General features: G+C 44.9%; 2 protein-coding genes and 1 pseudogene across 9 annotated transcripts; 1 reads left to right on the top strand and 2 right to left on the bottom strand.

The window, feature by feature from the left end:
* Nucleotides 1–12,117: 12,117 nt before the first annotated feature.
* LOC136504725 (uncharacterized) lies at nt 12,118–19,265 on the bottom strand. Of its 4 annotated transcripts, XM_066499700.1 has the most exons (7): nt 18,862–19,265; nt 17,373–17,432; nt 16,667–16,731; nt 16,120–16,569; nt 15,477–15,635; nt 13,746–14,230; nt 12,118–12,668 (listed from the first exon to the last, which is right to left on the bottom strand). In XM_066499700.1, the coding sequence occupies exons 4-7, from the start codon at nt 16,442–16,444 to the stop codon at nt 12,297–12,299; spliced, it is 1,341 nt and encodes a 446-aa protein (XP_066355797.1). In that variant the 5' UTR covers nt 16,445–16,569; nt 16,667–16,731; nt 17,373–17,432; nt 18,862–19,265; the 3' UTR covers nt 12,118–12,296. The 4 variants fall into 4 exon arrangements, with proteins under 4 accessions (XP_066355797.1, XP_066355798.1, XP_066355796.1 ...); XM_066499701.1 differs by lacking the exon at nt 16,667–16,731; XM_066499699.1 differs by lacking the exon at nt 17,373–17,432.
* Nucleotides 19,266–34,669: 15,404 nt separating this feature from the next.
* LOC136504582 (pentatricopeptide repeat-containing protein At5g65560-like) lies at nt 34,670–41,675 on the top strand. Of its 5 annotated transcripts, none has more exons than XM_066499532.1 (6): nt 34,670–37,771; nt 39,382–39,573; nt 39,777–39,881; nt 39,984–40,190; nt 40,355–40,650; nt 40,716–41,675. In XM_066499532.1, the coding sequence occupies exon 1, from the start codon at nt 34,808–34,810 to the stop codon at nt 37,763–37,765; it is 2,958 nt and encodes a 985-aa protein (XP_066355629.1). In that variant the 5' UTR covers nt 34,670–34,807; the 3' UTR covers nt 37,766–37,771; nt 39,382–39,573; nt 39,777–39,881; nt 39,984–40,190; nt 40,355–40,650; nt 40,716–41,675. The 5 variants fall into 5 exon arrangements, with proteins under 5 accessions (XP_066355629.1, XP_066355630.1, XP_066355626.1 ...); XM_066499533.1 differs by having other exon boundaries at nt 34,671–37,771; nt 39,368–39,573; nt 40,376–40,650; XM_066499529.1 differs by having other exon boundaries at nt 34,671–37,771; nt 39,368–39,573.
* Nucleotides 41,676–42,152: 477 nt separating this feature from the next.
* LOC136504581 (glycine dehydrogenase (decarboxylating), mitochondrial-like) lies at nt 42,153–49,027 on the bottom strand (annotated as a pseudogene).
* Nucleotides 49,028–72,089: the final 23,062 nt, after the last annotated feature.

Genomic DNA, 72,089 nt, shown 5'->3' with positions numbered 1-72,089 from the left:
TGAGGCAGTCCCATTCCACCTTCTACTCATGGAGGAACCAGGATTTCTCTCGGCTATGAGTATTGAGGGACTAAAAAGAAGACCAGTGTCAAAAATATGAAAATACATGAAGAAAGAAGAGTGCGAAAGGAAAGCTCAAGCGGATACCCAGCCATTAGGAATGATGATGTCATGCAGGACAACCATGGCCTGATCCAGGACATCCATCATCACCGAGATCCCTTCATCGAGACTCCCCCGCTCTATGCTCTTGGTAGCATCGTCGAGCGAGAAGAGAGTCGACATTGGGTCTTAGGGATCCATCCACTGGAGCAGCGACTCACCTCGCGTGGGCGAGTGGCTGCCCCCCAACACCAAGGCTGAGGGTGACCTCCCACTAGTCCTCTCCACCACCGCCATGGCGCTCAAGGACCCTCCGACCATGTCCCCCTCTGTCTGGCCCGCCTCAGGCTCCGTCGCTTGGGCCGTCGGAGGCACGGATTACGCCACCCCCTCGGACACCACCGTGGCTGCATTTGGCTACTCCTGGCTTGGTGCGGTCATGGCCACCTCCACTTGCGACACCAGGGCCTCGACTTATGGCACCATGCCCACCACAGGAGGCGCCACAAGCGTGGGCGGCAGCTCCATCCGCTCCAATGTAGGCGGTGGAGTCACCTCCGCCATCGTCTGCTAGGCGACCCCCAAGGGTGCTTCTTCAACCCCGGCGCCCGCTTGACCCGCCGAGGGCATGGGCACCACCACTGGTGGTGCCTGATCGGCCAATGAGACCGCAACATCGACACCGCTCCTGCCCGAAATAGGAGCGACATCGAGCAACGGCGTCCCTCCTGCCTAAAGAGCAACGCTCTTCTTGGGCGCTAGCGCCAAAGAATAGCCCCATCGCAAAGGCCAAATAGAAAATTAGAAAAACATGAAAAATAGAGGAATCGGTGACTTACTCTGGCGCTTTTGGGTGGTAGGAACGTTTTGGGGACAAACCCCTAGATTCCTGCTCCAACTCATCCGGGCGAGACCGCTTAGAGCCTACCCCCTTCTCCCGGGTAGGGGGTCTCACCTCCCTTATCTCTGAGGGTGTGGCGGTGGAGACACCCCCCTCTGTCGGCACCTCTAGAGTGGCGGCAGATCCGCCCGCCCCTATCAGCTCATGGGGCATGGTGGTAGATCCACCTCCCCCCATCCACCGGTCCTCCACTGGCAACCCGGGTATGGCGGCTGATCCACCTGCTCCCACCGGTCCAGAGGATGGGCCGACGGTTTGGCCCGTCTCCACCGGCCTCATGGACTCACTTCCCCCCGCATGGAACGGGAAGGGTCCCTACGTGGGCAAGCGGGTGCCTATCAGTGAATCCTCGCCCTCCAGGACCCCCCAATCCACATCGGCAACTACCTCGTCAAACTCCTCATTGTCGTCATCATTGTTGTTGTCACTACCTGTCCCCTCTCCTCGCTCCCGTGCTTGCTGCTTACGTAGCATCTTCTTCCTCTTGAGCTCCCTCGTCTTCCTATCCCACTCGGCCGCATTGTGGTTCATTATCGCCAGGATCCGGTCCTTCGGCAGCAGAGCCAGGCTATCCCCGAAGATGAGTCTCTTTGGCTGGTCCCGCTATCCCGAGGTCAGCGTCAAGGGGTCAGGAATTCAAGAGAAAAGGAGGCATGGGAAAAGAGAACTTACAAAGTCAATGAACCCTAGTTCCGGCCGCATTGGGGATGCCCCGGCACTGGATACACAAAATCAAGGACAATGCTAGCGTTGTCCTTTGAAGGCTCTATCGCCTCCTTGATGCGCTGCGCACTTTGGTGGGGGAGCGCTTCACCGACAAGTGCCGTCCCTTCGAGCGACACCCTGGCCGCCATCAGCTGTAGGGGAAGCGCACGGCTCATCAGTGGTGCCACCCTCCGCATATGGTACACGCCGATGATCCCTGATCCCTTCATGCCCCTCTCCTTCAGAATTTGGAGGGCGGCGAGATGGTCCTTGATTATCTTCTTGTCTTTGTCCGGGACACCGCACTTCCATGACCCTGGTACCTCTTCGATGATGCGCCTGGAGAACACTGGCAAGGGGGCAGCAATGTCATCCATGACATAAAACCAAAGCTAATGCCACCCCTTGTTGGAGGTCGACAGACACATCAATGGGTATTCGTTCACCCGATTGTTACGGAGATGAATGCTGGCACATCCTATCGGCACGCTCAACTCTTGCTTCCCAGTCCGCTTCTTCGACAGGTTGAAGTGGGGACTAATCCCTAGGAACCCCTCACATAGGGCGACAAATGCCGCAATGTGCTAGACCCCATTAGGAGTAAGGTGCTGCAACTCCACCTGATAGTAATCCAACAGCCCCCGAAGAAACTTGTGAGCAGGTATGGCGAATCTCCACTCGTGGAAGTGAGCGAAGGACAAGACATACCCTTTGGGTGGTGACGGCTCATCATCATTGCCGGGCAGCTGCCACTCCTCGGTGGCGGTCAGCGGGCGAAGGAGGCCACGGCGAATGGGGCCCTCCAGGAGCTGAGGGGTGATGTTGGATCTGCACCACGGATCCATTGAAACAATTGGGAGGGGGGTGGATGCGAGTTTAATGGTAGCTACGATGCGGATGCAAGTTTAACGGTGGTTGCAATGCGGATGCGAGCTTGATGGCGGCTGCGATGCGAGTGCGGGAGGCTCAGGCGATTAGCGGCGAAGGTTGTCGATGCAAAGGCGAGGAGGCAAAGTACGGAACCCTGGGGGTGAACCCCTTGGTTTTATAGGGGCGACGGATGCGAGAAGGGCAACTACCCGCCTAGGTCTCTGAGCCTACCATGATACACCGCCGCATCATGTCGTGGGATACATGCCTACAATCCCTATCCTTTCCCACCAAAATTATGTCGGACGGTTCGCTTTCCCCCAAGCAGACCAGGACTCTTTTCCCCTAGAGGGAATACGGGTCAAAAGGCCTTTTCTCTGGCCTGCCTGGGCCTAGGAGTTCAAGGGCTGGCCCAATAGTCTCGATGGCTGTCCCAACAAGGGATGGGCCCACGAGTGGCCAGAACTCAGGCACACAAGCCTCAAGGAAACCTCGATGCATGATCAAGTCCCAATCGGGCTAACCCTAGACGAATCCACGTGAACAGGATGCTAGGGTTTCCTTTTAACTGTCTAGTTGACGAAAACCAAATTTCACAGCCATACCCGCAAAGGGTCCAAAATTACCCCCGGGGCGATTCTGCCCGAATCACCCGGGGGCTCAGGGGCTACACCCAACGGGTGCGCTCGTGCGCACCCTCTGGCAAATCAAAATACCCCCCGGGCAATTCTACCTGAATCACCTAAGGGCTCGAGGGTTACACCCGTCGGGTGCGCTCACGCGGACCCTCTGGCAAGTCAAAATACCCCCAGGCGATTCTATCCGAATCACTCGAGGGTTCGGGGGCTACTATCAGGGATCTAATACCGGGGTACCCAATGAGGTGGAATTAATAACCATCAAATGTTGACGCTTCCGGTCAGACAAAAATGTCTGCCCTACTAAGATTGGTTTTGCCTCGCCCGACCCCCAAGGGCTAAGACTCCGCATCGCCCAACGGCTGAGGGCTAGCTCCGCCTTGCTCGATGTCCAAGGGCAGGCTCCGTCTCGCTCGATGTCTGAGGGTAGGCTCTGTCTTTCCCAATGGCTGAGGGCTAGCTCCGCCTCGCCCGACGTCCAAGGGTAGGCTCCACCTCGCCCGACGTTCGAGGGCTGGCTCTGCCTCGCCCGACGTTCGAGGGTAGGCTCCGCCTCGCCCAACGGTTGAGGGCTAGCCCTGCCTCACCCAACAACTAAGGGCTAGCTCCGCCTCGCCCGACGTCTGAGGGCATGCTTCGCCTCGCCCGACAACTACACCCTACTCCTTCATAAAGACGAGCACAGGGTACAACAGGAGATTTGAGTCAACCATAGTACCAAGGGCCATGTCCTACATGCCTATAGGAAGATACTGTCAGGATACGATGGGACTGGCGCTTTAGGCCCTTTTCGACCTAACAGAGCCCAAACACTATTGTAGGCGTCGACTTTTGTCCCACAGTGTTGTAGGCGCCGCCATCAGCCCTCGGACGTAGATACTAACACAAGCATACGACAACCACTATGATCCAAGATAGAACTCACATCATCCACAGTGATGGACGCATGGTCACTTCCCCGTCTACTCCCCGAAGGGTCATAGCTTGGCTCTCTGGCACGTTGCACCGTCCGCCGGTGTAGGATGGGACGCACCCACTTGCTGAAGGAGGCCAGGGCATGGCCCTATAAGGATTAGCGAACATGCCATCCCTGACATGGTTTGCCATGTTAGCAGGGCAGACACAGGGGAAAAGGAAGACCCGGCTCCCTCAAACGACCTTCTCTACCTTTGGTTTTTTCCTCTTTCTCCCATCTATAACCCCTGCTCCCCCCTTGGTCTATAAAAGGGAGGGCAAGGCACCCCACTAAAGGGACCGATCGTTTCGATACACAAGACAACAAATCGATTCCATAGACAACACACAGTCAAGCAGCAACTGAGCTCTTGGCGTCCTTTCGACCTTTCCATCAGAGACTTGGGACATGTCCCTCTCTCGACCATTTGTACCCCCTACTATGAACCTTTTTTTGTACTAAAAACACGAGCAGCAGCAGACTGGACGTAGGGATATTCTGCCCAAACCAGTATAAACCTTGTGTCCTTTAGTACACCATCCGAGCCTAATGTGCAATAATTATAAATTTACTAGCCGGTGTTTGTTTGAAACACCAACACCTATCTTCTCATATTTAGCTAAAAGTTCCTCGAAACTAAGCTTCGGCCTTCTACTTCTTTGTTTGCCATAGCCTTTACCTCCATCAACTTTATGAGCATTCTCCTTCTTCTCCCTATCTTGACATACATGCTCCAAAGGAGGATCCTTAGCCGATTCCCCTTGCTCAACGAAATCAATCAACTTTTGCTTTAGTTGGAGAGATTTCACCTGGCCCTCAGTGTCTCCTGGAACTGTGGTAACTTTATCGTCCTTTGAAATATCTTCTATTTGCATTTCATGGACAACAACCTTGTCTTCACTTGAGGGCTCCACATCTCTCTCTTGGGCATTCAAGCCTTGATCTTTAAGTGAATCGGCTAATGCAAGCTGATCCAAAACCTATTTGCCATCACAACCAATTGAATCCAATTGGTCCATTTGTTGAGCTTTAGAAAATCTTAATCGTCCTTTATCAATGGCCGATTAGATCACTCAATGAAACATATTGCAATTAGAAGTATTATGATCAAAAGAATTATGCCGCTTGCAATATGTAAGCTCTTCTAAATTTTGAACAGATGTCAAAGCATTGTGATCAATGATTCTAATAAAATTATTCTTGAGCAAGATATCAAAGACATGATCACAAAAACTAAAGTCAAAGGTGTACTTCGATTTCCTTAGCCGATTCTTTTGTGGAGTCGACTTTAATGATAGGCAAACGAATGGATCAGATTTGACATCAATACATTCGGCCACACCTTTGCAATTGCTTCTGAGAAGCTTTATCTTTGACAAACTACCACAATCGGCCTTGCCATATGGAACAATGTGTTGGATGATAGAATCTGAATTTATTTTATCACCTACAAATAAAATGTCTTTCTTAATCGGTCTTTTACAACTATTAGCAAGGATATCTCTAGTAGATGTAAAAATTGAAATAGTATGACCGGGTTGGAATTTAAGCAAAATATTTGTGTTCTCTACCTTGTTGATCATGTTGGAGAAGTTCACGTCCTTGATTTGAATGATGTTACTCTTCATCTCCAGAGAACGATCAACAATAGGTGTCGAATCATCTAAAGATGCATCGGCGGCTACCGAAACCAAGAAAGTCAACTTAGCCGACTGAAAGTCGGCTAGGCCGACTTGGGCACTAGCAGGGGCAATTGGCCTAGCTAACTAGGAAGTCAGCCTAGCCATCTTAGGGCAGGCGGCAGAGGTAGTCGGCATGGTGAAAGGTCCTAAATGGTTAGAGGGGGGTGAATAGCCTAATAAAAATTTCTACAACAACACTTAAAACAAATAGTTAGTCAATAAGATGGTGGAGTAAATTTTGTGCTAGCACTAACTTGGGGTTGCAAGCCACCTACCCAATTCTACTTTCTATGATCACTAGTATATCACACAAGTCTATATCACTAATAGAAACCTAGGTGATCAAACTAATGTAAGCAAGATAGATAAGCAATTAACTATCTAATCTTAACTACCATAAGCTCTAAGTATGTAAATACACAAGATGTACAAGAACATGATTGAGAGGTATACCGATGAGGCAAGTGATCAATAAGCGAATACCATGAATACAAAGAGACAATTAAGACAATGATTTATCTCGAGGTTCACTTGCTTGCCGGCAAGCTAGTCCCCGTTGTGGCGATACACTCATTTGGAGGTTCACGCGCTAATTGGCATCACACGCCAAACCCTCGATAGGGTGCCACACAACCAACACAAGATGAGGATCACACAAGCCACGGGCAATCCACTAGAGTACCTTTTGGCTCTCCACCGGGGAAAGGTCAAGAACCCCTCACAATCACCATGATTGGAGCTGGAGATAATCACCTTCCTCCACTTGATGATCCCGCCAATCATCGGGTTGTCTAGGTGTTGGCAAACACCAAGAGTAACAAGAACTCTACCAGCCCAAATCACCCAACTAGTGCCACAAGATGCTAGAACACTAAACAATGGCTCTCCAATCTCACTCAAGATGATGAAATCAAGTATGCAAGTGAGTGGAGTAATGTGCTCAGCTCTCAAAGGGTGTATGCAGCTATTAGAAGTGCCAAGAGAGTGGCCAAGGCCGGCCACACCCTCTATTTATAGGCCCACAAGCAAATAGAGTCATTACCCTTTGGAGCACCTTTCTACGAGGTCACCAGACATGTCGGTGTCGCCAGACATGGGGTGGTGGTGCCCCTTCAACGATCATCACTAGCCATTGGGGCACTGAATAAGCGGCGGTGGCACCGCCCTAGGGGTGGCAGTGCCCACCCCAGTTTTCCTTGCTCTTTGGAATAAAATGGCGGTGCCAAGGGTGGTGCACCACCCTGCGCACGGCGGTGCACACCGAACGCAGCGGTGACTGCCTTCTTCATGGCTACTCTCAGCCGAGTCTAGGTGGGCACTACCCTAGGGGTGACATAGTGGCGGTGCCCCCTCCATAACACCTCCCTCTCGGTTGCCATTGCCGATCACTACCACAGGGGTGGCGGTGCATAGTCACCAGGGTGCCGGTGCCCTCGGGGTAGCAACACAAGTCTGGCTATGCCTCCTTTTCTTCACCTTTCTCACCACCTTTGCAAATGTGCTAACACTTCAAGTGTTCCACCATCACGTGCAAGTGTGTTAGCATTTTCACAAACATTTTTCAAAGGTTAATCACTTCTCACCGAATATGTACTAGGTCTAAAATGCAATGCAAGTTTGTCAACACTTAGTGGCACTAGATGATCGAGTTGTCCAATAAGAGCTCCCCTCTTAATAGTATGATTGTCGGTGCGAAAAGTGGCCAACAAGTAAATATTTGTAGTTTTGTTGTACGTTGTGATCGGATGTGGCCTAGCACCTAATGACATAGGGTTTATACTGGTTCAGGCAACATGCCCTACGTCCAGTCTGAGTCGGTCAGAGCTTTATTCCTAAGCCTAGGTGCTCAAAGTTTGTTGTGGGGTTGCAAACGAATGGGAATAAGATGGGGGTGCAAGAGGTCCGGTCGGACTCTGGACTGAAGGTCCAAGAGTGATAGGAGCTCCAACGTGCGCTAAGTATTGGAACGTGTAGCTTTAGAGTTCTAGAGGAGTTGTTCGAGTGCTCTGAGTATCTAAAGCTAGTCGAGAGAGAGTCAGAATGAACCATCCTTGCTGAGAGAGAGAGTGCATCCCCTTTTATAGATGAAGGGGACAACCTTACAAGTTTTAAGAGAGAGAGTTTCTTAGTCTTGTTGCACACGCCATCGGGTACAAGAAGGTCGTCGGTGCCCGCAACACTATTTATGTCACACGTATGTGGCAAGCTTTACCGTGTTTGCCTGGTATGGCAAAGGATGGCACCCACAACACTGTAGGGTAAACGTCGGTGTCCACAACACTGTTTGGGTTCTGACGTGCCTGGAAGGTTGTAGAGCCGCCAGAAGACATGCCTGGAAGGTTGTAGAGCACCCTTCTGGCAGTATTGTCCAGTAGGTGTGCAGGGTACAGTCCTCAGTTTGCCTTATCTGTTCCGCCTGACTCTTGGGTCCCCATCGAGCGAGCATCCCCGGTCAGTCGTTCTCAGTTGACTCCGACTGCGCTAGTCAGAGAAGAGCCGTAAGCAGAGGTTCGGTGTATTGCAGTGAGAGAAGAGGGTCAGAGTCGAAAGCGAGCCAGGCCATCCAGTCAGAGAAGCGGGTCGGAGTCGGAAGCGAGCCAGGCCTTCTGGTCGGAAGAAGCGGGTCGGAGTCGGGAGCCAGAAGCGAGCATCGCCCTCCCTTGCCCAGGCCTCTGGGTCAGAGAAACCGGGTTGGAGTCGGAAGCGAGCGTCGTCCCCTCCTCGGCTAGGCCTCCTGGTCGGAGAACCGGGTCGGAGTCGAAAGCGAGCGTCGTTACCTCCTTGGCCAGACCTTTCGGTCGGAGAGAGCGGGTCGCTCTTCCGGCCTATCGTTAGATAGCTGGGTCAGCCCAGGAGTTGTACGTTGTTCGCAATGCCGTTCGCTGGGCCGGACTTTTGGTGGGAAGCGAGCCCATCGGGGACCCTGGGTTTATGAACCCAACAACGACCATCTATCCTAAATGTGATCACACTCGCTAAGTGTCTTAATCACTAAAATAAAATAGTTCCTACCACTTATACCTTTGCCTTAAGCCTTTTATTTTTTTCTTTCTTCTTTTCCAAGCCTGAGCATTTGATCACTTATGGTCACACCACCATCTTGATTATCTCTATCCTTGCTCATCACTTAGAATGTGCCACCTATCTCATAATCACTTAGATAAACTAGGTTAGCACTTAGAGTTTCATCAATTCACCAAAACTAAACTAGAGCTTTCACCTGGCCGACTGGGAAGTCGGCCTAGCTAAATCAGGGAAGGTAGCAATCAGCTCAGCCAATTTTAAAGTCGGCTTAGCCGATTCTGAGTAGGCAAGCAGCCCTCCTTTGTTGTTTATAGGGGCTTGATCTCCACCATTGATGCGGTAATTACTAGATAAGTATACAACCCTTTTAGCTCCTGAAAAATCAAGTCTAGCTATTTTCTTGCGCTTCTCATGCTTTTCTGTAGCAAGACTTGTTTCTTGATATGTGGCTGATTCAGAAAGGATATTATGTTGTTCGGCTTTTATAGTCGAACCTTTGCTTCTATCTGAATCAATTCTTTCTTTCATGCCCACTAGCAATTCTATTTTAGCCGATGACTCGATTGTGATCGACCTTTTCTCATTAGTCTTTCCAAAATATTCGTAGAATTGCTCCTCTAATTGAGATCATGAACCAATAGTACATCAGGGTAAAGATGTAAACCATGCAAAGGCAATACCGGTGAGGGATAAAGAAAATTTTCATACTCTCATATAGTCTTCTTTACCGGCAAAACCCAGCTGTGAGAGATATATACTAATGTGTTCCATAGCGGTTTTATCATCTTCACCACTAAATTCATAAAAATCTGGTACCCACCATCCATCAGGAGTTTTTAAGTAATCAATGCATAACGGGTACGGTATATGATACGCGAGCACCTTCCATTTAGAGGAGCCATATGGATTTCTAGTATGGGCTAAATCTTCATCAATTCGGCTTGATTTGAGAGTATCATATAAAGCCGAATCATGATTGAATGTGCACACAATGCTGAATTTTCATTGATTCGGCTATAATTATTAGCAATATGTGGAGCTGAATCATGAGAATTAGGACTCGAATGCCTTGCTAAAATTTCACTAATTCGGCTGTGGTCATGAGCAAAATACGAAGCTGAATTGTGGGCATTGATCTTTGCATAAGGCGCTGAATTTTTATTAATTCAGCTATGATTACTAGTAACACATGAAGCCCAATCATAACTATTAGCACTTAAATACCTTGCTGAATTTTTATTAATTCAGCTCGAATTGGGAGTAACATGTGAAGCTGAATTATAAATATTAACATTGGCATATGGTGCAAAATTTTGAGAGCAATTGGCTAAATAATTAGCATTATCATAGCCAATTCTCTCATTCATCGGCATGTCATGTGGTGGAATCACATATTGTGAACTTATAGCCAATGAGTAAGGATTTACATGTTGTATGTTGCTAGTAGCATCAAAACTTGAAGAATTTACGATTGACATTGGCTCTTGACCATAATATTCATAATCATGATGTGTATTATGAGGAGAATTAACAAAAGTATTAGCCGATGTAACATATCTAGTATCATTACAGCTAGCAACACCAACATGAGAGCTCATAGAACTTGCAAAATAACTATTGGAATCATAAGTTGCATTTGCAAGTTGTACCTCAGGATGATTGTAGTAATATTGTGATGCAACACCTTGGTACTTCATGGTTTATAACTTAACCTCTTTGCTGAATTTTTCAATAAGCAGTGCAACTTGTTGCAAAGTCGCAAACGAGATCACAAGGGGTCAAAACCATATGCGATCGGCCTTTTGGGTCAGATGCAACGGTAATGGCGAGCACAAAAAGATAGATCAACGAGGAGTAAGGCTAGGTCAGAGATATCAACTATAAGAGATAGCCGAACCAATCTTCCCCAGCGGAGTCGCCAAAAAGTGTGTTGACATTGGAAGTGATCCGAATCACACACCAGCATGGCCTTGGACGCCTAGGCCGCTACGGGCCAAAGAACGCAGTGAGGATGTCACTCTTTCATGGTGAAGAACGGATATGTTTACAAGCAAACCACCAAAGAATAATCAATGTGCTTACGTGACGAAGAGCCAGCTAGTTTTCAGGCAAACTAGCAAAGAAACCGTCGAAGCTCTCGCCCGGAAGGGACCCCGTCAGGGCAAGGACGTCGCTGGGTTACCCTAGGTCGGCTGACAAGCCTAGGACGTCATTCTTGGTCGTCGGATCAAGGGATGAACAGCATGGGGTTGGAGAAGAGGATAAAAGGGTGAAAGGGCCTCTAACCTAGTGGTTAGAGCACCTCAGTAGCATCCAGTAGGCCTGGGTTTGACTCCCCGTCGGAGCGAATTAAAAGGGTCTGGAATAAAAAAAATTAAAAATAGGTTGGGATTTCCTTTGCTGACTTCGGTCAAAAAAAAAGAAGAGAGTAAAAGGGTTGGAGTAGAGGTAGTAGATTTATTTGTTCGTCGATTGGATCGATGGGAACTCAATCGGCCATGATCCTCATATATATAGAAAGGAGGTGGTCTTATTCCAGTAGAAAACCTTTCCAAGACTTATTTTTCAAGTTTTCCACGAGTTTGGAACAGTTCGGATCGGAATCCGAAAGACCAGATCCGAACATGATTTTCTGTTAGGTCTGTCGAAAGTCTTGTCCGGACTCCCGACAGTCAGAAGTTTCGACTTGGGTCGGAACTCCCGACAACAGAGTACCTTTCTGGGGGCATAACTCCTTCATCCGCACTTGGAATTAGACATTCTATATATGTTTTTGACCATCTCGACGAGAGGAACGTAATGGTAAAGTCCGTTCCACATTTTAACAACTTCACAAAATGACCAATTTTGGTTGTATGAACTTCAGGTGCGTTTGGATCATATATTTTGCAATTTTCGGACCTTCAAGGACACCAAAAATGGGAGGCGGCTGGCCTACTCTGTACCGTTCTAGTCAGGAAGGGAAGGGTATTTATGGTGTAATTTGTAAATGTGGCACAATAAGAAAACCCACAGCTTAAATGTTTATACACCAACGGTACCCTTAAGAAAATTGCTAGTGTAAATATACGATTTACATCGGCGGTCACTTAAGATAACAGTGTAAAATCAATTTTTTTTACACTGGCGGCAGTGCTAAAACAATCAGTATAAATAAATCATATATTTATACTAGCGGTTCACTTAACACTATTTAAAGAGACCCATGGGGATATAGACACAAACAACTCAACCTTGGAAGACTTAACGGATTCATATTATTCTCGTCTGAGGAGCATCAGAAGTTCAGAACCGCTAACACAAATATATACTACTGTACTCTGTAACTCGCTCAGGGAGTTGTTTGTGTCTATATCCTCTGATGAAAAACTTTGCCATGTAACACTCAACTTTACTTCGGTACCAAGCATTATATCATGTCACTCAAAGACAGATATTTCACCAGTCCAGCTACAAGAAGCAATCACATTTGGCATTACTGGGTGGTAAGCAACATCAGTGCATGCTTCTTTGAAGGCTTCTATTTTCCTTAAAAGCCTTGCGGACTTGTAATCATAAAAGTAAATACATCCATTGGATGAACCAGATGCAAGTTCTCTTCCGCTCAGGGAAAAGTTGCACTTTACAGGGAAACCCCACACTCCATGTCCTTCAAACCGCATATACTTGTTCAGCTTGAAGGGTGGCCTTGCTGAAAAAATAGCAATGTAGTTCCCATTGGATTGTGCAACAAAAGATGCTTCACGTGGGTGGTATCTTACACACGGGCATGTGAATGCTTCAGTGTAAACCTGTAATACACAAATGGTGAATTCTGTTACTTCCATCCTGCTGGTAGGAGGCCAATCCCTGTTACTGAAAAATACGCTCCCTGGACTAACGACGGAAGAAATAGACTACAGCGTGATGTTTATCTAAAAAGAAAAAAGAAAAAAAAACAAGGAAAGGACCAAACATAGAAATTGAGCGTGATGTTTATCTATATAAAAAGTAAAGAAAAAGAAAGAAAAAAAGAAAAAAAAAACAAGAAAAGGACCAAACATAGAAATTCTTCGTGGTTTAATATTAGGGTAAGATAAAATTTTACATTTCAATCTTCAAAACGTGACTTTGATTGTTACTTATTATCTGTAACTTTACAACATTGTGACTTATAAAATTTAGTTTAAAATTAAATTTAACAACAAATATAGTAATGGCATTTTCATACATCCAACTTTGACAATTTTAAATATGTTGATGTTCCGATAATGTTTGACCACAGAGATTTGCCAACTTTAAATAAAACTGAAAGGAGATAGTACTACAAAGGCACAGATATAATATGGAACTAACAGTAATACACTAATCATGTTGGTAATTTGGGGTACCTACTTCAGCAGATACAGCATGGGTTATGAAACAAAGAATTGTAAATTCATTTTTTTTGCAAGAATTGGCAGAACAGATATTCAACAATGAGCAACTTGTAAATCTATACAAACAAACTGCTAAATTAGAAGTTCAGTGCAACATACGGTCACAACTTATGATGGTTTCTAGAATATGCTCTGATACAATGCTCCAGTCCCATTAGTGTTGCAGCATGATTAGACGGGTTTTACTTCTCTCATGAATATCCTGAAATACTATGTTCAACTTCTACATATCACAACAGATATATCCAAGTGGAAATTGTAAAAATATAATCTCTAACAGGGCTGATATAACAAAACAATAACCAGGTTTCAAATTTTGACCTTTTTTTAAAGTGTTGTACCACATGTTGACTGCATGCAAATAGAAGCAACATGTGAATAAGGTACTAACAAAGATGGCATCAGAACCACATACACTTACTGACTAATATAGAGCTATACGCCTATTACCTGGTTAGATAAAGGAACTTGTCGCATGACATCCCAAACAATTATAGTGTTCTCACTAATATTGCTTCTGGTTGTGTCAGTTGAAGAGATAAATTGTCTCCCATCAGCACTGAAGTCAATGTCAAGGATGGTTCCAAGGTTTCTATGAAATTCTTTTGTTACCAGACCACATCGAATATCCCAGAGTCTAAGGGAACCCTTGGACCCACCAGATAGGAAGATATCGGGGTTGCTTGGATTGAACTTGATAACCTCCACAGCTTGATCCTCCTTGAATACTTTCATTACTTTTCCCTCAACAACATCGACTAGCTGTACGGAACAATCAAGCCCTCCAGAAAGTAAAAAGGGCCTATGAAGGGACCACCTTACATCCTTTACAGCAGCAGTGTGATGTTTCAAAACACGAGCAGTGGTATTCCCTTTGTCCCATACGTTCCATACATGAACCGTGTGATCCATTCCAGCAGAAGCAAGAAGATGCCCTGCAGATACTTTTCTTTGTGAATGTCTATTGAGTGAGACTAATTTAAATAAAAGCTATGCAAAATCATCATGGGTATTTTGTACTGTATGTCAAAAGCAATATCTCAATTAACCAACCAACAAAATTTGAAGCTGGTGATTCTATGAAACAACTCATCTCATGCATTGGTACTTCCTATCAAGTCGACATGTGCACCATATTATTAATAGTGTTAGTTAAAAGTGAAGCACGAAGAATAACAAGGAAAATTCCATGAAGACAGCCTGTTCGCTTGCTCGTAAACGATCGTAAATTTTCAGCCGGGAACAGTGTTTTTCTCTCACACCAAACCAGCCAGCAGTAAATAATCCACGATACGATACGGCCTCCCGAACAGGCTGATTGCCAATGTAATATTTCAAAAGCATCCCTATTTGACATCAAATTACCAAGAAACATGGATTGTAAGCATTTCCATAGAAGATTAGAAGTACAAAATCGAAGGTGAAGATAAGGGAACAGTGGAGGTGATATATCTTGGTTTGCAAAAGATCAGAATTTCAGAATGGTCAGTTCAGTCCTGATAGCCTTCTCTAAAAAGTTAATATAAACATTCAAAAGAAAAAAGGTGAAAATTCCCTACATGACAACCTTTTGTAGTTTTCTTATAGACTTACAATATTACCGTGTACCTTCATAGCATCATCATTCGTACTGTGAGTTTAGATGGCTCAGTGCTAATCTACTAGGGCCAGTAGCCAGATTGTTGAGAACATTGAGAATGCCAGAAGAACATGTCAAACATGTTAGTAGAGAAATCCATGTTTGTAGAGTGGAAGGACAACCCAGTGCAACGTCTAAGATTGCCATTTTCTTGTAGAATAGGGGAAAAACTTCTCATAGCCAAAATTTATAGATAATACTTTGCCAGTTTCAATTTTAATGTTGGTAACGACATCAATACCAGCACAGCACCGGGCACCCACTTTGTTTCCTGGTTACTATAAGAGAAGTAGAGAAACGTATCATGTTGAACCACCTTATTGTATCTCAAATTGCATACCCCAAATCCCCATGACGGTTGTAAAACCAATGCATTGTCTTGATTAGAAGAGGGAGAATTCTGCGTTCTCTTAATATCCTAATGCACGACCCTAGAGAATGGCTAACTCATAAAGATCTAAGAACATTTGCTCATTAATAACATAAGTCAAACAGAATAGTAAAGATCATGGAAGCAGAACTATGTAAGAATAATTACTAACCATGACTTGGTGACCAATCTACACAGTTGATTGCCTTAGTGTGACCCTTCAAACAAACTGAGAGCTTCAAAGGGAAACTTGTGCTTGGTCCAGGCTTTGGTTGGCATCGCAAGGAATGCAAAATGTCAGCTCGTAGATTTGTATAGGTGATAGAGCCATCTGTAACAACATGTTCACTGTTACAGAAATACAGAAGGTAGAAAATGGGCTGCTCAAGCAACATATAAAAATACTACTAAAGTACAGATGTGTCACTCCCTAAACTAGTTCCTCGTGAAATCATCATGATAACAGAAAACAGGACCATTGAAACAAAGCACTTCGGTTTTCTCACACAACAATTGGATATTACGAAACAAGCTTTTTATCAGCCTTTATCCGAGACCCCTGAACATTGTTCTTCAAACAGTTTAAACCATTTCAGACATCTAATCATGGAAGATTAAATTCATCCTGGGATCCACTTCACTATTACAAATCAATTTATCAGAACTAATCACATAAAACTATCCTGAACCCAGCCAGCAGTCTGGTGAAGCTGGTGTCTTCCCATGGGAGCAGCTAACCAGCAACCCGGGACGAATTTTATGCTAGGATAATCACCATCTTTGAATCTGCTGCAATGGGGGCCCAAAAAGCTCACCTGCGCAATCAAACTCCGTACTCGTCAGCTGGGGCAGGGGTGATCCAGATTCTACATGTGCCTGTGATGAAGCCAGGAGAGCACGCTCCCTCTTGGAAATGTACCTGCCACTGGATGGAGATGCCAACGGCGTCGCTGCGTTGAGCAGGGGCTGTTGCGGGAAGGAGTGGGTTGGAGGGAGGTATTGGTGAGATTCCCACCGTGGCCGCTTCAGGGGAGGTGGAGCGAAGGAGGCGGACCCAGTGGCAACCGGCGCGGAGGAGGGTGGGCCAGTAGCATCCTCGTCATCAGAGGTAGCGCCATACGCAGCGGAGAGGAGATCCATCTGCAGTCAGGGTTTTGAGTATTCCCTCTGTCCAAGACTGCGGGGGTGTTCGGCAAGCTGGCTGCAATAGCCAAGCTAGCAGCAGCTGCAACCAGCCACAGCAGACAGACAATGGCTTTTTTCACCTTCATCAATTTAAACGTGACAGGAACAAACGGTCAAATGGAGGCAATTCAATATTGCTGCATTAACGTCTTAGCAGACCAAAAGCAGATGACTCACAATGGCAGCAGAATTATTAATTTGTTGATATTGTAACTCGAGATGAAAGGTCCATGCATCAGGTCCTGCAATGATGGTTTCCAGAAATGGAAAATTTATGCACCCAGGGGTCGATGACCTCTTAGCGAGCAGGAAAGCTCATGTTATTTAAACAGAAGGTAATTCAATTCAGGTTTGTTAAATAGCAAAAGGGTTTATAAATTGAATAATGAATCTGAAATTATGGTAGGCAGTTTTAGCATAAGGTATCCACATTCGTAGTTTAACATACATTTTAAATCTCTCATACTTTGGTTTATTCAAATTTGTATCACCTTAGTTCTAGGCCATTTTTGAGCTTAAAAGTTACTACAAGCAACAAAATTAAACTGTCGGCAAGGAACAAGGCGCTGAGTTGTGTACAATAAGGACAGATAATAAAGCTAATCAGAATTCACCTTAAGTATAAGTCTTTGATAGAAGAAGTTTTCCGTATGTATATTCTACGGAATCAAAATGCTCAAGTTTTTCACGAGTCTATGATGCAGTGCACAATTAAATACTAGTCGATAGTAGTACATTTTGGCAGTTAGTAATAGACATAAAAGTAGATTTCTATACCATATATGGGATTATTAGAGTAGACTAGCATGGTAGTGACAATAATCCTCCAGATAATTAATTGTTGTCACTGTACAAGCAAAACAAATTATAGAACGTAACATACTCTGATTTTGAGGTGACAGGGCTACTGGCACTGACTTTTTGGATAAGACCAGGATCAAACCTGATAATAGCGAATTGCCAATGAGTAGTTAGAAAAAAGGAACTGATGAGCATCACAAGCAATGTTTTCAAGTCGTCCAGTCGAACCTAGTCGCCATGGGACCGACCAGGCGACTAATCGTGATTAGTCGTCGACCTGGCCGATTAGTCGAGCAGACAAAGCAAAGATAGGAGGGAGGAGGCAGTGAGCAGAGGAGATGGGAGCAGGTAAGCAGGGGAGGGCAGACCTGCGGTAGCAGCCGAGCAGGGGACATGCTTACCTGCGGGAGCAGCTGCCTGGCGGGGAGGGGAGCGGCCGGCGGGAACAGGCGTGCAGCTGCCCGGTGGGGAGGGAGACCGGCGGAGGCGGGCGCTGGGGTCCTTGGGGCGGACTGGGCCGTCTGGCCAGGCCCAATGGCCCATCACAGATCCATTTAGGAGGCCTTAGGGCAAGCAGGGCCAGGAGGCAGGGCACACATCCGCTCGGAGGCGACAGCGTGTGAGCTCGGCTTCGAGCGTTTGGCGGCATGCGGCACTCGGCGGCTTGGCCGCTTGGGCGCGGTGGCCGGCGTGCGGGCTGCAGCGGGTGGTGGCTCTCCTCCGGTCCTCCCAGATCCCGACGGCCGGCGGGGTGGCGGCTAGCGGCTCTCCTCTGGTCCTCCTAGATCCTGGCGGGCGGCGGGTAGCTGTGCTGCACCGCGAACGGCAGCAGCAGACAGCAGCCACGGGCGGCACTCGCGGCGCGCCTGCGGCGTGCCCCTCAGGCGGCGGCTCGCCCTACCTCCTTTCTTGAGCTGGGTCCGCCAGTGGTACTTTTCCTCTGTGCGTCTTCTCGAGTATCTGCACGCGCTCTCCCTCTTGTCCTTCCCGCGCGCTCTTCCTTCGTGCTTTTCGCGGACTGCGGCCCGCCTGCCCGCTCTTCGGCCACCAAAAATCGGCAGGCTCGCGTTTTTTCCGCCGGTGCGTGTTTTTTTCGGCCGCCAAACTAGTTGTCCCTGTCCTGGTCGGACAACTAATCGTGACTAGTCATCGACTAATCGGACGACCAGCTTTCTGGTCGAGCTGATCGCCTCGGTGCCCCAAAACGGTCACTAGGGACCAATAGGGACGATTAGTCGCGATTAATCGGACGACTTGAAAACATTGATCACAAGTAGTATATAATCGTCGAATGTACTAGTCCCATCAGTTCATAAGCTGGTAATTCAATTCTATTCTTAAAATAATCATGCTCTTTAGGAGTGCATATATACAGTTGTATGGATCCATTATAGATAAAATTATGTTGGAGTAGTCATCTATGAAGGTATGTGTATGCTGCATGCATGAATAAGTAAGCTGCAGCTAGTTGCATATTTGACAATAGATACAATTATGTCGGAGTAGTCATCAGCCAGTGATATGAAATGCAAGAAATGATGAGGCTCGTCTGGGCGAATAAGCGTGCTCACCGAGCGGGTCTATGCGGACGGTGACGGCTTGACGGTGGTGGCCGTTGACAGTGTGAAAACAGGGTCAGGCGATGTTCAGGCAATGTTCAGGCAGTGGTGGCCTCAGATCCACACCGGCCCGCCGCTGGGCTTCCGCCTTGCGTGAACGCGAAGGTGAAGACGGGAGCGGCGTGGTGGGGAAGATGGCGCAGCCGTCCTCCCCTCGACGTCGGGGAAGCGGCCGCAACAGATCGATTCTCGGGCGTTGCGGGAGGAGGCGACGACGGCGCTGCAGCGGCAGCGGCAGCGGAGGGCGGCGGGAGACGGGGAGAGGAGGGCGCTGATAGAGGCGACGGCGCAGCGGGAGTGAGGGGCCACCGGCCGCCAGACCCGAATCCTACGGAGTCGACGGGATTGAGCGTACCCTTTTTATGAGTGAGAAACTTTATAAAAGATCATAATTCCCCTTGTGAGTCACTTAAAAAATTTGATAGACTTTAACACCACTACTTTAATTTTTTTTTCCTTCATACCGCTACTGTTAGTGCAAATGTGAAAAAAAAAATACTCTTAGGTCTAAATATGTCATCAATTTTTTTAACATCTTAACGACTTCAAATAAAAAAAACTCAAAACTAGAAAGTTGTAGGTCTCGTTGAGATCTACAATTTTTATATAAAAATTATCTTTATTTAATACCGTAAAAAATATATGATTGTTCTAAGATATATTAATCATATCAATTTATTTTTTTGCGGAATTATATTGTCGGTGCAGAAAGTGACCAACAAGTAAATATTTGTAGTTTTGCCATACATTATAATCGGAGGTGGCCTAGCACTCAATGACACATGGTTTATACTAGTTCGGGCAATGTGCCCTACGTCCAGTTTGAGTCGATCGATGACTTTATTCCTGAGTTTAGGTGCTCGAAGTTTGAGTGGAGTTACAAACAAGAAGGAGAAAGATTGGGGCTACAAGAGGTCCGGTCGGATTTCGGTCGGAAGGATCGAGAGTGACGAGAGCCCCGCTATGAGCTAAGTGTTCAAACGTGTGCTTGTGGTTCGAACCTGACGGTTCTATGGTTGTGTACTAGTGAACTTGATCGATCTGAATCTATCTGTCTGTTGGAAGAGAGCGTATCCCCTTTTATAGATGAAGGGGATGACCTTACAAGTGAGAGGAAAGGGGTATGTTTGCTGCTAAGTCTTGCTTCCCACGTCGGTGGGTATAAGATGATGGTAGATGCCCACAACACTGTTGGATGTCAGATGCACGTGGAAGGTTGTGTTGTCTTCTTCGGGTATGACAAACGTCGTCGTCTGCCACACTGTTGATACCTGGAGGCTTGCAAGGGGTTTTACCATGTTCGCCTGGTATGGTAAATGTCGGCGCCCACAACACTGTCGATGCCTAGAGATATTTGGGGGGAGCCTTACCGTATAGGAGTTAATGGCGCCCAATACTGTATGAAAAAATATCGACGCCTACAACACTGCTTGGGTTCTGTCGTGCTAGAGAGGTCACAGAATACTGCCTGGCAGGTGCGCAGGGTACGATCCCTGATATTGCGATTTGACTTATGCGCCCTGCCTTACTTTCTTCATTCGTTCCCTAGTCCTTACCGAGCGGGCGTCCCCGGTCTGTGAGTCCTAGTCGACTCTGAATGCACCAGTTGGAGAAGAGCAGTAAGCAGGGGTCTGGTGCATCCCCAGTCGGAGATGTGGGTTGGAGTCGAAAGTAGTGCTTTGGCCAGGCCTTCTGGTCGGAGAGACCTGTAACAGAACCGACCAATTATACGAGATTAAGTAAGGAAATTTTTCGTCAAAGCAGATAATTTAGCAAACTTAAGCCCGTATAACCCGGTAGTCCGTGAAACCACGAAGGATTTCAAACCAATCAACATACAAACCAAGATCGTACAAGTTTAGCAATTACCGTCACATGTTACATAAAGTTTGCAATGACAGTTAGATACATCGGAGTTTAGAACATAAAGTTATTACAACCCAAGTTCAAACTGAAATAGCGGAAGCAAATAGTTTTAAAGCCACACACACACTTTTGGTTCAGATACAGTGCCAGTAGGTAGTCATCTCCAACAAAAGCATCAGATGAGAGATACGGAGTGACCATTGCCCTTGGTCCTAGTTGTCACCCATCGCCGGGTACAGGCAGTTAATGCAATAGTCATAGTACATTTGACCTTCTGCAACAACAATGGGAACAACGCCCTGAGTACAAGAAGGTACTCAGCTAGACTTACCCGTCTTAAACCAAAATAAAGCGACACCAAAGATTATGCAAGACTTTCTTTAGTGGGCTAGCTGACTTGTTTGCGAAAAGCATAAGCTATCATGAAGAAACCATTTTAAGTACTTTGCATCATCTTTATTATGACATATCCATCTAGGTAAGCACCTATACTATAGCAATCACTTGATTAACCAATAACATCCAGTTATCAACTTAGATTTAGCATATCCCATATCATCCAGATAACCATCAGTGTTTCATCATAATTACTACGATGTTGTAGCTCGAGTCAAGTGCTCACTATCCAGGAGCGATGGCGATTCGAATCGATTCCTAACCAGCTGGTGATTTATTTCTCACACAAACCACACTCACCGATCAAGTGAGCTACAGATCACTAATGACACTTTCCAAGTAGCCATGGGATAACAGTCATGGACCACACTACCCAGGGACCGCCCGACAGCCAGGATGCACCTTGAGCTCACTCTTCGCGTCCCCGTCATACCCTCTTCAGCACTAGTCTACCAATCTGAGTTTATCCCGGCTCGAATAGTGTCACTAGCTTCACGGTCGAAAGGTACTTTATTCGGCTAGCTAAATGTGAGGCATACGTTCAACATGACAAGAGAGACGAGCAACGATCGGTCCTTAATCGACACAGACGGAAAACTAACAGCACCCCAGAACCCTGTCTGGTTGCCTCCAACTTTTCTGTCCGGTCTCCAATTATTCATCACACAAGGTTAATTCCAGGATATCATTCTTTTCATAGCTAAATTCTTCCAGTAACCACCTATAAATGTAGGTGACCAGAAATCACCGATCGCTACCGGTCTAAGCAAGGCTAAGCAGTTATTCGATCCCAACCTAACAGGGTAAAAAGGTAATAAGGTAGGCAAGGATAGTAATAAATGCATCAATGGTTTCAATCAACTCCTATAACTTAATGCAACAATATATAAACTCATATATAGAAAGAATTGCTTTTATAAAGTATGAGACTTAGAATGCTCCGGGGCTTGTCTCACTCGAACAAACTAGGGTGATGATCCACGCACTCGGGCAAGTCCTCTTCTTGCTCCTCTTCCTCTGGCACCTCCTGTGCCTGGATTTCTTGTGGATCTATCCCGGTCTGCTCTTTCTGAACTGCTACTAACAACTCCTCCTACGATCCTATATGATGCAGATGTATAAGTGCTCATGCATAGGTGCATCGGAGAGATGACATGTAATGATCATGATGCATGGAATGTAGATGAACATGTTTAACTTTATTGGACATAGTAGAAGTAAAGCTCTTTTATAAGGTAGCCAATATCATCCAAAAACATGTACTACTATACTACTACTACAACCACTATACTAACATGCCAAGTCACCACAGCAAGCTAAGATGCTTCAAAGATACACCAAAGCAAACATTATTAACTAAACATGCATTAAAGAAGATTATTTTATTTCATTTTAAACTAGGGCTACAACAACAACATATATTTCTGATGCTCATAAAAATCTTAAAAAATTATAGTAGTATAGTACTACTCTAAGTAGACTACCATAAAATTTTCATGGCATTTGGATAAGTAAAATAGCCTACACAAAAATGACAAGCTATGGTTGATAATTAAGCATGAAAATACTTTGTACTATGAGAAGTGTCAAACAATAGATTTAATATTTTTTCTATGTTCTACACAGTAAACAATCACTGCACAAAAATTATCATACACATATTTTATATAATTTTTGCTCTCTATCAAAATAACAAAAATCATCAATTAAAGGCACTTGAACTACACATCAATATTTCTCTATAGAACATGCATGACATATATTTTTCCTACAAAGTACATCACTAAAGGAGATTAACAAATTTGGAATCATATTTTTTCTGACCTATATTCATTTTATTATGCATTTTCTAAGAAATCAGCATTTATTCATTTTAAATAAAGCTGCACATAAAAGTTTCACAAATTTGACATGCAATATTTTTAACAGATAGATCTAGTCACAAGAAACCTAGCAAAATTTATTTTATCAAATTTGGAGCAATATTTGTCAATTTATGAATTTCCAAAGCATTTAAACAAAATCTGTAAATCATTTCTTTTATTCTTTCTGAAAATCCCGGTTAAAAAATGCTACATCCACCCGAATCTGCACACAGACGTGCACCCCAGCGGCTGACAGTGGGCCCCCTAGCCCCACCTGCCAGCCACACGCTGCAGGCAGGCGGCGCTGACCAGCACGAACTCGCCGTCGGCGAGGTGGCCGGCGACAAGGTCACCACCATCGTGACCACCATGCCAAGGCGGACACGGCAGTGCAAGCGGCAGGGCTAGAGAAGCTCAAAATCGAGCTTGCTGTCGCCCATGGTGGCTCGGCGGCGAGGCAAGGCGGTAGGAACGCCGACTCCAGCCACGGCAAGATGCGAGAAGGAGCGCAATAGCTACGCCAAGACGAGGAGGCGCTAGCACGAGGGAAAGGAGGAGGAGAAGGGGGAGCAGAGCAAGTCGCCTGCGTGGGCGCGAGCATCGGTGAGCTCGGCCATGGTGGACGGTGGAAGAAGCGGTCGAATCGACCCTTACCCTCGATGCCAGCGGGCGCAGGTGGGTTGACGATGAAGAGGAAGGCAAGGCGGAGCAATGTGCGGGAAGAATCGAAGAATGGTGCACGGATGGGGGAGCACGTCGCCGGCGAATGGCGTGGTGGCGCTGCTGCTTGCTGCGGCTCCGCCGTGAGCACGAGAGTGGGGCGAGGCGTGGATAAGAGAATGGAGAGGGAGGCTCGGACAGGGGAACTTGAAGGCGAGCGCGTGGAGTGGCGGGGCCCGCCGGGGTGCCACCCGTACGCCGTCGTCGACGAGCGGCGGCCACGCGGCGGCCGTCCTCTGTGTGCGGTCGGCGCGGGCGCGCACGTTGGTGCGGGTGAGCGAGCGGCGGGCGTGGAGGCAAGCGGGGCTGGCTTCAGCCGTGGGTCGAGAAGCGAGGGAGCGGCCCGCTAAGCCGGGCTCCCTTCTCTTTTTTTTAAATTTAAATTCAAACAGCCCCAAATTCATCATTTTGAGCAACTTAAAAAGCATTTTCAAGATTTGGTGTAAAAACAAAAGTTGCTCCATTTTTCAAGCTCTACAACTTTGCCAAAAAGAGTAAGGCCAAAATCCAATTAGATTTTGAACTATAGATTTAAAGTTAATTTATATCAAAAACCCTATTTTAGAAGATTATTTTTAAAAGCAAAATTTTGTGAAAACTTTGAATATACACCTTGCTCCAAATTGCATCCTAATTACTTCTAAGTGGTCTAAGTGATCAACCCAGGTACACACATGGCAAAATAAACATAGCATCCAATCTATTAAAACAAAACTCTGCAACATACATGTTTCATTAGTATGTTTCAATTCTATATTTCATGTCATGCTTATGAATGCATAATAATGATTATGCTCATGATTTGCAAAATGTTAATACATGCTTAACACCGGGGTGTTATAAGGCCGCTCGGAGGCGGGCTGGGGACCGAAGCAAGCGCTCCAGTCGGAGAGGTGGGCCAGAATCATAAACGGGCGTCGTTCCTCCTCAGCTAGGCCTTTCGATCGATGATTGGATCGCCCTTCTGGCTTTTGTTTAGGTACTTGGAATGGGCCATGAGTTGTGCGTTGTTTGCAATGTTGCCTGCTAGGCCGAGTCTCGGTTGGGAAGCCGGTCTACGAGGGACCCTGGGTTTATGAACCCGACATATATGAAGATAATTTTTATATAAAAATTGTAGATCTCGACGAGGCCTACAACTTTCTAGTTTTGAGTTTTTTTCATTTGAAGTTGTTAAGATGCTTAAAAAATTGATGGCATATTTAGATCTAAGGGTATTTTTGGCTTTTTACACCTGCAATTTGACACTATTAGAGTCTAATTTGATGGTAGTGGTATGGAGGGGAAAAAGCAATGATGCTGCCGTCAAACTTTTTTTTATGACTCATAAGTAATTGCAATATTTTACGATGGCTCAGAATTCTCTCTTTTTATAATGGCATATCGTGGAGTATTAGAGAGCAACAGGAATTAGAGTCGGGCCATTCGTTCTCGAATTTTTTACAATTTAGCTCTTTTTTTTAAAGTTTCTCACAAATAGACCCTTGGTGGAAAGAATTCTGAAAATGGACCCTTAGCTCGGCGCCATTGATGCTGGCGCCGAGGTAGGCACCAACGTCTCTGGCGCTATGGTCCTGGGGGCCCTGGCAGGGAGCTCGGCGCCGTAGATCTTGGCGCCAAGCTCGGCACCAACATCAATGGCGCAAAGCCTTTAATATCTATTGGGCCCGCGCCTTTCCTCTCTTCTTCTCCCTCTCTCGCCCTAGGATAGCCGAGCTCCGCCGCCACCCTCGCACGCGCCATGCCCGTGTTGAGCCATGCCGCGCCACCGTGCCACGCCCGCGCGCCCGCGCTGCGAAACCATGGCCACGCGCGCGCCCCGAGGCCGGCCCACGCCGCGCGCCTAGTGGATGGCCCATGCCCCTTAGCCGCACCGGCCCCCGCCCCCTGCCCCCTGTCCCACGCCATGCCCCGGCGTGCAGGAGCGCCGCGCCCTACGGCTGCGCCGCCCCCCACACAGCGTCGTTGACCGCGGCTGGCCACCGCGCTGCCTCTGCAGCCCTCCACCGCTGGCATCGCCCCGCCTTGCCGCCGTCCAGCGCTGATGTGCCTCCCGCGCCCATCGAGCCAGACTCGCCGCGCGGAGCCCCGGGCATCCCACGCCCGTCGCGCGCCATCGCTGTCGTTGGCCGTGCCACCACCGACCCCGCCACCTGCAGCGCCCGGCCGTGCCACCGCTGGTCTGGATCCTCGGCCTGACCCAAGCCCATCGTCCGCCGCGACTCCTTCGACATCCGCGGAGCAGTCGTTGGAAAGGTAAAATTTATGAATATGCAATGTACCTACTTAGTTAGCATTTGTTATTTACTAGTTAATGTGATGACTCAGGTAGTGATCTAGTGAGATATATATATGTAGATAGATAGTAACATAGATACATAGGTTCATAGATATAGTTAGATAGCTACTTAGATATGTAGTTACATATTTAGTTAACTACATATGATCTAGCTATTTAGTGAGTACACTGTATATATATACATAGTTATTATCTTGATTACTTAGTTTGTAGCTAGAAAGTACTTGTTAGGTACTATCTATCGTCTAATTTTGACTAAAGGATATGTGTTTCATTATGTGTTTGAACTAGATGGACAACCTAGCGACCATATATCATGGAGGCACCGTTGAAAGCGATCGCTATGGATATGTTGAGTTTCTTGATATGCAAAGCGTGCCTGTGCTATTCAATGATATGCCTTCATTTAGTGAGATGGTTGCAAAGTCTCGGGAGGAGCTGCATTGCCTTGGAAATGATGACATTGCAGTTGATGGTGTACTGCACCTAGGTTCTCCTCCGAACATCTTTAGACGAATGATCTCAATTGGTTGTGCGGATCAGTGGGAGAACTATGTGAGATCAGCTATGAAGAGCTAGCTGCAATGTTTGGAGTGGTTGTGCGTCGGGTGTTAGTTGATCCCATCCGTCATGGGTTTACCCCAGCAATGGATCATCAAGTACACATCGACCCTCCCGTTCTAGAACCTTACCTGCATGTGCAGATTGCACCTACGGTTCCCGATGCTCAATCTGCCCCCAATGCGGTATTTGTAGATAGTTGTCAGACTCATATTTTCGTGGCAGATCCTCCTTATGAGATCCCTTTGATACAAAATTATCCGAGTAAGTGTCTTAACCGCATGGTTTTTGGGAGCTTACCCCATTCCTTACATCTATTTCTTTCATTCTTTCCTCATTTCTATACTGATGTTGTAGGAGATATTCCTGAGAATGTGGATGTGCCCTCTGTTGCTGCGCAAGTGCACTTTGGAGATGGATTCCGTGGCTCCAATAGTGTTGAAATTATGCATGATTTGGAGCCATATGAGATGGCTAGGACTCTTGATTCTGATGATGATCGCCCTGTTGGAGAGCTAACGAAGAGTGATGTTGAGATGATGAGGCGTATCTTTCTCAGCCACCGTGATCCTAGAGTTCATGAGTTCAGCGATCTTGCTCATTCTGATCAGGTGTTTGCAGAAGGACGTGATGATGAGCTCCTAGAAGCTCCTGAGGCCAGTCCTAATATGGTAATTAAGAATGGGAGGGTGTTCAATGACCTCCCTGCTTTGAAGAGGTGGTTGTAGGCTTTTGCAGTGATACGAAAGAGGCCTTACAGGGTATTGCATTCATATGAGGAGCGCCGTTACACAGTTATGTGTAACAAGGAACGCTGCCCATGGAGGGTTTGTGTAAGGAAGCAACAGGTAATCGGAAAATGGAAGATCACAAAAGTTGTTGGGCCACACAATTGTGCTGACCATGAGCTGACACTGAGGCATCAGCAGTTGACATCTACCCTCATTGCCAAGCGGTTGATGGGAATTTTGCACGGAGAACCCAACATGAAGGTGAGGACAATTATCAGGACCGTTGAGGCGTTGTATGGAGGATATGTCATAACTTATGGTAAAGCATAGAGAGCTAAGCAGCGAACGTGGAAGATGATATATGGGGACTAGGAGGATGGGTATGAGCAACTATCAGTTCTTTTCAATGCAATCAAAGCGGTGAATCCAGGAATGCATTATGAGTACATTCCAAAACCTAATGCATGGAAGAATGGGAGGCAAATATTCTTCCGTGCCTTCTGGTGCTTCCCTCAGTGTGTGGAGACCTTTAGGCACTGTTGTCCCATCTTCTCCATTGATGGTACGTTCTTGATTGGTAAATATCAGGGCACACTTCTTATAGCCATATCCTGTGACGCGAACAACAAGTTAGTTCCTTTGGCATTTGCTTTGGTTGAGAAGGAGAACAATGATAGTTGAGGATGGTTCTTGAGGCTAGTCTGGATACATGTGGTTAGGCCTGGCAGGGAGGTTGGCGTCATATCTGATAGGCATTAGGGCATACTTAATGCCATGCGAGAGCAGATAGAAGGGTATGCACCTTTGCACCATTGTTGGTGTACTCAGCACCTTGTCGAGAATCTACTATGGAAGGATGGTGTCAAGGGTAACTTTGATCTGTTCTAGGAGGTTGTTCAACAGCTTGAGGACAAGTACTTTAAGGAAAAGTTGGAGCAGGTCAAAACCGCATCAAATGCAGAAGGCAGACAATGGCTCACAGGTTTGATGAGGGATTTAGAGAAATGGACGAGAGCTCACGACGCCGGTGGATGGAGGTACGAGTTTTAGTGTAGCAACATGGCAGAGTCATTCAATAAGTTGCTATTGGGGATACGTGGTATGCCCATGAATGCAATCGTTCAATTCGCCTTCTATAAGCTTGTTGCCTGGTTCAACGATAGACACGCCCATGCATTGTAGTTGCGGAGTAATGGAGAGATATGGGCTCCAAAACCAAAGGCACACCTAGAGAAGACAAGAGAAAGGACTAGCACACATGAGGCTGCATGCTTTGACCACACCACAGGGACTTATCAGGTCGAGCATAGGGGCAGTACAACGTCCGACGGCGAGGTCCGAGAGTCAAGGATACATATGGTTGTCCTTCAAGATTTCAAGTGCACTTATGGTAAACCAAGGCAGTACCACTTTCTATGTTCTCATTTGGTGGTAGCAGCTAGGCATCGCAACTATAATATCGAGAGGAGGATACCTTATGAGTTCAGTGTCGACACGCTTGTGCACACATGGAGCCCCCGCTTCGTGCCTTTCCAGGACCCTGGAGAGTGGCCTCCATATGATGGCCCAAAGTACATTGCGGATCTAGCTTACCGTTGGAACAAGCGTGGTTCAAGGTAGAGGACGAGGCATAGGATGGTTATGGATCAGATACCCGAAAGAACGAGGCGTGGGAGAGGAACTCCATTTGTTACTGACCCCGAGCAGTACGAGTGCAGCAAGTGTGGTAGACTTGGCCACAATTCACAAAGTTGCCATTAGTAGATTAGTGAGGTGCGACTATTGGTTCATTTTATTATTTTATATTTGTCGTCTTCATTTAATTAATTATGCATGTCTCTTTTTATGCTTGTATTGGTGTCAATTACTTATACATTTGTAAGTTCATGTTTCATTGTATATTGAAATTCTAATTCATTCACTTTTTTGTAGGATGGAGCAATTCCACCTGCTCGACCCGACGTGCGAGGCGACCCACCGAGGACATCTCATAGCGCTGGGGCAGGTAATAATCTATAAGTTTTGTTCAAAATTTGGTGAATGTACATGTGTTCGTAAAGTAATAGGAGACTATGTTTTATTCGATACATGACCTTCTGCTCCTTCGTCCTAGAACCCATAGTGGGTTCTTGGACATGCGGTACGACGACAGGTACACTCCTTTCCTACAAAGAGCTGGCCTGGATGTAATCTCTTTTTAGGTTCGTCGTGGGTTGCCCAAGTTCAACTCAGCGGCCATAACTGCGCTGGTTGACAGGTATTAAATTGAATCATTGCCTCCATTCATGGTCATTTGTTCATGCGATTGACTTTTTGATAATTAATATTGCTTTGTCTTAAATATAGGTGGCGGCCGAAGACTCACAGCTTCCACCTACCTTTTAGGGAGATGACAGTCACGCTCCAAGACTGTCAGAAGATGCTAGGCCTAAGAATTCACGACAACCTAGTCACTGAACAGTTTAGGCGGTACCAAGCTTGGTACTAGCGTGCGACATGGTGCATGCTGAGGCTACAGTGGACCGAAGCTGACTACGCCGATATCGAGTCCTTCGACGATGAAGACACGGCGTATGACCAGTCGACTCGTGCAGGAAGGCAGGTGTAGACAGGACCAATCTTGGATAGAGTGGTAAGCCAATTGCCTTATTTTTGTACGTTAAGTTGCATAACAATACATTAGGCGTTCTTGGATCAACATTAGGAGTTATCTATTATAGTTAGTGTAACCTTCGAGCCGTATAACCCTTATAATACGTTAGATTCTTGTACAAAAGAAAATAAAACATATTGCTATCTGTTTAGAAGTATTATTATTGAGAACTTTGTTGTAGGGCAATACACTCAAATGCTCAGTTGAAGAGATCGAGCGCGTTCGGCCGAGAGTCAATGACGACTACATACTTGGCTTCCTGGACGTAAGATTAAAAATATTCTTTCAAACATATCATTAATACATTAGATTCTTTCAGTTAACATAGTTTTGTGCAACAGAGGTTGTCACGTCGTCTACGTCGTGTGGCTGGTCGTTATGGTTGCAGGACAGACACAACGCAAGACGTGTACGTTCCTTCTGTAGGCAGAGGAGGCTTGGGTTTCTCTAGTCAAGTAGCTACAGGGGACAGGGACGAGGATGAGGAAGACGACGACGACGACGACGTGGACAAGAGGCACGAGGAGCTTGGCCTCTCTCAGCTCCATGACACTCCCTCGACTCATCCTACATCATCTCTAGGCACTAGGCAATGCCGTCCACGTGACCCTTACACTCTAGGTACGAGCGCTCTCGGTCACAAGGATAAGGGCAAGAGTAGGAGGCAGTGAGGGATATGGTAGTTGTTAGTATGCACTATTATGGATTTTGTATTTACTTTTCTGTAACTATTTGTGACTGTAAGGACATTGTGAACTATTTGGACTGTGCAGGACATATTATGTTGGTTGTGATGTTCGTTGTGGTTGCATTTTGCTCCTTGGATGATTCAATGTTTAGAATATATAATGATGTCTCTGTTTATAACTGTGGATGCTCCTAAAACAAGGGAAACTCTTATGATTTTTTTTCATGAAACAATAATCATACTACACTGCTAAAAAGGCACAAATGTAGTACACATATTAACTATAAATTTATTAGAAAGTGTATAATCCAAACGTATCGTACATACGTTTTGTAGATGAATCTAGGGTTACCAAGCAATAGTGAATGATTCTATGGTTTTTAGATAATAAAAATAGACTTTTCAGATACAGGGACAGCAGCAATTTATCACATCACTGACATAGTATTGGCATACAAGGAAGCACAACTCCACTCTATCTTCACCATCCATCTTATTATTGTTTGATCCAAGGGCTTAGGTGAAGATGCATACGGATCGCTAACATGGCACACTGAGAGGCCTCCATTCCTCCTCTCAACCTATAAATAACCACTTACTCCCTCTCATTCACACACAACAAGGAAGAAAAACACTCCTCAACATTTTCTTTTGTTGCAGTACCAATGTCTGGAGGGTCATCTAGAGAGAAAGGAAAGGGGAAGGGAACTACCAGGGGTGAGAGGGTCCTCTTAGTCCCGATTTCTTTGAGGAAGCTCTTTATGAGAGGTTCCCAGTTGAGAGCAAAATTGATTTTACTAAAGAGGCACCACTAAGAGGATACGATGAAAGGAGAGAAGAGTGGCCAAAATGCATGCATGGTGAGAAAAAAATGTAACCGATCTATGCCCTCTTAGCCACAGGACACAACCCTTTACACCCACAAGTACTCAAACTATATCCCTGCTCGGTCATCATTTTCCTTTCCACCATTTTATCATGAGTGATCATATTTTATCACCTATTTACGAGTAACGGTAGGTTACTCATGCTACCGATATCCTGAGCATAGCAGCTACTTGACCTGTACTAGTAGGATTCATGGGTAGATATATTTATGCATGTAGTTTCCATAAAATGCCTGTAACTTATGTATACATCACATATATATTTTCAGTGATTATTAAAATAGGGGTTATGCACCGGGGCTTGCCTCGGACAGGCGACGGGTCAGTAAGATCAGCACCAAATGGCTCTGGGGCTCCCTCCTACACAAGGATCTCCTCCTCGTACTCCTCAATCACCCCGTCATACTGTTCGTTGATGGGTACGAATTCTACCAGCTCGCGATCTACACGCATGAAATGATGATGTAATGCTTAGTAATATAGCAACAACAACTCTTAAAACAAAAGTAACTCTGTCTAACTACTGAGCTAGTGCTACCGACCATGGTACTAAGCTATCTATTGTTACTGATAATAAGTTTGAAACATGGCACACATTATTATAGCAACTACAGGTATTCTTACTCCCATTGCTGATTTACGCTATATATGATACAATAAGGCTAATCGCTACTCTACTTATCAACTTACCCTAGGACTACAAAATTTACAGCAAGTAGTAAGAGGCCTCCACTTCATCTACAGTCGCTGCGGCCTGAGTAAAGAACGTGTCGTCATCCTCCTCCGCCTGTAAGCCCGCCTCTGCTAGAGCGATGACCTCGCTCAGTCTGCCAGTGTCGTCCTCAGCCTCCTTCACCTGCATGCCCGTCTCTGCTAGAGCGATGAGCTCGCTCAGTCTGCTAGTGTCGTTCTCAGCCTCCTATGTCTACATGCCCGCCTTTGCTAGAGCAATGAGCTCACTCAGTCTGCCAGTGTCGTCCTCATTCTCGTCCCCCTTATCAGACAACACAATCGGTGATTGAACGGTGCGATCAGCTCACGATCTATGCTCATCTAACTTTTTCTCCTCATACCTTGCATGAGCCACCTCTGCGGCATGTTCCTCGCTGCAATCAATCCCTTCATGTATAAAATGCAATCAGTTAGCAACGCGATTATATTACATTTAAAACCAGACAACGGAAAAAGGCTTTCAAGTACTCACTGACACATAATGTAGCAACATGCTCGTTCAAGACCTGCATCTGTACTCTTGTCTCCTCTTTTGCCTCATTCCTTGCCCTCTCCTCCTTTAATGTCATCCGCCTCTTCAATCCCCATTTGTTAAGCCCAACATCGATCGGGTTGCAAATACCGCGCTGTCTAGCAAACTCACGCATCTTTTCTTTGTGATGTTTAACGAATAGGTTGACGTAGTCAGGTCCATATCCCCTCTTTCGTACAATTAGTTGCCTCTTTTTTAGTTCATTCAAGAACTTAGCTTGACCATCATAACATTCTCACATGCATTTTCTAGTGCTCTGTTCAAAAGAAATATTATATCATATATGTCTTAACAAAAGAAACAAAATACGATTCCATGTTTACCACAAAAATAATGAACCTCATCATACTCAATCATATGGCCGCAATAATGGTCTATTCCAAGCTTAAAGAGACTAGGCCATAGTTGGATTTAACACCATATTCGTACATGACAGGAGGTGCTTTGTAGATTACCCTTTCTTTTTTCTTTTTCTTAATCCTTCGCGGTTCTTTCGGCCATTGGTTCTTAGGATCATACAACTATTCTTTAAAACGACACTTCGCCATTGAAAACACCTAAATAATGAGATATTAGTACATGAACACATATAGCTCAAGATTTGAACACATACACTTTGCACTTACTTCATGCTTGTTTGGACACACAAACTCTAACGTATTCTCAGGATTTATCGTAGCTCGATCTCCGTAATCGCATAGAGGAGATTCCTCGAGTCGTCTAACTGCGGTTAGGTGCTTCTCCTTAGCCGTCATTGGCGGAGGGTTAGGGGGGATGGAACCCACCGCTTGAAGTGCTCACGTAGATGTCTCCCTCTAAACCAATCGTCAAAGAGGAGGTACCTAGGATCAAACTTATCTACACCATCGATCCACTGAAAGAAAAAGCACCTCTCATAGTCCTACACAATGAGATTCCAACAAAATATTAGTAGAATACTTACACAAATAAAGAAAAAGAATAGTGGAAACAATTTCTTACATCACAACGACTGCATGTGTAGAAGCAACATGCCGCAGTGTTCGGATGTTTCGATTGAAAAACATGGGCCGAAAAACCACAGTCACAGTTAAGGACAGGGAGGTCGGGAGGGACGGGGGCATCTTTGCTAGACGCGTCGTGGTATAATTCTCGAGGACAACCCCGTTTTCGCCAAAACTCCTCCCAAAACATTTCTTACATCTAACAAAACGAATATAATTTAACAAACATAAATCAAAATATCACAAATAAATGTCAATAAGAACCATAACTACAATACAACCAATTTCATTCTAAGAAACCAAAGCAGTTAATATTAAACCCTAAACCTAAGGTTTCCTATTTGATGTACAACAATAAACCCATAACATAACTACATGTGTCTAGATTTGCTAGCTTTTTTCACGCCTTGGCATCATCCAACGGTTGTATAATATATATTTTGAGGGATACAATGAAACCCTAAGTGATGACGATTCTTAGGTTGAAAAATCCGACTAATATATACCGAATCGATGCGAAAAAACTAGGAGAAGAACGATGATACCTTGCTCTCGAAGATCTACGGATTAAATAAAGGTTTTCAAGGTCCAATATGCCGATTCGTGAGGTAGAGTGAAGTGGGGAGAGAAAAAACCCGAGAGAGAGGAGAAAGAAGAGAAAGAACGCTCGGGCAGGAAGGTTGTGCCAGGGTTAAATGCTGGGAGCCCGACGTCAGTCGCTATGGCGTCGAGTTCGGCGCCGTAGATCTTGGCGCCAAGCTCGGCGCCAGCCCTGCCAGGGCGTTCACCGTTCTCAGGACCTCGGCGCCAGAAACGCTGGCGTCTCCATTTTCGGAATTCTTTCCGCCAGTGATCTATTTGTGAGAAACTTAAAAAAAAAGGGTTAAATTGTAAAAAATTCGGCATTCGTTCCGCTTCGCCGCGGCCGCCGCCTCCGTGTCGCCTCCGCCCCGCAGAACCCTGAACCCTAAAGGCCGCCGCCACCATGCGCCGCCTCCCGCCCGTCCCCCGCTCCGCCGCCGCCTCCACATCCACCCCGGACATCGTCACGGAGCTCGGCCGCGTCATCTCCACGCGCCGCTGGAACAAGGGCCGCGCCTTCAAGCGGCTGGCCCCCTCCGTGACGGCCGCGCACGTGGCCGACCTCTTCCGCGCCCCGGTGACCCCCCTCGACCCGGCCACCGCTCTGGCCTTCTTCGAGTGGGTCGCGCGCCGCCCCGGGTTCTGCCACACCGCCGCCTCCCACGCCGCGCTGCTCCAGCTCCTCGCCCGCCGCCGCGCGCCCGCCAACTACGACAAGCTCGTCGTCTCCATGATCAGCTGCTCCGGCACCGCAGAGGACATGCGCGAGGCCGTCGACGCAATTCAGGCAATCCGTCGAGTGGGTGGTAAGCGACTCGTGCTGTCCCCAAAGTGCTACAACTTGGCGCTCAGATCGTTGCTTCGATTCGACATGACGGAGTATATGGGGAAGTTGTACTCGCACCTCGTGCAGGAGGGATTGTTGCCAGACACAGTGACTTACAACACTATGATCATGGCATACTGCAAGAAGGGCAGTCTCGCCATAGCACACCGGTATTTCCGTCTGTTGAGGGAGTCTGGGATGGAGATGGATACATACACATGTAATGCATTGTTGCTGGGGTACTGCCGAACAGGTGACTTGAGAAAGGCTTGCTGGTTACTTATGATGATGCCGCTGATGGGTTGCAGGAGGAACGAGTACTCCTACACCATTCTGATTCAGGGGCTCTGTGAAGCACGGTGTGTAAGGGAGGCACTTGTGCTTCTGGTCATGATGGTACAAGATGGGTGCTCCCTGAATCTGCACACATATACACTCTTGATCAAAGGTCTTTGTAAGGAGGGTAGGATTCATGATGCCAGGAGGTTGCTTGATGAAATGCCTCTGAGAGGGGTGGTTCCAAGTGTTTGGACGTATAATGCAATGATTGATGGGTACTGTAAGTCAGGAAGGATGAAGGATGCATTGGGGATTAAGGCACTGATGGAACGAAATGGGTGTAATCCAGATGACTGGACATACAACACTCTGATTTATGGCCTATGTGGTGGGAAGCCTGACGAAGCTGAAGAATTGCTGAATGGCGCTATTGCGAGGGGCTTCACGCCTACAGTTATCACATTCACTAACATTATTAATGGGTATTGCAAGGTTGAAAGGATTGATGATGCACTCAGGGTAAAGAGTAGCATGATATCAAGCAATTGCAAACTTGATTTACAGGCATATGGAGTGTTGATCAATGTCCTCATCAAGAAGCATAGATTAAAAGAAACTAAAGAGACGCTGAACGAGATGTTTGCAAATGGTTTAGCTCCTAATGTTGTCATCTACACCTCTATAATTGATGGGTATTGCAAGGTTGGGAAGGTTGGTGCTGCACTAGAGGTCTTCAAATTGATGGAACATGAAGGTTGCCGTCCAAATGCCTGGACTTACAGTTCTTTGATATATGGGTTAATTCAGGATCAAAAGCTTCATAAGGCAATGGCTTTAATAACTAAAATGCAAGAGGATGGGATAACTCCTGGTGTTATCACTTATACTACTCTGATTCAAGGCCAGTGCAAAAAACATGAATTTGATAATGCTTTCAGGTTATTTGAAATGATGGAGCAGAATGGTGTGACACCTGATGAGCAAGCATACAATGTCCTAACTGATGCACTATGCAAGTCTGGAAGAGCTGAAGAAGCTTATTCATTTCTTGTCAGGAAGGGAGTCGTCCTCACAAAGGTAATATATACATCCTTAGTTGATGGTTTTAGCAAGGCAGGCAATACTGACTTTGCTGCCGTCCTTATAGAGAAGATGGTCAATGAGGGTTGTAAGGCAGATTCGTACACATATAGTGTACTGTTGCAGGCTTTATGTAAACAAAAGAAGTTGAATGAAGCTTTGTCTATACTGGATCAGATGACCCTAAGTGGAGTCAAGTGTAACATTGTTGCTTATACAATAATCATCAGTGAAATGACCAAAGAAGGGAAGCATGACCATGCTAAGAGCTTGTTCAATGAAATGATTTCATCAGGACATAAGCCTAGTGCAATCACATATACTGTATTCATTAACTCGTACTGCAAGATAGGTCGAATAGAGGAGGCTGAGCATCTAATTGGGGAAATGGAAAGAGATGGTGTCGCACCTGATGTGGTAACCTATAATGTATTCATTAATGGTTGTGGGCATATGGGATATATGGATCGTGCATTTTCTACTCTGAAGCGCATGATAGATGCATCATGTGAGCCAAATTACTGGACTTATTGGCTTTTGCTCAAGCATTTTCTAAACATGAGTTTGGTTAATGCTCATTATGTAGACACATCTGGCATGTGGAACTGGATTGAGCTGGACACAGTTTGGCAGCTTCTTGAAAGGATGGTGAAGCATGGCTTAAATCCTACAGCAGTGACATACAGTTCTATCATTGCAGGATTCTGCAAAGCAACACGTCTAGAAGAAGCATGTGTGCTTCTTGATCATATGCGTGGAAAAGATATATCTCCCAATGAAGAGATATACACAATGCTTATCAAGTGTTGTTGTGATATCAAGCTCTTTGAAAAGGCCGTGTCATTTGTTTCCGACATGATAGAATTTGGGTTTCAGCCTCATCTCGAGTCCTACCACTATCTTATTATAGGGCTCTGTGATGAGGGGGACTATGACCAGGCTAAATCACTGTTCTGTGACTTACTAGGAATGGACTATAATCATAATGAAGTTGCATGGAAAATTTTGAATGATGGTTTGCTCAAAGCTGGCCATGTGGATTTTTGTTCACAGTTGCTGTCTGCTATGGAGAATAGACATTGTCGGATTGACTCTGAGACATATTCAATGGTGACTGATAACATTCATGAGGCTTCTGGCAGTGTGGTTAATGAACTCAGAGGAGAAGCTGCCTGACCGATGGTAAATTTCATTTTCTATTCTTTCCCACGGTGCGCAACTGTTTTCTGTGTGCCAGGCTCAACATTTAGAAATCATCCATTTCATCTGGGTCATCCGATATAATGGTTAGTGGTCCCACAGATCATGTGGAGTATGCTGTTCATACCATATTTTATCAAAATGCGTGTTGCCTCAAAACTGGAACAACATAGCTTCTTTCATCCATTTTCTTCATGATTCCATTGAAGATCAAGCTTGGGAATATTCCAATTCTTATTGGTCTGTATATCAATCGATAATTCAACCTTAGGTAATGTTTTGCTTGGCTGTTAGTCTTGTAAAAGTGTATGCAAAAGCCTTCGGTGGACAACTAGTCTGAGTAGATTATTCCTTCTCTATGGTTGTGTCATTCTAGTGCCAGTGGTAATCAGATACTGAAATTCTACTGCTTACGATTTGATGTTTACTACTTAGCTGTATCATATTCATGTTGATTTGATAAACAACCAGGTGGTGAATAGTTTTGATGACATAACTTGGTAATTCTAGGCAATCGTGTTCTTCTTTCCCTGACAATCCCTCCAGCGTGTAATGTCTACTTCAGTAATTTTTTTTAAAAAAAACAAACTTCCTGTTTAGTGCTTATGTTTGTAGTTTTGCACGGTTCTTTTATACGCTGATGGATCTAACAAGAATTGTTTCGCTCTGTAGCTGTGTCCTGATAGATTGTGCCTAAGTTCTTGTTTGCTAGTAATTGTGCACGTGTCTTGCAGATGAAGCTAAAACAAAGAGTAGTATTCCATGTCATGAAATGATTTTAGATACTGTCGAATACTTTAAGTTTAAATACTCCTCATTAATATTTATGGCACACAGCTGAACCAAACAGACCCATAGTATGCTTCCTGACATGAAGTTAGGCTTTACCATTTATTCTGGGTGACATTTCTCTCTCTTGTAGCTACAATGCTCAATATTTATAGCAGTTCTATTCTCTTTTTTTTTCAACAGGTCACGACTGAATAAGCTATCATTTGCCAATTTTCATTACTGTGTACAGCCTGTATAAAATGATAGCTAATGTGTGATACTTAGGCTCTGTTTATTTCAGCCAGTTTCTGCCTTTTGCCTAAGCAGAAAGCTGAAGCAAACAGCTAGCTTTTGAAATCGGCTTTTGGGAAGCAACACTTTGTTTTTATTAGAAATTTAGAAGCTAGAAGGTGGGTCTGTAGGAACTTATGTTGACTTCTAAGTTCTAAGGGATTATAATCTGAGGGGTATTACATATATTATACATTTCAAGAAACAGGTTTTCTAGAAGCAGTGACATCATTTAAAAGCCAGTTTTTGAAAAGCATCAGCACAAACCAACATGACCTTAGATATGGTGCTATTGTTTATTAGTGTGCCAGTGCTAACTGTGATGTACCGTTTTGATATACTTGCTTTAGAAGTTTCTTGGTAGTGTTGGGCATGGCAGCCTGCCTTTTCTGTTTCTTTTTTCTTTTTAAAAAAACTTGGGAGTCGAGCATCTGATTATCCCTTTTTGAAGATTAAACTACTCCAGAGCAATGAAGCCTCAGTTTCATTAATTTTATAGACTTGTTGATTCCTCAGGTATTTATGAACAGGGGCATTGCTTAGGAGTGAAAGTAAGAACTTACCACTGCTACAATTCAATCAGGACAGGAGGAAGCCATTTCATCAATTGATCATCATTTTCCAGGAAATGATAATGCTAATAAGGGTGATTTAGTTCAAAATGACTTTCATAGATGTCCTGATCCTGATCTAAATCAGATTTCTGTCCGGCATTTTCTCAAGTATGCCTACCCCCAATCCTGATGTCTCTCTCGCTCCTCTCTCCCCCTCCCCCCTTCCTTTCCCCTCTTCCACTCTCCATTACAGGCATGTGTGTACACAGGCTTTAGTTACTTTGATACACTGGGACCTTCTCACACATTATTACAGGCAGTGTTTCATTTGAATGGATAAATAACTTAATCCTGCTTTTTTCCCCATGTAGCATGGATGGTTACTGCTGCTATATTTATCCTGTCATTGAGAAATTGTTGCAAGGTTTGTGGAGTAATAACTTGGAGCAAACTAATACAGAAAAATGGTTATCATGGTAAATTCCTGCTGCCTCCTTCATGTCAATTAAACAGAATCCATTGCCTGTTTCTTTTTTTCGCATCTAAAAATCAACTTTATTTTCTCCCAATTTGAGTAGGAGAGTTATCTTGCTCTCTTCATGATGAGGACCTTGGTGGTTCGTCAGCAAAACTTGGGAATTAGCAGACAAAGCTGCCCTGGATCAAGTCTGTAAAGCAAAATCATCATATACTCTCAAGCATTCACCTGATGATGAAATAGAAGGGGATAGTTTATTTACAATCCAGGCTACTCGACAGTATTATTTCTATGAAGCAGGGACATGGTAAGTTTTCATTTGTCATGTACATTATTATTCCTTATGCAGCCATACAAGATGGTTTTGGTTGTTGCCTGCTTTATTAATTCCCTTGCTGCTGCAGTACTATTTTAATAATTAGTCTTCACAGTGCTAAAATGAACTGGTTAGATGTGTTTATATTTCTTCAGCTTTCTGAATCGAAATTTCAGTCCGTCTTATATCTTGCGGAAGATTTGATACTCAAGGTTGTCCGGAATATTTCTTATGAGTTGGATTCTTTCAACAAAAAAAGAAAATGGGATCATATCATTGTGAATCAGTTTCTTCATGATCTGAGGGAAGCTAAGAAGCGCGAAACTCAGAGAGGAGACACAAGGAAGCTCTAGCTATCCTGGCTGCAACTGCACCTTCTGTTGTACCGATCTCACGAAATGCAACAGTGAGGAAAGAGACAGAAAACAATGTGACATCTGCTAAACGAGAGGTTATCACTGTGCTTTGCTTGTTCAGTTGTTTCTTGTTTTTTTATTGACTTCTGTTTCTTTCCAGAATATGCCAGAAGCAATGCTGGATCCTCAAGAGTTGGCCAACTATCTTCATCACCACGAGCAAAGGATTTATCATTTTCCAATAGCAAATTCTCAGAAGAAATTAACTTTGGCATCTTCGATCTGGCTAAATTCTCCTAGAAAAGTGTTCTTCCCTGTGATATATGCATGTGATGTGAGTATTGAACCGTATTTTTGTCTGCTCCGCCTGCAAGGTGATTTGCAAGTACCTTGCTCACCGGGCTGTGCTTGCCGCCCACTCGCCGGTCTTCAAGGTGCAACTCCTGGGCTCCATGGCGGAAGCGGACATGTCATCCATCATCTTGCATGACATTGCGCCGGCGACGTTCAAAGTCATGCTTCGGTTCATGTACACTGATGCTTGTCCTGCCGATGACGAGATCGGGGACTCCCTGGGCCCCGGAGGATGGCATGTTTTGGCACTTCTAGCTGCAGCAGACCGGTTCGCATTGGATTGCCTCGAGATTTTGTGTGCTGTAAAGCTGTGGGATAATATATCAGTGCACACAGTTGCTGCCACTTGGATCTGTGCTGAAACATAGAACTGCCGCCGGCTGAAAAAGAAGTGCATTGACTTTATTGCGAGATTCTTGATGAGTTGAGGCAGAAGGTTGGAGCATAGAGGCCAGCAGCATGCCGGCATATATACACGCATGCTATCTAAATATTGAAAAGTGCTTGAATTTTCGGTTTGTAAGAGTCGCTACAATTACGTTACTACTATCATGCAGACTTTTTATTATCCAATCAACAATTTTGGTAGTGAAGTCATTATTGTACTATCTTATTCGTATTGGGTGTCTTGCATATTAGTTTCACAATGCAAGTCCGTATGTATGTGTCATATGTTTTTCTTAAATTTGTAAACTCACTCTGCACGACAGAAAGATTTGAGCTGTGTTGATAGAAACATCTGAAGAAACGTATGAGATTGTAGGTCTTCTAGGAGTAATGTTTTCAACCATGCTCAAGTACGTCTGGAATGTTACCTCTATGCTAAGGAGTAGTACCACAATACCCATTGCACTATAGTTATCCCATTGTAGTAGGGTCGGCGCATGCTATGTATGGCCTACGGTCCATGATACATAAAACTTTATTATTGTAAGAGTAAGTGTGTTTTCGTTATCAATAAATCTCAAGTTTTTTGTATCAGTATGTGTAAATCTATATGCATATTTGGAATCGATTCCGAGAGCCCGACATATTCTTGGTGGTTGTAAACCAATGAGACTTGAACTTCTTTATAAACTTGCAACATGCATGACTATAAAAAATTAGGTGATGGATGGTTTCTTTGTTGATGCAAAAGCAACAGTTTGAGTCCAATATGAGAGGTAAAATAGACCTTTTCCACCATTTTATATACACAATAAATTGGGCCTCAATTAGTTTGAGGCCAAATATGAAGTCTAACTTGAGTCCAAACCGAATCCAATTTATTGCCTCTTTGGCATATTTCCAGCAATCTCCATTTCGCCCAGTTTTGATATGAACATATCAAGACATACTTCCGTGTCAACTACTTGACTGTTCGGAAAAAGAGCAGCTATTCTAGTCAATAAAAAGCTATTTTTAATGTACATGGGAATGGAGAAGCAATGAAGTGCAGAATTACAAGGTGGCAGCTTTATGGGGGATCAGGAGCTGCCATGGGCAAGTATATACATTGCAGAAAGGACGGGGAGCAAGACGATACTTCCCTCCGACAGGAAGCAGGCATTACAGTTTCTTGAGGCTGTTTTGCACACTGCGATCGTGGTTTTACGATGAGATTACGCAGTTGCTGCAGCTGCGGCTTCCTCGGCCACCTGGGACGCCTGTTGCAGCGTGCAGATGAGGTTGCGGTCCCCGTAGACGTTGTCCACCCGACCTGGCAAGAACGCAACAGGGGAAGCAGAGATTAGATTAGCCTCGCTCGAAGTGTTAAGAGACGAGAAGGCTCGCCCTGGAGACGACGGTTGAGCTATTCGTACCTGTTGTTGGCCAGAACTTGGCGCCCCGGAGCCATGCCGCGGGGAACGCAGCGTACTCCCTGGAATACGGCTTGCTCCATGTGTCACCCATCAAGAGTTGCGGTGGGTGAGGAGCGCCCTGCACAATCAAAGCAAAAGCACAAAACACCTGTGATCCTCTCTCTGTAAACATGCAAGAGGTGTCCTGGCTGTGTGCAAAACCATCTCATTGTGCAAACCTTATAGTAGCATGCTAAATGACACGTACTCTTTATAGTTAGTGATGACTTCTTTCTTTAAAGTTATTCAGACCCAATAGGCAAGGAATATGATTCAGAAGGGCCTAGGAAGCGCTGACTATGTAGAGATATGGCTTGATATGGTGAACAATTGCTACCTGACTGATACCATTTTTTGACACTAATGATATATTACCTTCAGGACATTGTTGAGCACATCTGCTTTGCCATTTTCTATCTCTGCAATCTCTTCCCTGATGGAGATAAGAGCATCACAGAACCTGTCCAGCTCGGCCTGCCAAGACAAAATGTTATGAATATCATAAGCTAATGTGAAATTAACTAACTGATATAATGGGAAGCAAAAGAGTGCCCAAAGCTACATATGCTTACCTTGCTCTCACTTTCAGTTGGTTCAATCATAAGTGTGCCAGGAACAGGCCATGACATAGTTGGTGAGTGAAACCCGTAGTCCATCAGGCGCTTTGCCACGTCCTCTGGCTCTATACCAGCAGTCGTCTGACAAAGTTCCAGGAGCCGGTTAGAGACTGCAATGCATCGCTGCATGGTTCAATTGCTAATATGATTCAGATATAAGTACCTTAAATCCTCTTAAGTCAATGATGAATTCATGGGCAACTGTTCCGTTGACTCCACGGAACAGAACTGGGTAGTGTTTCTGCAAAAAGATCATTACCAAGTAAATTTTATAAACTAATTTGATGAATATAACAAATGTCACTAAGGTATGCTATCATGAATGAAAAAGTACCTCTAGACGTTTTGCCATGTAGTTTGCATTCAAGATCGCGATCTTTGAAGCATCAGTGAGTCCCTGTGAACCCATCATGGCTATATATGCATAGGAAATTGGCTAGAATCAAGGCAGATCCCCATGGAGCACCAGAAATGGTACCAAGAGGGTCGGTTTTCTCAGGGAGAGGAAAGCCACCAGTGGGAATCTGATAATAACCGGATTAATCAGATGATGTGATTGTATTTTCTTTTGGATGAAATGATGGAAGCATGCAGAAATTATGAATATTTTTTCTGGTTCACTGCTCTGCATTTATAGAACGGTATGATTTGTTAACACATCACCACTAAATAGTACTTACAGTAGTATCGCCTGGCAATGCTTTCAACATGAAAGAAAATGCTGCAAACACTTTCTTGCTTCACTAGTTTAGGACAGGACATGAAAATAAGTCCTTAGGTTGCAGAATACGATAGGACAACAAGGGTTCTAGTCTTGAAAGAATAATGTAAGATTGGTCGTAGCATAGAGAAACACTTGGGGAATCTATCTTAATCTTCAATTTGAACATCTTAGGAAACTGTTCTTGGAAGTTAAACATGGTTATAGTAATCTGTTTTGTGTTGTATGAACATGGAACTTTACAAGCTCGTAAAATTAGAGTGCAAGGTCATGACACTTTCTATAATACTAAACTTGTGTCACAAATCAAGTTAAGCGCTGAATAATGGGCAGTACTAATATGCCTCAAATCTGAATATATGCCTCAGATTGGAATATGAATTTTTACGGATTGACAAACAAGAAGATAAAGAATTAAGGGAACCTACCACTGGGTGAGATGGTAAAAACGGTGCCAAATGCTTCTTAACCCCAATAGGACCCATGCCGGGGCCACCTCCACCATGTGGAATGCAAAATGTCTTGTGAAGGTTAAGGTGACAAACATCAGCTCCAATAAAACCAGGGCTTGTTAACCCAACCTGTAAAAAGAAAACTTTTGTAAGCTCAAGGAAATTTCTAGTGAACCGATTATTTTGGCAATAGCTATCCAATAAGGGGCATTTAAGTCCTGTACTAGGTTCAGGTGAACTAGGAGAAAATACTTTTGTTATAGAACAAAAAGGAGTTAGGAACATACAGTTTGATAGATTATACACAAAATCTAATCACTAAATATTTTCAAGAGAACCACAGAATTACTTATCTTGCTAATGCTAAGTACTGAACTCTAATAGATTTGTCTCGTAAGTTCACTACACAAGTATTTTATTTTCAAAATAAGAAGAATCAACTTCATCGCATTGTTGGAATGCCATCTACACATAGCAATATAAATGTGTCCCATAATTTTTTAGAATAATAATTTCTTGAAGAGATTGCTTGCATAATGAACAAAGTACAGAAGATGGAATAGCAAACTGTGAAACAGTAACCTGAGCATTCATGTTAGCCCCGTCCATGTAGACCTGTCCGCCATTTTCATGAATGATCCTGCAGATCTCATCAATGCCTTCTTCATAGACTCCGTGAGTTGAAGGGTAGGTAACCTGAAAATAAGTCAATATTGTAATACTCTGTTATTCTCGGCATACAGCAAAAAGAATTTCAAAAGTTTCTTTTAAAAACAACAAATTCCATCCTAATTGAATTTTTCATTTTCCTTAAAAAAATCCTAATTGAATTTTCACATTTCCATGGTTCAACAATATTCACTCTAATCCACCAATTATCTGTACATCAATAAACGAAGTGGTGGGCACCTCTTTCTATTCCTCCTATTGTATATGTTATGTATGACAAGTACCATTAGATGAAGTATTATGAGGCAGATGTGATTGCAAAAGTCATCTAACTTACACCATAACACTAAATAAAGCAAGAAGGCTACACAGTGATAATCTTTCTAAATAGCATAAAAATGAACTACATAAAGGTGAGCTTTTTTTTCAAAAAGCCATGGGCGAGAGAATCGCCAGGCATATATTAATAGAGATGAAAGAGTAAATGTCCAATGTAAATCTAAATATTAAAAGAGCATAACAAGAGCAAGAGTACCATCAGAGCAGCCAAGTTGTCCTTGTTTGCTTCTGCAGCTTTCCTCAATTCCTCGATGTTTATGTTACCCTTGGAATCAGTTCCAACAGCAACAATCTTCATTCCAACCATAGCAGCACTTGCAGGATTTGTGCCGTGTGCTGAGACAGGAATGATGCAGACATCACGGTGGTGGTCTCCTCTGGACTGCATTTTATCAGCATAATTATTTAACAAAGATTACTAGAAAAGCAAGAGAGGAAAAGGCTAGGCCACATAGATCATGACATACGTTGTGGTATGCACGGATAACCATCAATCCAGCATACTCTCCTGCAGCACCAGCATTTGGTTGCAAAGAGAAAGAATCAAAACCAGTAATCGTGCATAACAGGTTGCCCAGGTCGTCAAACATTTCCTATGACAGAAAACAAGTTACTTCAGATGTTTGGAAATTCATGCTGCGGATACTTTGCCATTAGGATAGAAACTGAATCATGGTCCTTACATGGTACCCTGCAGCCTGATCAGTAGGGGCAAATGGGTGCAGGTTCGCGAAGTTGGGATATGTAACAGGCATCATCTCAACGGTAGCGTTTAGCTTCATTGTGCAAGAACCAAGAGGGATCATACTGTGGCACATTGAGAGATCCTTGGACTGCAACTTATGCAGGTAACGAAGAAGCTCATGCTCTGTGTGGTACCTGCAAGTCCACAGCAGCATGGCAAATCAGGAACGTTCCAACAAAACAAATTAGTGGAGCAGACGTGCAAGCATTTAGCAGAGCCATGTACATGTTGAAGACTGGATGCGTTAGGTAGGGGCTCTCGCGAGCAAGGCTTCTAGGAATTGAGCTTGAGACCTCTGGTGCGAGCGATTCAGCTGTGAAGCTGGCCTGAAAGTGTTTGCAACGGCACACTATTTAATTTTAATATTTGTGTCTAATTTCACATCATCACTTAATAAAAACTCGATCCAGCGGTGGCTAGACAGCCCCGGGTATTCCGGCTTAAGAAGAAGATCTTCTCACACAGGATCGAGAAAACCCTAACCCTTACCCCACCCATACACAGCGGCACCGCAGCTCCGTGAGATGAGCTGGCCACAGACCTGTGCTTTGGATGTGGGGAACACACGCACATTATATTTTTGCAGTAACTGAATGGGTACTTACTGATTTGCCATTGTTGAACACCTTAAACAGCTTGTCAACATCCTCCAGGGTGGAGGTCTCATCAAATGCTACGGTTATCTATAGGAATGCATCACAATTAGGAGTTAATAAATGCTCAGCTCTGAAAATCATCGCGACGAGCTGGAATGAAATAGGGACATATATAGTGATCAATCAAATAAAATCGCACCGTGTTGGCGTCGACAACCCGGAGGTTCATCTCGTTTTTGACAGCTTCCTTGGCAATTGCACGTGCATCAGAGCACGTGACCTTGACCGTGTCGAAGAAGGGCAGGTCCTGCACGGTCACTGTCCCGAGCTTCTTGAGGCCGTGGGCGAAGGTGCCAGCCAGGCCATGAACCCGGTCAGCGATCGCCTTCAGCCCCGCTGGACCATGGTAGACAGCGTACATGGCAGCCATGTTGGCGAGCAAGGCCTGTCAACCAGAAGTGTCCTTGTCACTAACTACTACTCTATCACTAACACACTAGTGTACGATCGATCGGGTCACTGTCAGGCAATTTGGTGAGCGGGGGGGTGGGTGGAGTGCGCTGCGCCGAGAGGTACCTGTGCAGTGCAGATATTGCTGGTGGCCTTGTCCCGGCGGATGTGCTGCTCCCGGGTCTGCATCGCCATGCGGAGCGCGGGCTTGCCGGTGGAATCGACGCTAACTCCGATGATCCGGCCGGGCATGAGCCGCTTGTACTCCTGCGACGTGGCGAGGAACGCGGCGTGCGGGCCACCGTAGCCCATGGGCACGCCGAAGCGCTGCGCGGAGCCGACGGCGATGTCGGCGCCGATCTCACCTGGCGGGACGCAGCGTGGTGAGCGCGAGCAGGTCGGTGGCCATGACGACCTTGACGCCGTGCGCGTGCGCGTCCTTGACGAACTGGGCGTAGTCGAGCACCTCGCCCTCGGTCCCCGGGTACTGCACGAGCAAGCCGCAGACGTCGCCGCTGCCGTAGTCGAAGTCCTTGGCGTCGGCGACGACGACCCTGATGTCGAAGCCGTCGGCGCGCGTCCGGCACACGTCGATGGTCTGCGGGTGGCAGTTGGAGGCGATGAGGAACGTCTTCTTCTTTCCCCTGAGGATGCCGTTGCACATGGCCATGGCCTCGGCGGCGGCGGTGGCCTCGTCGAGCAGGGAGGCGTTGGACATGGGCAGGCCGGTCAGGTCGGCGACCATGGTCTGGTAGTTGAGCAGCGACTCGAGGCGGCCCTGCGCGATCTCCGCCTGGTACGGGGTGTACTGGGTGTACCACGCCGGGTTCTCCATGAGGTTGCGCAGCACCACGCCGGGGACGTGCGTGCCGTAGTACCCCATCCCGATGAAGGACTTGTAGGCCTTGTTCATGGACGCCAGGCGCTGCATGTGGTCCAGCATCTGCGACTCGGTGAACCCGGCGTCGAACCTGCCGGAGAACCGCATCGGCGGGGCGCGGATGGCGGCCGGCACCGTCACGTCAATCAGCGCGTCGAGGCCGTCGAACCCGCAGACGGCCGCCATGGCCGCCTGCTCGGCGGGCGGGGCCGAGTTGTGCCGCCGCGGGAACGTGTCGCTCGGCTGCAGCGCCGACACCGACACCGGCCGCCCCTGCGCGTGCTGGTGGGGAGGAGGCCGGGGTGGGCGGCGCTGCTGTCTCCCCGCGGGCGCCGCCGGCGACAGGGTGGAGATGCCGCGGGCCGACGTGGCTGGGGACGACGTGGTGGGCGAGGCCGCGGCCGCCGCGAGCAGGCGGCGCAGCAGCGCGCGGCTGGCGTGGCGGCGTGCGCGCTCCATCTGGTTGTTGGGTGGGGAGGGGGGGGGCGACGCGAGGCAGGCGCAGGAATGGGAAGTGGCCCGCCCCGCGGTGGGAGAGGACTCGGCTTCCGCTCCTGCCGAGAAGAGCGGGCGGCGGCTGGGGTGCTGCCTGCCTGGCTTGGCTAGTAATGCATGCAGGAGAGCAGCTGTCAGCCTGCCTGACTGCGCCAAGCTGCTGCTAGTACAGTGGAGGTGGAGTCAGCACGCACGCGACTGATCGGCAACGGGAGGCGGAGCGCGCGGATGGCGTTTGGATGGACGTGGAGACTGGAGCGTGGCAGGTAGCGGAGGCCCAGCCACAGAAATCGGCGATCGACGGCTGGCACGATGGCCCTCTGCTCCGGCGGCTGCAGAAGATTTTGCCCGAGCGCCTTGGCGTTGTGTAATTTTTGGGGCGCCCGCTGCCTCGTCGCTGATGGCGACCGCGACGGGACGGGGATCTGGGGGCCGGATTCTAGCCCCCGGCGCAGCACGTTGGGTGGCGGCAGCGGCAGGTGGACGGATTCGGTGATGGGCCCCGCGGATTGGGTATGTTGTGTCAGACTGCCTTCAACGAGGAATCTATATAGGCACCTAAAGCTAAAATAAGTAGCAAGAGAATCAAAATCAGTCTTCAATATAGTATATAATATAGTATATATATAGAAGACCTATTTTGGGTGAGAGGTACAATCTAAATATAAGTATCATTTCTCCTGAAAATCTATTTATAGAATTTTTTTTAAGTCTTGTTATTAAAGAAAATGTTAAATAGGTATTGAATCTTTTATCTATAGTGCTATTCCAATACGAATGAGTATTCTATTTTAGGTGGCGTGGTCGGAGCCTGAGTCGGTCAGTGGTTTCCGGTGGGACAGGATTTTTGTTGGGATCCATCACCTACCGCCAAAGAATCTCTGGGAACCCCTGGGGGTCGTTGGAGGAGCGGGACGGATGTCTCCTTGTTCCACCAACCGCATAGAGCAGTTTAGCACACCTCGTTCCAACAATCTCAGCTCCCCGCTCGAGATCGGAACACAAGGAGTATATGTTCACGAGAACAAAAAAAAAAAAGTGCGGTGTTTTGATTTTTTTAGGTACATAGTTTTTTTTATATACTCTTAGATATACGCTACGTTCAAATGCAAATAAGAATTCAAATGAGGCTGCTAACAATTAGCTTATTAGTTAGTGGAGGGGTGATAATAGTTCATACACGTCTGTGGTGACTTTGTCGATCTCTGAGAATTACTGGCTTAGTTTTTCGGCCTGTTCGTTGGTTGGTTTCTGGGCTGGCTGGTGCTGGTTTGTTGTGAGAAGAAAATACTGTTGGCTGGCTGGTTTGGGCTGGCTGAAACCAACAAGCGAACAGGGTGTTTGAATATGCTTATAGAGATATGGTTTGCATGCGTACGTTTATAGAGGTGAGTATACTTGTGTTGTCAATGTCTCCGTTATACCGTGTAATAGCAAAAAAACTAAGGTCCCATTTAATTCACTAAATTAATTATTAGTGGTATTAACTAAAAACAATCAGCTAATAGCTAGCTGTTAGCTAGGTGCCAGGTAAGACCTTAGGTGACTTAGGCCTTGTTTAGTTTCTCTCCTTAAAATTTACTCCCTATAACGTCGGATATTTGACATATGCATGGAGTATTAAATATAAACTCAAAAAAATAATTAATTATACAGATTGCGACTAATTTGCAAGATGAATTTTTAAAGCTTAATTAGTCCATAATTTGACAATGTAGTGCTACAGTAAACAATTGCTAATGACGAATTAATTAGGCTTAATAAATTCGTCTCGCGGATTACTAAGGACTTCTGTAATTTGTTTTATTATTACTATTCGAACACCCCGATGTGACACCCGATGTGACATCCCTAAACTTTACTCCCTGAATTTAAACACCACCTTATTAGCTCACGATCCAAATGTAACCTTGGACAATTTTAGCATCTACTTATATTAGTTACATACGATTCAATACCCTAATTATCCAACCACCTAGGAGGTGCATCCAAACGGACCCCAACTATTCAACCACCTAGTTCATAGCTATTAGCTGCTAACTATTAGTTATTAGTTAACTATTTGTGAAGCTCCTCAAGGATGCTAAAAAACACTAGTTCCAGTTTCTAATCGTCATATAGAGTTAGAAACAAACTATCCGACACTCAATAATTACACATGCCATATTTCTTTACACCAATTTAGGTCTTCGGGCCTTCAACTCTCTCCTTGTTCGACAACGACATCATCCCTAGTGCCGACTCCTTTCAATATAGCCGCCAAGGGCTCTTCACCAATGAGGTGACCACTGGGATGGATTGAACTGGTGATCCTCCATCGGTCAACACCGTTTTTCTATCCACAATGCTTTCGTTGCAGTTCCTCTCAACACCCAAAGGGCCTTCACACAAGGCCGACATTGATTGCTTTATTCTCCCATCGCACTGCCACCAAATATTGGGCTTGCTCAGCCAAGCCATGACCACTAGGGCCTTGATTAGATCACCTCCAAATTTAAAGTTTTTTCACTCTCTCTCCATCACATCAATTTTTAGCCGTTTGCATGGAGCATTAAATGTAGGTAAAAAAAAATAACTAATTGCACAGTTTAGTTGAAAATCACGAGATGAATCTTTTGAGCTTAGTTGGTCCACGATTGGACAATATTTACCAAATAAGACGAAAGCGCTACTATTTATCGGGTTGCAATTTTTTGCAATCTAAACATGGCCTAGTTGCCAGCTCAGGCCTGATCATTGGCTCTATCTCCCCAGCTAGCTAGCCTCGACTAGGGGCTACCCTGTGTCCAGGGTCGGTCACAGCTAAGGATGAAAACGGACGGAATCGAACGGAGAACTCCTCAACCGTTTTCTACTTTTACATTTGAATACGAAAACGAAAACGAAAGCGGACAAACCGAACACGAAAACGAACACGAACTTACGGAATATCGAGAATTTCGAAAACGAAACAATTCGAGCGGAATTATATCGAACACGGTCGGTATACGAAAACTCAATACGGAATACCGACCCGTAGACCAAGTGTATGACTAAGTGCATACATGATCAAGTTCAAGTGCATATAATAATTAACAAGTGCATATTATAGAAACATGAACTCGAACTGAGTCAGAATAATTTTATTAATCTTTTTAGAATAGATGTAATATTTTATTTTAAAGATTTATTCAGATTTTTCTTTTGAGTAACAAAGATTTATTCGGCTGATGCAAAAACTATCAAATGATTGACTTTGCAGGTGGGGGTTAAATCGATGAGCTTGATGGGCTATGGCCCAGGTGGGCTTTCGTGTAGATGCTGCCGGTTTTCTGACATTTAGCACCATCTCATGAGGTGAAGAGAGATGAGGCTGAGCGCCGTCTATAAGAGAGGGCAGCTGGCCACCAGTAGAAAGAACACAGCTGCGTGGTGAACAACCTGTAATTGGGCTGTATGAGCTGTGCAGTTGGCCAAATTCGGTTTAAACCAAATTTTCAATTCGGAATATTTCAAATTAAAAGTAGAAAAGTAGAAAACGGTCGGAAAAATGTCTAAACCGTTTTCTACTTTTACATTTGAAATACGAAACATCTGAAATGCGAAAGCGAAAACGATAAAGTCGGACAAGAAAATACGGATTCGATCGGATTAAATATAAAAAAACGATGCGGTTCGGTTCGGGATATTTCCGTTCCGTTTTCATCCTTAGTCACAGCCACCCAGTCCACTACTAAGCAAGCCTTTGCCAACTAAGGACCATTAGTGATCTTTAGCAATAGGGATCATAGTGATTGGTAAGGATTCTCTTAAATATCTAGAAAGTTAAATTTTCCCTCAAGAGCATGTGCATCCTTTTGTAGCGCACACATTCCATATATATCTAATGGTGGCGTACAATGAGCACATGCCCTTGAGAGCAAAAAAAACTATGCTCCTAAAGCCTTTAGCAAGTTGTCTGTATGCAGTATGCTTGTTCATCGGACAACATCAGTTCAGCCAAATGTAATACACTATGGGCTCATTTGTATGAAGCACTGCATAGAAATTGCCTAGTTAAAGAGGTGCCTAGGTATGCCTATGCATCGTTTGGTTGGAACCCTATTTTGTTGCCTGGCAGGGGCATGCTGTTGAGGCCTAGGCATATTAAATCGGCTGTCTGGTGGAGCCAGATAGCACCCCTTGTACTCTAATAGAGCTTTAATGGTGTGTTTTCAACCAAACAATATTTGTCCATGCTTGCTCCAACATATTTATATCCTTGTTCAGGAGAGCCTTTTACATCCATTGCATAATGTGTTCATGTTGACATTAAAGTTATCAATTTTAGAGACCTTTTTGTAATAATACCATAAGTGTTTTTTTGACCAAAATATATGCATATTGCAAAGAATTTGTTTTCATTTACATTACAACTTTTACATTTCATTTATAAACACATGCTACAAATGCCAAACCACCACCATACATCATTGTAGGCCCACATGACGTTATTTGCATGAAAAGCTCTCGTTCTTAGAGCTCAAGGTATGTTGTAACCGAACAAGTGGACCTACTTTAGGGTGAAGCCACAACTTCAATATATATAGTGGATATGCCCCCATGATGTAGTTGGTGGAGTGGAACTAGTTTCTGTAGGGTGAAAACTAATAAATAAAATGTTAACCTTTGGTTATTGCTAATCTTGATAGGCCAGAGATGAAAATGAAAAATATACTATGCTCAGCTGCAAAAAGTCGATCTTTGCAACATGTCAACAATATATACTCATAGGTGGAAGCAATCAAGAGCCTTTCATCTTAAAGTGAAAATAGCGCACTATGAATGGATTATCGTAATCCCATGTTTTCAATAATTTTGCCATTATTGAATATAATAATGTGCCCATACAAATGTGCCGGTGTTTATAGTATGTTTTCAATCTAACATTTCATCTTAAAGTGAAAAATAGTGCACTATGAATGTATTCTCGCAATCCCATGTTTTCAATAATTTTGCCATTGTTGAATATAATAATGTGCCAATGTTTATAGTATGCTTTTCAATCTTACATGCCCCAATATAGTTAGCAAGTACTAATACAACAATAAATTGTTAGATGCCCCAAGTTTTTTGAGCCAAATATATGTTTAGGCCTCTTGTTTTCAGAAAATAGCATAATACAAAAAGAACCTTGCAATCTCTTTGTTTTCATATCATATTTATTAGTATTGATCGTATCATTTCACCAAATCATGCCACACAAAATCATGTCAATGTTTTTTTGACTAGTGTGATGTCAATGAGAAACTTTAACATACTTAGACATGTACAGTGGTGGAGCTTGGCCATGAATGGACAGTGGGGCAATATGATATAAAATACAAGAAGAGGAGGATATATTAACATTTCATTAGTAATTAAAGTAGTAAAGCTAAGAGCCTAAGACCTTCATTAAGAATTGATCATGCTTAGGGGGCTATGGCCCACTATGGCCCTCACTAAGCTCGGTGGACATGTACAAACATCATACTAAGGTATGATTCTAGCAAATTGATGGCAACTTTAAGGCCATTTTTTTCTAAATATTCCATGTTAATGGTCTGTTATATAATGTTGTATAATATACTGTTAAAATGTAACAAGCCACCTTGTTAGGTCGCACGCATAAAGATCAAACTAAAAAAACAACCACGTGTGGCACACTTAAAAGATATCCAAGTGTTTTTTTTCTCTACAGATCCAACTAATATGTTTGGTTGAATGGTTACCCAAGTGATGTGTGTGATAGACCTAAAATAGGATCACTAGCCATAGATCTAGCGTGTCTACTTGCTTTTGATTTAAACAGTGAGTCCTAGAACATCTACTAATACAGGATAAGAGATAGGGTGAGAGAGAGAGAGAGGGGTGAAGGGGGTGCAAACCATCGGCCGCCTTGGAGGAAGACGGGCTTGTCATCGCGGTGCTTGGTGAAGACCCGATGGCGGTGCTGTGTCGAAGGGTGGCGGTGCAGTGGTGGCGTTGGCCGGTGGCGGCGCTTTCCGTCGCTGGCAGCGCCCCCTCTATGATCGGTTAGGGTTTAGGACTGTAGGTGGGGTGATAGGCGGCTCAGGCGAACCTCATGCTTGACACCTTAGCTCCCACCTCCTATTTATGGCGCTGTGCGATGGGGGCCCACCAACCATATTAGGGTTGGGCCCCCCCCGATCAGGGCGTGGATCCAAGGGCCCAATTGGCCGTTGGGCCAATTGGTGGAGATCAACTAACATTCTCCCCCTTGATCTCACTTATAACTTAAACTTAACTTACTTTCTCTTGTTCCCATTCCATCACAGATCAGTGCATAGAGCGTGGCTCATCATCACAGTCTCTTGCCATTAGATTAAACAGCTACAATGCACCTCTCTGTTTTGAAATAGATTCTTAACTAGGCCCTTATTATCCAGGAATCATAGGCTTTCCCTTAAACCCATGCTGGCTAAGTGTTCTCTGAACACGTTGGGTGGTAAGCCTTTTGTAAGCGGATCCACGAGCATCTTTTCTGTTCTTATATGCTCAAGACTAATTATATGATCCCGGACTTTGTCTTTCACAACATAATACTTTATGTCAATGTGTTTGGCAGTACCACTTGACTTATTGTTGTGAGCATAACATACTGCTGGATTATTATCGTAGTATAACTTGAGTGGTTTATGTATGTCGTCTATCACTTTCAACCTGGGCATAAATTTCTTTAGCCAATTCACCTGCCCTGTGGCCTCATAACATGCTACAAACTTGGCATACATTGTGGACGATGTAGTGACAGTTTGCTTTGAGCTTTTCCACGATATAGCTCCTCCTGTGAGAGTGAATATGTATCCTGACGTGGACTTTCTTTCATCTCCCGCATAATCAGAATCTGTATACCCCTCTATATGTAGGGAATTAGATTTTCTGTACGTTAGCATGAGACTCTTCATACCTTGTAGGTAACGCAAAACTTTCTTTACTAATTTCTAGTGTTCTATTCCTAGATTACTCTTATATCTGCTAAGCAACCCAGTAACAAAAGCTAAGTCAGGGCGAGTACACACTTGAGCATACTGTAAACTTCCGATAGCTAAACTATATGGAACCACTTTCATTTGATCGATCTCATATTGGTTCCTAGGACATTGAAATTCCTCATATCTGTCGTCCTTGACTATGGGAGTAGGTGATGACTTACAATTTTGCATACTATATTTCTTTAGTACTTTTTCTAAGTATGCCTTTTGTGATAATCCTAAAACCCCCTTTTCTCTATCTCGATGAATTTCTATTCCTAGGATGAACGAAGCTTCATCGAGATCCTTCATGTCAAACTTTGAGGACAAGAACTTCTTTATTTCTAGTAGTAGATTGACATCACTGCTAGCGAGCAAGATGTCATCCACATACAAGACTACGAAAATGTATTTCCCATTCTTGAACTTTGCATATACACAATTGTCCTCTATATTTTCTTGAAACCCAAACTTTCTTATTGTACTATCAAACTTCAAATACCATTGTCTTGAAGCTTGCTTTAATCCATAAATGGATTTCTTCAGGCGGCATCACATGCGTTCTTTTCCTTCCACAATAAAACCTTTCGGTTGTGCCATATAAACATTTTCCTCCAAATCCCCGTTTAGGAACGCCATCTTTACATCCATCTAATGTAATTCTAAGTCATAATGAGCTACAAGCGCCATTATGATTCTAAAAGAATCCTTACATGAGACTGGAAAAAATGTCTCATTATAATCTATGCCTTCTCTTTGCATGAAACCTTTCGCAACAAGTCACGCTTTAAACCTTTCTATATTCCCTTTGGAGTAATGTTTAGTTTTGTAGACCCATTTATAGCCTACTGTCTTGGCTCCTTTAGGAATTGTTTCTAAGTTCCAAACTCTGTTAGTTTTCATTGATTTCATTTCATCTTCCATGGCTTCAAGCCACTTGGATGAGTGAGCGCTTCTCATGGCTTCTTTAAATGAGATAGGATCACCCTCCATTTGAAATTCCTCACATTCATAATCATCAGGAATGACTGATCTCCTAACTCTTTGAGACCTTCTAGGGGCCTCATTAGATGATGCTTGTTCTATATGAGGCTGTTGTTGCTCTTCCTCATGTGTGACAATGGGTTCCATGGGATCCTGAAGGACAGGTTCCTCATGTTCATTCATTGTTGCCACATGAGAACTAATAACAGGTGCTGTTACTATAGTGTCTTGCACTGTTGGTACAACAACAACAGGTAGCATGAAGAATGGCTCCTAAACCATAGGAGTGGGCATGTATACCCGCTTCTCTTCAAAACTAATTTCACACGCTACCATGCTCCCCCTTATCATATCATCCTCTAAGAAGATAGCATGTCTTGTTTCTACAAACTTCATTTGTTTGTTAGGACAATAGAAGCGATAACCTCTTGACTTTTTCTGGATAGCCAAAGAAATGGCAGCTGACTGTCTTGGATTCCAGCTTCTTCCCTATGTTTGGGTTAAATACTTTTGCCTCACCTGGACAACCCCACACATGTAAATAGTTTAGTGAGGGTTCCTTTCCTGTCCATAACTTATACAGTGTCTTGGGCACCAACTTACTTGGCACTCGATTAAGAATATGAATGGCGGTTTTTAACGCCTCCATCCATAAACTTATCGGTAAGGTAGAGTAACTTATCATGCTTCTCACCATATCCATTAAGGTACGGTTACGTCTTTTAGCTACTCCATTCTGCCGAGGCTCGCCCGGTGTAGAATACTAGGCTACTATGCCATTTTCCTGTAAGAACCTTGCAAAGGGTCCAAGAACTTAGCCATATGGAGTGTGTTGACCATAGTACTCTTCCCCATGGTCAGACCTTACTACCTTAATCTTTAAGTTGTGCTAATTCTCTAGTTTAGCCTTGAATATTTTAAATTTATCCAATGCTTCTGATCTTTCTTTAATTTGATAAATATAGCCAACTTGTCGATAGAATATCGTCGATAGTCCTCTGAGGGGTATCCCACGAAGGTAGATTGATCGGCAGAGGTGCGTGTAATCGAGAACAAGAAGGCAACAGAAACACACGAGTTAGACAGGTTCAGGCCGTCAGTATGACATAGTACCCTACTCCTATGGTCTGTTGGATTGTATTGGCTATCGTATGATATTACGTGAGTTTAGAGGGGGTCCCTGCCCGCCTTATATAGTCTAGGGATTAGGGTTACAAGTCGGTTAGATCTAGGAGATAACTGGAAAGTAATAACAGATTACAGGAATCATGGGATCATATGTATCCTAATAGATCTCATAGTATCTTCAGGATATCTTCCTGGTGTCTTGCGGGAGACGCCGAGCAGCGTCGTGCCCCGTAAGGCTTCATCTTGTGGGCTGGGCCGCCCCTGGGGGCGCAACCCATGTGGTCTACCATGGGTATCTAGGGTCGTACCCCCCATAGCTAGTCCCTGAGTGCCTTGTATCCATTGTGCAATGCCGTCTTGAGCTTGTTCGAGTAGGTGCGAACAAAGCCAAGCAGTCAAACTCATGGTCTGACCGCTGTGATGAGTTGCCGAGTAGTTGTGAGCCGTCGCCGAGCAGCGTGAACCATCGCCGAGCAATCAATGTGAACCATCACCGAGCAGTGTAACCCAAGTACGGCTTGCCATAAGGGTGTAAGGAGCTCAAGTTTAGAATAAAAAATTTCCTCATAGTGGACCAAGTGTGCCCACTTAGTGTCTGACCACGAGAAAGATAGATAGTCTTCTTCAGCTTCAAGAGGCGCGTAGTCTTATAGATTAAAGCAAACACACTCACCGCAAGGTGAAGTGTGCCCACTTAGTCCCCGAGCCTGATAGTAGGTGATGTAGTCACATGGTGCCAGGGTCAAAAGTAAAGAAAAGCACAAGACCAGCCGAGCAAGCAGCCAATCCCTAGGTTTAATCCAAAAATGAGAAAAGCACATTCACCACAAGGTGAAGTGTGCCCACTTAGTCCCCAAGCCTAACAGTAGGTGACGTCGTCATGTGGTGCCAAGATCAGAAACAACAGTCAATGGAAGAAAGTCCCTAGTGTGGTGAGGAGCCAAGTCATGTTGATGATGCAGTCCCCAAGCCACAAGTGGAAATCTTGGAGAAAACAAATCACGGAGAAAATACCGAAGTAATGGTTGTACAGTAGTAATTATTGAGCCATAACAGTTGGTGGAGATGTCAGCGAATATTCGGTGAGCAGTAACACTTGCAGTGAGAAATGGGCGATATGGGCTACAGTTGCACGAAAACCCAGGTAAAGGCCCACCATGCCATTTTGGAGAATTCAGAGAGGCACAAATCATGGAGCAGTTTCCTAAAAACCCGCGAATGCAGAAGGTGGGGGGAGTGCTTTATAACTACGTCGCCGCACCCGCGCCCCCACCTTTGCCACTTTGCCATTTCCTCTTCCTCCTCAACCCTTGCATTTCTAGATTCATATTCTCATGTGCTTCTGCCGCTGATCCCAAACTAGATTTGAGAGATGGCGCCGAAGAGGGGAGCTAGAAACCCAAAGAAGGTGAGCGTCGGAGTCAACCATGACGAAGAGTGGGTGCCGTCGCGCACGGGGGAGGCGGAGCTCAATAGGATGGTGGATGTGGGCATTCTCTCTGACCGTGTCACCACCGGATGGCGGCCAGCCAGCGGTGAGCCCTTCCCGATGCCTCATACCAATGAAGTCGTAGTGTTTGAGGACTATTTCTGGCACAGGTTAGGATTTCCTGTTCATCCTTTCTCGAGGGATCTTCTAGAGTTCTGGAGAGTTAGTCTGTGCAATCTCTACCCAAACACCATCTTGCACATCTCCATCTTTATCCATTTCTATGAAGCATATCTCAGAGTTCTTCCCCACTTCAACCTCTTCTGTCATCTATTCTAGCTAAAGAAGAAAGGTGGCGGCGGGTCAAAGGTGGTCGACGTTGTGTATCTTTAACTCCATGATGGAATGGCGGGCGAGTACATCACTATACCGCTGAACACCTCACTGAAGGGGTGGAATGCCATGTGGTTCTATATGAAGTAGAGCCACCCTGCCATCCGCTGCGACATCTACCACATCCCAAAGAGCTAGAAGAGACGGTCGAAGAAGCCGAGCAGTCTGGATATGGAGCAGGTGAGGGAGCTCCTCAATCTGATAAAAGGCATGAAGATGAACGGCGGACTGGTGGCGGTGAGCTTCATAGTGCGCCATGTCCAGCCTTGCAAGGAGAGGGGCCATGCGGGCTTCAACTTCAAGGGGGACATCGAAGGCACCCGAGAGAGGATGGAGAGGCTAACAAGGAATGATGTGCTCGAGTGGGCCACAGAGTTGTTCACTCCAAATGCCTCGTTCAACGTATTTGAGCAGACCAGGGCCTATAACTGTATGAACCCACCTCCTCAGGTAAACATCCCAATTGTGTGTTCCTGATGCTTTTTTATCCTGTACCATTGCCGAGCGGTGAACTGATTCACTTATGGAAAGATCCATTTGTAGAAACGAGTGGTGTACTTCTCAGACGTGCCAAGAGGTGATTGGCCGTAGGCAGTAGATGCTCGGCCACCAGCTTAGCTTGAGGAAGGTGCCGTCAGCGCCTCATCGGAGTCCAAAGGCATAGATGCTGGTCAGATAGAGAGTCCTCCCCCGATGTCAAAGAAACTCCGGGGAAAAAAAGCAGTGACAGATGAGTCGGCCTAGAAGAAGATGAAGACGGCGGGTGCCGCTCCCCACAAGCTAGGCGACATCTCACTTGGTGATGATTGGACCGCTCAAACATAGAGTGCAGCGATGTCCAAGTGGTCAAATGACGACAGGGCTCCAGTAGCTCCTCGTCCGAGCACTGAAGTGCCTCCGCGCAGCACACGCATGGAGGAGCGATTGAAGGGAGGGCAGGGAGTCCATGAGCAATAGGTGAAGGGAGTCCCCGAGCAGCAGGCGAGGGAAGTCCCAAAGTAGTAGCCGGAGGAGAGGCCGATGGCGGAGACCATGAGACCTCCTCCTCAGGGCGCAGGAGTTGACCCTAGGGCCACACCTAGGGCTCGGGTAGGCAGCGCCGGTTTAGGAAAGTTTACCAGCAGGCTAACACATAAGTATCCTTGCCTTTTTGTTATTTTGCTGTTGTATCCTTGTCTCTTGCGGTGATTGATGAACTAATTTGTTGCAGAGCGAGGTGTACAGAGGAATTGAATTCATCTGCCCAGACCGGTGAGCAGTCGGGGGCTGGTCCCAGTGTGGAGGCAACACCGGCAGATCCCATTCCGAAGTCCCCAGGTGCTCGATAGCCTACAAAGGAGTCAAGCGCCCCTGCTGGTGGAGTTAGGGGCAGTAAAAAAATTGGCACCAACGGCGGACAGGTCAGCGGCGGTGCTCGGGGCAAGGGCGGTGGCCGTCGGGTCTTTGGAGGCAGACGCTGGAGTTGCCGACGCCACCTTGGAGTCTACAACGGATAAGCCAGTGGTGCTCGAGGAGCAGACATCGCTCCCTTAGGCATCGGAGGGCATGGTTGGACACGCTGTCTGGCCATCGAGCCCTCTAGTGGTGCCGCCAGCTGCGAAGGAGGAGGATGAGGTGGAAGAGATCGAACGTGAGGAATCATGACCCTAAACTGTCAGAATCCTCCGCAAGCAGGGCAACATAGTGGTGGTTGTTGAGGAGGAGGACACCACCGGGAGCTCAGGAGGCTGGAGTCTACCCTGTCGATGGCCATGAAGTAGATCAAGGTTAGCATTGCGTCATCAATGTTCATCTTTAACGTTGGAGATTGGAGTTCTTCATAGTCCTGGTGCTTTTGTAGGGGATAGCTTGGACTACCGAACAATGATGCCAACTGATTAAGAGGATGGAGCCCCTCACCGAAGAAATCGCAAAGCTAAAGGAGGCAATGAAGCTCATGGAGAAAAACGTCCAGAGGGCCCAGCGCGAGCGGGACCTTGTCGAGTCTCAAGCGCGGGATCTAGAATACCAAAAGGGGGCTCTGTCTGAGTAGTTGGCGACCGTGTCCAAGTAGTTGCGGGGCAAGTCCAATTAACTGGCCACCGTCTCTGAGTGGCTAACGAGTGTGTCTTAGCAGTTGGAGCGGAAGTCTGAGCAGCTCCAGAATGTCTCTAAGCGGAGAAAAGGTATGGCGTATTGGCGATTTTGCTTTGCATTGTTGAACAGTCATATTATTGCTGATGATTGTTGTGCTTGTAGAGCAAGATGCGGTGCTCAGCCAGCTATGCCAAACCATCGGGCAACTCCAGGAGGAGGAGAAGAAAGTTGCTGGGCGAGCGGAGAAGCTGGCCGAGGAGCTGAAAGGTGAATACTTCATGGTCAGAGTTACTGCTGGAGTAATTTCTTTGGTTGACAGATCCTTGTGATGCCTATAGAGTACCGTCGGAAGACCAAGGCATAGTTCGATGTGCTGGAGCAGGAGGCCAGAACCTAGAAGGGCAAGCTCAACGCCATAGTTGCCGAAGTCAAGCCGGTGCTCAACTACGTCGACCTAGAGGTGGCTCCTCAGCCTAACGGTAGGCCGCCATGTCCAGACACCTTCATCGACAGGTGCAAGGTGGCATGGGAGAACTTCAAAAGCTTCAACCGCGATGCCACCGTCATTGCTGTTACACACGCCCTAGCGGTGGTTCGGTCCCACTACCTAGCCATTGACCTTCAAGCAATAGGGGCCAAATTCGCCAAAGGGACAGAGGCGACGGAGCATCAGTAGCTGGAAGATGAGGTGGAAGACGCGGTGAAGAAATTGGCTGGCGACGTTGACCTGTTTGGCGAGATGGATGGCGATGGCGAAGCCCCATGATCTGCTTGGAGAAAATTATGTATAAATGTTGTTAAAACATGCAAGGGCGTAGACAAACATTTATATATATGTATAAATGTTGTAAAGTGACATGTGCATGTTTATGCAGTTTGCTAGTATTGCGGTGAAAAAATCATTGTAGTGTTAACCCTAACATAATTATACATAGTATAAGTAGCGTCCGAGCAGTTAGTTCATTACTGAACTCTTGACCTTGGCTAGCCCATAGTCCATAACGTCAAGCGTGGAGCCTGTGCACGTGTAGGCGGAACAGGCGTGACCAAAGAACCACAGCCGACCACCTATAACATAGAGCGCGGAGCCCGTAGCACGTGTAGGGAGAGATCAGAGACTAGGTCTTCTCCAAAGAGAATAGAGCAGAACATGTGATGCTCGACGGTTGGCAAAATAGCTTGGAGATATATGCAGTATAAGTAACATCCGAGCAGTTGGTTCTTTACTGGACTCTTGGCCTTGGCTAGCCCATAGTCCATAACGTCGAGCGTGGAGCCCGTGCACATGTAGGAGGAACAGGCGTGACCAAGGAACCGCAGCCGACCACCCATAACGTAGAGCGCGGAGCCCGTAGCACGTGTAGGGAGATATCAGAGACTGGGTCTTCTCCATAGAGCATAGAACAGAACGTGTGCTGCTCGATGGTCGGTGAAATATCTTGGAGATATGGAGAAACATGGTAGAGCGTTTATGGAGATCACGTATTGGAGTTTGTTAAGTAGTAGCTTAGAGCTGGCGACCACAAATAGAGATAAAACCGTAATGGAGATATAATGGAGACAAATTATGACGACCAAAACTTCATTCATTATGGAGTGGAGAATACATATCTGGAGAGTTTCAAGGATAGAAACGTATAAGGTGCTCAATATGCCATGAGTTGGGGATATCGATTTCATCCAAGTTGCATAGCCAGTAAGACCTTGGTCGGGTAACCTCTTTGACCACATGAGGCCCTTCCCAGGGGGAGGAGAGCTTATGCATCCCATTGGTTTTCTGTTTTCTACGGAGAACGAGGTCGCCGACAGCAAATGAATGACCTTTGATGTTGCGGTTGTAGTATCTTCGCAAAGCCTTCTAGGTATTTGGCTGTGCAGACGCAGGTGATCAGGCGTTCTTCCTTAGCCCTGTTGACATCCTCTGTCTGAACAGCTGTGGCTTACTGAAAGCTCTAGTTTGGTTTTGGTGAATTGATGAAACCCTAAGTGCTAACCTAGTTTATCAAGTGATCATGAGATAGGTAGCACATTCCAAGTGGTGAAGCAAATGAAGATCATGACATGATGATGGTGATGCCATGGTGATGATCAAGTGCTTAGACTTGAAAAGAAGAAAGAGAAAAACAAAAGGCTCAAGGCAAAGGTATAAATGGTAGGAGCTATTTTGTTTTAGTGATCAAGACACTTAGAGAGTGTGATCACATTTAGGTTCGATAGCCGTACTATTAAGAGAGGTGAAACTCGTATCAAAATGCGGTTATCAAAGTGCCACTAGATGCTCTAACTCATTGCATATGCATTTAGGATCTAGTGGAGTGCTAACACCCTTGAAAATATTTGTGAAAATATGCTAACACATGTGCACAAGGTGATACACTTGGTGGTTGGCACATTTGAGCAAGGATTAGAAACTTCACCGGTTCCCTAAACTCAGGTGAACGTGGCCACTGTAAGTGACCGGACGCTGGTCTCTGAAGGACCGGCATGTCCGGTCAGTAGCAGCAGAAGAAGCGCAGCATCGGTCATCGACCGGACGTTGGCGCTGAAATGACCGGACATTGGAAATCAAAGATGACCACACATATCAAGTCAATCAATAGAAAAGTGTGGAAGGTGGTAGAAACCAAATTTGAGATTGGTGATCCAGAGAATCCCACCGTGGCCGAAGAAGTGCTTCTCCAAAACAATGACATTGCTCTAAGTGCCATTCATGATGCAATTGAAGAGAGAACATTTGAGCAAATCAAGAATATTGAGATGGCTCATGAGGCTTGGAAGAAGTTGAAAGAATCATTTGAGGGCACTCAAGCCATGAAGGGTGCAAAGGCATACATTCTCAAAGAGAAGTTTGCAAGCTTTAAGATGAAGGAGGATGAGAGTGTGCCGGAGATGTTACATAGGCTTCAAGTGCTTATCAATGATCTCAAAGCACTTGGAGAGGAGGTGAAGGACAAGGACTTCTCCCACAAGTTCTTGAGATGCTTACCTTCAAGATTTGGCACATTGGTCACTATTCTATTGAGGAGTGGTTTGGACACCATGACACCAAACTAAGTGTTGGGAGATATAATGACCGATGATACATATAGAGATGATGATGAGAAGGAAGAAAAGAAGGAGAAGAAGGATGAGAAGAAGAAGAGCATGGCATTTAAGGCCACATCATCCAAGGGCAAGGCAAAGCAAGAAACATCAAGTGAAGATGATGGTTTATGGGATGATGATGATGAGAAGATGACTCTCTTTGTTAAGAGATTTGGCAAGTTCATGGTGAAGAAGGGCTACCATGCTAGAAGAAAGAAATCTTCATCCAAGAACAAGGAAGAGTTAAGAAGGTGCTTCAAATATAGAAGCAAAGATCATCTTGTTGCTCAATGTCCATACAATAGCGACAATGATGATGACAACAAGAAGAACAAGAAGAAGGACAAGCAGGAAAGGAAAGAGAAGAAGGACAAGATGACCTTCAAGAAGAAGAAGGGTGGTTCATATGTGGTCACTTGGGATAGTGATGCTTCCTCAAGTGATGATGATAGTGATGATGACAAGACCACCAAGAAGAAGGCACTTGCAAGCATTGCAATCAATGAGAAGCCTTCTCTCTTCGACACTCCATCATGCTTCATGGCTAAGGCCACTAAGGTACAAACTTGTGATGATGGAAGTGATGATGAACATGATAATGAAAATGATAGTGATAGTGATGATGATGAACCTACTAAAGATGAATTATTTGACATGCTAGAAGATGCTAAAGAACACTTGACATTAAGAGAAGGGAATGCAAGAGCTTGAATAAGGAGGTAAAAGCCCTTAAGCAAGCTCTTGATGAGCTCAAAGCAACTCATGAGAGGCTAGAGGAAGCCCATGAGAAGATTGGCAAGGCTCACAAGAAGCTTGAAAAAGCTTATTTCTCTTTGCTTGATGAGCAAAATAAAAAGAAGCATGTTGAAACTTGCAACGTAGGCTTAACTTATGATATAATTGATGAATCATTATCTATACCTATTATTGTTGCTCCCACTAACCCTTCTTGTAGTACTTCTACTTCCACCTCATATAGTAGTGATGGTCACACTTGTGATGCCTCACTAATGGTTGAGAATGAGAACCTCAAGAAGGAGGTCAATAAGCTCACTCACACCTTGGCTAAGGCCTATGCTGGTGAGGGCCGCTTGCTTATGTGCTTCGGTAGCCAAAGAGCTTCTCTCTACAAGAGGGATTAGGCTATACCCCCAAGAAAGGCAAGGCGACTTTTGCTCCTCACAAGACTAGTTTTGTGAAGAACAATGGTCAGTTTTGCACTAGTTGCAAGCAAGTTCGTCATAAAGAGCATGAATGCAAAAACAAGAGCAAAAATACTAATGTATCCTCCATTAAGCTTGATTCTTTCTACATGCTTACTAGGGGTACAAATGGTGTAAAGGCTAAGTTCATTGGTAAACCATGGATGGGCTCAAAGAAGAAAGCCATTTGGGTACCAAAGAGCTTAGTAACTAACCTTCAAGGACCCAAGCAAGTTTGGGTATCTAAAAAGAATTGATCTTCTTTTGTAGGTCAATTACAAAGCCGGAGGAAGGCATTGGGTTCTTGATAGTGGGTGCACTCAACACATGATCGGTGATGCAAGAATGTTCAACTCAATCAACACCAATGGCAATGATGGTTATGATAGTATTATATTTGGTGATAATGGCAAAGGCAAGGTCAAAGGACTTGGTAAGATTGCAATATCCAATGACATGAGCATATCCAATGTGTTGCTAGTAGAGAGCTTGAACTTCAATTTGCTATCCGTGGCTCAATTGTGTGATCTTGGATTCAAATGCATATTTAGGGTAGATGATGTAGAGATCATAAGTGTAGATGGCTCTAACTTGATCTTTAAAGACTTTAGATATGAGAATCTATACTTGGTTGATTTCAATGCTAGTGAAGCTAGATTATCTACATGCTTGTTCACTAAGTCTAGCATGGGTTGGTTATGGCATAGAAGGCTTGGTCATGTTGGAATGAAACAATTGAATAGATTGGTTAAGCATGACTTGGTTAGAGGCTTAAAAGACGTTGTGTTTGAAAAGGATAAGCTTTGTAGCTCTTGTCAAGCCGGAAAACAAGTTGGAAACACCCATCCTAAGAAAAGCATGATGAGCACTAGTAAAGCATTTGAGTTATTGCACATAGACTTGTTTGGGCCAACTCAATACACTAGTATTGGTGGTAACAAATATGGCTTTGTGATAGTGGATGATTACACTAGATACACATGAGTATTCTTTCTAGTGGACAAAAGTGATATGTTTGCAACATTCGAATCATTTGTCAAAGGCATTCACAATGAGTTTGAAACAACCATCAAGGGAGTTAGAAGTGATAATGGTAGTGAGTTCAAGAACACTAGAATTGATGAGTTGTGGGATAAATTTGGAATTAGACATCAATTCTCAGCCAAGTACACTCCACAATCAAATGGCCTTGTTGAGAGAAAAAATAGAACACTCATTGATATGGCAAGGTCTATGCTTAGTGAGTATAATGTTAGTCAATCTTTTTGGGCCAAAGCTATCAACACGGCTTGCTATTGTAGCAACCGCCTCTATTGTCACCCATTGAAAGAGAAGACACCATATGAGCTCTTGAATGGTAGAAAACCCAACATTGCATATTTTTGGGTCTTTGGTTGCAAATGCTATATCTTGAAGAAAGGCACTAGATTGGGCAAGTTTGACAATAAATGTGATGAAGGATTCCTACTTGGTTATTCCACTACAAGCAAAGCATATAGAGTTTGAAATTTGGATAGTGGCACTGTTGAGGAAGTTCATGATATTGAATTTGATGAAACCAAGGATTCACAAGTAGAGAATGAGAACTTGGAAGATGTTAGAGGCATTCAACGTTCAAATGCCATGAAGAACATGGATGTTGGTGAATTGAGGCCTAGGCAAGTGAATGACAATGAAGATGATCAAGTGCAAGTGTTCTCTAACTCAAATGTGCAAGATGATACAAATCAAGTTAGTACAAGTGGCTCTCATGATAATGAACAAGATCAAGTGGCTAGTACATCATCTCAACCCAATGATCAAGCAAGTGCAAGCAATCAAATTCCTATCCTCCAACCAACCAATATTGCAAGGGATCATCCATTGGACACTATCATTGGTGACATTTCAAGAGGTGTGCAAACTAGATCAAGATTGGCTTCATTTTGTGAGCATTTCTCATTTATGTCATCCATTGAACCAAAGAAGATAGATGAAGCATTGAAGGATGTTGATTGGGTGAATACTATGCATGAAGAATTGAATAACTTCACAAGAAATCAAGTATGGGAATTAGTAGAGAGACCAAAAGAATAAAATGTGATTGGAACCAAATGGGTCTTTAGAAACAAGCAAGATCAAGATGGGATAGTAGTAAGGAACAAAGCAAGATTGGTAGTACAAGGCTATACACAAGTTGAAGGTCTTGACTTTAGAGAAACATATGCCCCGGTTGCTAGATTGGAAGCAATAAGAATCTTGCTAGCCTATGCTTGTGCCCACAACATCAAGCTCTATCAAATGGATGTTAAGAGTGCATTTCTCAATGGTTACATCAATGAAGAAGTATATGTTGAGCAACCTCCAGGTTTTGAAGATGACAAGAAGCCCAACCATGTGTACAAGTTGAAGAAGGCATTGTATGGTTTGAAGCAAGCACCTAGAGCATGGTATGAGAGATTGAGGGACTTCCTACTCTCTAAAGGGTTCATGATGGGCAAGGTTGACACCACTCTTTTCATCAAGAAGATTGGTGAAGATTTATTTGTGTTGCAAATCTATGTTGATGACATCATATTTGGATCAACCAATTAAGACTTTTGTGATGAGTTTGGAAAGATGATGGCTAATGAGTTTGAGATGTCCATGATTGGAGAGTTGAGTTACTTCCTTGGTCTTCAAATCAAGCAATTGAAGAATGGTACATTTATGAGTCAAGGCAAGTATATCAAGGACATGATCAAGAAGTTTGGCATGAATGATAGTAAAGCCATTAGCACACCAATGGGATTAAATGACAACTTGGATAGTGATGCAAGTGGAAATATGGTGGATCAAAAATTTTATCGGTCTATGATTGGAAGCCTACTCTATATGACTGCATCAAGGCCGGATGTCATGTTTAGTGTATGCATGTGTGCAAGATTTCAAGCCTCACCAAGAGAAAGTCATTTGAAGGCTACTAAGAGAATATTGAGGTACTTGAAGCATACACAAAATGTTGGTTTGTGGTATCCCAAAGGAGCAAAGTTTGAGCTAGTTGGTTACTCCGACTCGATTATGCAGGATGCAAGGTTGAAAGGAAGAGCACCTCGGGCACATGTCAATTGTTGGGAAGATCACTTGTTTCATGGTCATCAAAGAAGCAAAATAGTGTTGCATTATCAACTGCCGAAGCCGCATACATATCCGCCGGTAGTTGTTGTGCATAAAAACTTTGGATAAAGGCCACTTTGAATGATTTTGGAATCAAGTTCAAGAAAGTGCCATTGCTATGTGACAATGAGAGTGCAATCAAGTTGACCAACAATCTGGTTCAACATGCAAGAACAAAGCACATTGATGTCCGCCACCATTTCATAAGAGATCACCAACAAAAAGGGGACATTTGTATTAAGAGTGTAGGCATCGAAGATCAATTTACCGATATATTCACCAAGCTATTGGATGAGAAAAGGTTTTGCAAGCTAAGGAATGAGTTGAACATATTGGATTTCTCAAATATGTGTTGATGCACCCCCACTTATATGACATGCCTCTCCTTTGAGCAATCCAAGGTAAAAGTTGATTGGCATGGCATACATCCTTGCTAAGGACATGATTAGTGCATCTAGTCATCTCTCAATTTTAATAGGCCCATTCATGAAAATCAAATGAATTTGATGTTTGTATGGTACCACTATTGCTTCTATACTTGACTTGATCTAGTGGTAGCATATGACATGTTTATGGGCTTGTAAACCTAGTGTTTAATCTAGAAAATGAGCTCTAAGTGTTTAACTCAACATGGTACAAGATAAACCTTATTTGGAGGTGTGAAGAAGCTTGTCCTTGGATCAAACCGAGTAAAATGTCTTTGGCAAGTATTCTAGATTGAACCAAATTTGGGAAAATGATCCTCACCCCATTGATTGACATTGATAATCTCAACCTATCTACTTTTTGAACCTTTGTGGTCATTGATGACAAAGGGAGAGAAAAACAAAGATATTAGTGATATTAGTACATGGGGAGAAAAATGAAGATATTAATGTACTAAGATGGTGAAAAGACAACAAAGGGGGAAAGAAATAAAGATATAAGTGATAGGGGGAGAACTTGACATAGGGGGAGAGATATGGCAAGAGATATGACAAAGGAAAGGGATCAATTAAAATTCTGAGCACACAAGTAGGGGGAGCAAGCTCATGAACTTGTATGATGCATTTGAATGTGCATTTCATATGTTTGCTTGCATGGCACAAGTTTTAAATTTCAATATTCATGCTTGTGTGGTGTATGCTAGTTATAGGTTTGAATGATGAAATGAAAATCTAGCATGCATAAGTTTATCTAGTGATTTCATTTCCAAGTGTTTCCAAGTGGTATCGATCTAACCATGGTGCTAAGGATGGTATAATGGTGCACTCCGATTGATATCACGCTTCAAAGGTCTATCTTTTATACCTTAGTATCATTTGGTAGACATTGTCTCCTATATTTCCTATCTAAGCAAATGTGCAAGCTACTATCCAAACTCTTAGCACATATGTAGAGGGAGCAATTACTACCATATGGAGTTCATGAAACTTGTCCATGTCCTTTTGCACATGGTAAATATGCTTGGGCAAGCAACATGGATTCAATTGAATTTCAATTCATATCTTTGTGAAAGAGTTGTCATCAATTACCAAAAAGCAGGAGATTGAAAGCTCTAGTTTGATTTTGGTGAATTGATGAAACCCTAAGTGCTAACCTAGTTTATCAAGTGATCATGAGATAGGTAGCACATTCCAAGTGGTGAAGCAAATGAAGATCATGACATGATGATGGTGATGCCATGGTGATGATCAAGTGCTTGGACTTGAAAAGAAGAAAGAGAAAAACAAAAGGCTCAAGGCAAAGGTATAAATGGTAGGAACTATTTTGTTTTGGTGATCAAGACACTTAGAGAGTGCGATCACATTTAGGTTCGATAGCCGTACTATTAAGAGGGGGTGAAACTCATATCGAAATGTGGTTATCAAAGTGTCACTAGATGCTCTAATTCATTGCATATGCATTTAGGATCTAGTGGAGTGCTAACACCCTTGAAAATGTTTGTGAAAATATGCTAACACATGTGCACAAGGTGATACACTTGATGGTTGGCACATTTGAGCAAGGGTTAGAAACTTCACCGGTGGAGTGTCCACCCATAGAGTGCGGATAGTTCGACGGTGCCACCAGCACCCTAAACTCAGGTGAACATGGTCACTGTAAGTGACTGGACGCTGGTCTCTGAAGGACCGGTGTGTCCGGTCAGTAGCAGCAGAAGAAGCACAGCATCGGTCGTTGACCAGACGCTGGCACTGAAATGACCAGATGCTAGCTGGCTATGTCCGGTCACACTGACATGGTCATGCACAGGGGAAACGCCAAGTGACCGAACGCTAGGTGAGTCTGGTCAAGCATGACCGAACACGTCCGGTCGTGAAAAGTCGTCTCTGGATGCTTACTAGAAATGATCGGATGTTGGGGTTCAGCGTCCGGTCACTTTGAGTAGCAGCGTTCGGTCATCACTTGACCGTTGAGATCGGGCGATCAACATTTGAAGAGAGGGGACACGTGGCACGTGTCGTGTGACCGGACGTTGAGGTCCAGCGTCCGATCGATATGACCGAAGCATCCGGTCACCCCATGTTGTGCCCAGTGAAGGGGTACAACGGCTCTATTTCGTGGGTGCTTCTATTTAAGCCCCATAGCCAGCTCAAGCTCACCCTCTTGGCCATTTGTATTGACATAGCAACCTTGTGAGCTTAGCCAAAGCCCTCCCACTCATCTCCATCATTGATTCATCATCTTTGTGAGATTGGGAGAGAATCCAAGTGCATTGCTTGAGTGTTTGCATCTAGAGGCACTTGGTGTTCGTGTTTTGCTACGGGATTCGCTTGTTACTCTTGGTGGTTGCCACCACCTAGATGGCTTGGAGCAGCGAGGATCATTGAGCGGAGGGTGGTGATTGTCTCCAGCTCCGATCGTGGTGATTGTGAGGGGTTCTTGACCTTTCCCCGGTGGAGAGCCAAAATGTACTCTAGTGAATTGCTCGTGGCTTGTGTGATCCTCATCTTGTGTTGGTTGTGCGGCACC

The sequence above is a fragment of the Miscanthus floridulus genome, chromosome 14, assembly GCF_019320115.1.
Source record: "Miscanthus floridulus cultivar M001 chromosome 14, ASM1932011v1, whole genome shotgun sequence".
NCBI lineage: Eukaryota > Viridiplantae > Streptophyta > Magnoliopsida > Poales > Poaceae > Miscanthus > Miscanthus floridulus.
The sequence above is the reverse complement of the archived record's forward strand: the minus strand, read 5'-3'. Positions and strand labels throughout refer to the sequence as shown.

What these genes read in the sequence shown, in the direction of transcription:
- LOC136504725 (XM_066499700.1), bottom strand. Translation starts at nt 16,444, where the DNA reads ATGGATCTCCTCTCCGCTGCGTATGGCGCTACCTCTGATGACGAGGAT. An exon ending in AGATTGGTCACCAAGTCATG is followed by an intron (nt 14,231 to 15,476) that starts GTTAGTAATTAT and finishes AAGTATCTGCAG; the next exon opens with GGCATCTTCTTGCTTCTGCT. An exon ending in AAGTTCCTTTATCTAACCAG is followed by an intron (nt 12,669 to 13,745) that starts GTAATAGGCGTA and finishes TGTGTATTACAG; the next exon opens with GTTTACACTGAAGCATTCAC.
- LOC136504582 (XM_066499532.1), top strand. Translation starts at nt 34,808, where the DNA reads ATGCGCCGCCTCCCGCCCGTCCCCCGCTCCGCCGCCGCCTCCACATCC.